Source organism: Centroberyx affinis, unplaced genomic scaffold (genome assembly GCF_046629955.1).
Source record: "Centroberyx affinis isolate AG114_WGS23_722 - 3 ecotype Tasmania unplaced genomic scaffold, CSIRO-AGI_Caff_v1 ptg000833l_1, whole genome shotgun sequence".
Lineage (NCBI taxonomy): Eukaryota > Metazoa > Chordata > Actinopteri > Beryciformes > Berycidae > Centroberyx > Centroberyx affinis.
In genome coordinates this window covers 99,862-171,950 of record NW_027279431.1, presented here as the reverse complement: position 1 = coordinate 171,950, position 72,089 = coordinate 99,862, and the positions used below count along the sequence as shown (strand labels likewise).

At 41.5% G+C, this 72,089-nt stretch overlaps 4 protein-coding genes across 4 annotated transcripts in view; 3 read left to right on the top strand and 1 right to left on the bottom strand.

The window, feature by feature from the left end:
* adamtsl2 (ADAMTS-like 2) overlaps positions 1-5,706 on the top strand; it is a gene marked incomplete at its 5' end in the record, with an annotated part of 21,382 nt that extends 15,676 nt beyond the window's left edge. Inside the window, 4 exons of the mRNA XM_071520905.1 lie at positions 1,433-1,603; positions 1,799-1,975; positions 3,786-3,930; positions 5,582-5,706. Of these exons, the coding sequence (XP_071377006.1) occupies positions 1,433-1,603; positions 1,799-1,975; positions 3,786-3,930; positions 5,582-5,706 (618 nt within the window). The remainder of the gene's footprint in view (positions 1-1,432; positions 1,604-1,798; positions 1,976-3,785; positions 3,931-5,581) is intronic.
* A 7,996-nt stretch (positions 5,707-13,702) lies between these two features.
* On the bottom strand, positions 13,703-15,411 carry LOC139645243 (protein FAM163B). Its single transcript, XM_071520912.1, has 2 exons — positions 15,319-15,411; positions 13,703-14,146 (listed from the first exon to the last, which is right to left on the bottom strand). The coding sequence occupies exons 1-2, from the start codon at positions 15,409-15,411 to the stop codon at positions 13,703-13,705; spliced, it is 537 nt and encodes a 178-aa protein (XP_071377013.1).
* A 14,243-nt stretch (positions 15,412-29,654) lies between these two features.
* Positions 29,655-58,386, top strand: LOC139645236 (natterin-3-like). The gene is made up of 3 exons (XM_071520904.1): positions 29,655-29,780; positions 56,617-56,653; positions 57,383-58,386. The coding sequence occupies exons 1-3, from the start codon at positions 29,655-29,657 to the stop codon at positions 58,384-58,386; spliced, it is 1,167 nt and encodes a 388-aa protein (XP_071377005.1).
* An 11,540-nt stretch (positions 58,387-69,926) lies between these two features.
* Positions 69,927-72,089, top strand: part of LOC139645240 (natterin-3-like) — a 2,714-nt gene continuing 551 nt past the window's right edge. Inside the window, exons 1-2 of the mRNA XM_071520909.1 lie at positions 69,927-70,044; positions 71,463-72,089. The exon at positions 71,463-72,089 is cut by the window's right edge and continues 551 nt beyond it. Coding sequence (XP_071377010.1) covers positions 69,951-70,044; positions 71,463-72,089 — 721 coding nt within the window. The 5' untranslated portion in view covers positions 69,927-69,950. The remainder of the gene's footprint in view (positions 70,045-71,462) is intronic.

Sequence of the window (72,089 nt, the reverse complement as noted above, 5' to 3'; positions counted from 1 at the left end):
TGTGTTACTCTGTTTCGATAAGCGCAACATAAACAGAGGCAAAGATAGTCTCTAATTCTCCATTCAAAGTCAAACTCGGTGGGACGTAATTACAACTCCAGCTCCAGCTTGGCAAAACCAGGAGAGAAACACGGACGGCCGTAAATTTTACTTTTCAAATTTATCTGTTTAACCATTTACCACACAGATGTTTTGATAGATTTAAGGTCATGTGATGCTGAAAATCGAATTTAAGTGTATTTTGAGGATTATACACACATTAAAAGTAATGCTGTGTAGTGTTTACTGTGTAGTGTATATACAGTACATCGACTGCCTCAGAAGGTCATAGATGACAGAGTCTGTACAGCCTGTTATTCATTTAAATGAGTGTGGATGGGAGCTCCATGTCTGTCTCTGCTGACAGACAGTGGTAAACTGTCTGGCTCAGATGATTCATGATGCATCAGTACAGCAGTGAGAGGTCCCGTCCCGTCCTGACTGAGCCCCGTCCCGTCCTGACTGAGCCCCGTCCCGTCCTGACTGAGCCCCGTCCCGTCCTGACTGAGCCCCGTCCCGTCCTGACTGAGCCCCGTCCCGTCCTGACTGAGCCCCGTCCCGTCCTGACTGAGCCTCCCAGAGACACACGAGACGACCAAATATGCTCAATTTTGAATCCCTTCACTGAGCTCTATGCTGCTTTCATGATTGTTACAACTTTAACTCTTTCTTTATTGCAGTGTCTGTGTGAAGTGTATTGTGACTCTTTGGGGGTAAAATGTACTTCAGATAAATTTGATTTGAACTGAACCGAACTAACTGAACTGAACTCTGACATGATGTGACGTGACATGATTTCATTTCATTTATTTCATGTGATGTGAGGTTACATGATTTCATGTGATGTGATTTAATTTCATGTGATGTGATGTGATTTCATGCGATGTGATGTGATGTGATGTGATGTGATTTCATGCGATGTGATGTGATGTGATGTGATGTGATTTCATTTCATGTGATGTGATTTCATGTCATTTCATTTCATGTGATGTGATGTGATTTCATTTCATGAGATGTGATTTCATTTCATTACATGTGATGTGATTTAATTTCATTACATGTGATGTGATTTCATTTCATGTGATGTGATTTCATTTCATTACATGTGATGTGATTTCATTTCATTACATGTGATGTGATTTCATTTCATGTCATGTGATGTGATTTCATTTCATTACATGTGATGTGATTTCATTTCATTACATGTGATGTGATTTCATTTCATGTGATGTGATTTCATTTCATTACATGTGATGCGATGTGATTTCATTTCATGTGATGTGATTTCATTTCATGTGATTTCATTTCATCTCATTTTATTCCAAGTGCAACATCTGACTCTGTGCTGAGTCAGGGTTTGACCTTTGACCCTGTCGCTCCTCTGTGTGCTCAGTGCTCGGGGTCGTGCGGTTACGGGAAGATGGTGCGTCACGTCTACTGTAAGACTCCAGAGGGCCGTGTGGTTCCTGAGAGCCAGTGCTCCGAGGAGAACAAGCCGCTGGCCATCCACCCCTGTGGGGAGAGGGACTGCGCTCCACACTGGCTGAGCCAGGACTGGGAGAGGGTGAGGCCACAGGGACGGGGTTTAGGGTTTAAGGCCTTTCCATCCCAGCAGAAACTCCCAGAAAAAAAACTTTGGGGGACAGAAACATAAACCAAATGTAATTCAGAAGGTCAAGGTATCCCTTCAGGTGCACTGTAAAGACTCGACAAAGTCAGAGATAAACACCGGTAACTTTGTCCTCCGGTCCCGCTGCAGTGTAACACGACATGCGGCCGTGGAGTGAAGCGGAGGATCGTCCTGTGTACCGGCATCGCTGGCGGAAAGATCCAGATCCTGGACGAGGAGCCGTGCGGCGGCAGCGAGAAGCCGGAGGAGGAGAACACTTGCTTCGAGAGGCCCTGCTTCAAATGGTACACCACTCCCTGGTCTGAGGTGAGGGAGACCACACTTTACATCTGGAGCTCATACTCAATACATCACTTACACCTACAGTGAGTATTGCTTATAGATCTATTCCATTCATATTCCTGTTTCCAGCTGCGGAGCAAAGTCCGATTAACAGGACAAAAGAGAATCACTGGAGACTCGGACAGTTTCAGACTTTACTGAAAACTTCATGATCTCCGTTTCCCTCTAAATCCTGAGCATGCTCAGTTTCAGCCTCTCCTTCTGTTTCCTGCTGTCAGTCCCTTTCTCCTCTGAAACCAGTTCAGCCTCTGGAAGGCAGAGGAGCGTCAGGCGGTCTGATCGCCGCTCCGATCCTCCGATAGAGAGTCCTGGTTGGATTCAGGTGTTATCAGTCTGAACCGCTTCAATAATGAGACTGAAACCAGAATACTCCACGTTAATTTAGAGTATTCAGACACTTAATGTGATTCTGTTTACTCCCACTATAACTTTTCTACATGGCAAGTTCCTATTCAGACTCTTGTCTTAATGGGGTTAATATCAGATTATCGCTGTCCAGGTGAACTGCGTCACTGTGACATTTGGTTGGAATGAAACCCTGCAGACACTTTGTTTATGAAACATACAGAACAAGACACTTTTTGCTTTGGATAAAAGCAACAGCGTTGCTGCTTCGACCGTCACACTCCCCAAATTATCTGTGTGAGTGATTTCAGAGACGTTTGCCTTTCATATCACTGGAATGCAGAGAATGTGAGGAGTGTTTGGTTTTAACTGCCTACTGTCACAGCAGCGGCAGACGTAGTTATATCACAGTGACACGGCTCGTAAATTGAGACCGTAAAATGAGCGTGTTTGGTGCTGCTGAGCGGCGCTGGACACATCCTGGGTACTGGAAGTCTGCTGGAAAGGAAAGAGGAACAGACGACACCGCCACACAACGACAAACAGCAGCAACTGCTTTGTGTGCTTTTATATATATACGTTTTTTAAACTGAATTTAATTGAATTAAAGGTCATGACTAGAGTTTAGACTTCACATTATACCCATGATTAAGGCTACAAAATGATAAACTATCCACTTCTGTTTCAACAAGTTTGTTGGGACAGCAAATAATTTTTATTCAGTCCCACTGCTCACTCAGTTGATGCTCTTGAATATGATAGATTTGGAGAGTTTAGAGCAAAAGTGACATTTTCCTAAATTTATAGCAGACCAAAAAGAAAACTTTAAATGATTGCATCTCTTTTTATTAAAAACATAACATGAACCATCGATAATATGCACAAAAGTGTCCTGTTGACCATCAACCAGTCATTATGATTAGTGGTTTGGTTCACATCTTTCTAGATGAGACAAGGTAGATCCGCTTCAGCATTGCATTATATATTTTTTATTCCATCATGCTGCATTTCAATCCTTTGCACCAGGTTTGGCAGCAGCATCACCACTGTCTTCTTTGGGGAATCTAGCTTTTCTGAACCTTATGTGTGGATGTCATTGGTCAGTGTTATAAAAAACGATTTATATTTTTCACATTGTAAATGCCAGGTTAGAAAGTCCTGCTGGATATTGAGTGGCTTTTGCTTCAGTGCGTCAGGACAATTTCCAGTTGTGCAAATGCCTCTTCTCCTCAATTTGTGCCACAAAGTTGCATCCATCTGACTCCGTTTCCTCCTTCCACTGACTTTGCATGTATTCACAACTTACCCTGTTCAGTCTGAACGTAGGGTAAGTTGACAATCTGTCTCAGAACCAACAGCACCAAGACAAATTCCAGTTCTCTAACTGTCCTTGTTGAAGGGAGTGAGTCTGATCCTGATGTCTCCACAGTGCACGAAGACATGCGGCGTGGGCGTGAGGATGAGGGATGTGAAGTGCTACCAGGGCCGGGAGCTGGTGCGAGGCTGCGACCCGCTCACCAAGCCGGTGGCCAAACAGACCTGCGCTCTGCAGCCGTGTCCCACCGAGCCGCCAGGTGAGACAGGCAGCTCACACCAGACACCGGCTGCCACATGAGGTTCATTCCAAAATGCTATATATACATCTTGGAGAAAAAATGTTACCCTATACAGTTCACAGCCAATAAAAACACAGATGATTCTATCCATTGATCCAGATGATTCTATCGAAAAACATAACTATTTATTCATTAAGTTATCTGTGACTTCTATCAACCTCCATCAGCTTCGGCCCGACTGTCTGTTCAGCCGTCACACACAACATCTCGGGTGCCACAGACTGGATTTTGATGAAACTTCGGGAATGATGATTACACTGATTGGCCCAATGGGGGGGGGGGGGGGGGGCTACAACGTTTGTTTCATTGTCTGTATGTCAAACTAAGTATCTCGGATACCGGCAATTGGACTTTCATGAAACTTCGGGGAATGATGCGTCTCAATGCTCCGTTTCAGCATTTTCAAAATTGCACTGATTGGCCCAAGGGGGGCGCCACAGTGTTTGTTTAACTGGTCCCACAGCCTTGTCTGGGTCCAGACCTTTGACTCCGCCCACTCCACCAGTTGACTGATTCTGGTCTGGCATCGTGACATGAAACAGCGGTTTCTCTCCGTTGAAAAATGATCGGTCCAATGAGCACCGGGGGGGACTAACGATTAGCCAATCAGAGCCACGGGCGGGACTAACGCCGTTGTCAAGCTGTTGTCAAGCTGTGTGCCGGAACCAAGGAGGAGGAATAACAACAATGGAGACGCTATAGACAAGATAGACGCTGCTATCCAGGCTGTTCTGAATCCATTAAAAGTCGTCGTACTTTGTTTTTACTTGGCTCCGTGTCGTCAAAGATGCTCTATACTTTCTGAACCGTCTCTGGTGTTGTCATGGCTACGCATCAGTGTCGATGTAAAATGATGTTAGATTCAGGCGGATACGTCGGTCTCTAGTGATCGGTTAGGGAAAATCGAATCCCCCTCCCCCACGGAAATCGGTTAGAGTGGAGGCAATGTCAGACTGAAGATGGAAATGGAGTGGAACGAGTTGACAATTGTGTCTCATATCAGGCAACCCACAGCCCCTTTCACACATGAAACCTGTAAAATTATATGTAAAATATTTTTTCCAGTAAAGGCAGCAGTTTCTGTTGTTCACTCAAGACATGCCTTTCTGTTTCTGAAGTAATGCTGCCATTAACACTGGAAATACTGTTAAATTCCTCTGCTGAAGGCAGAGGCTGAAGTTCTTAGCAGCTTCTCTTATTTCCACATCTGTCCACTTCCACATTTTTGCTAATCCATCGTCCAAAAAGCTGCAGCCTGTTGTCTAGTGGTTTGTATTTCCCTCCTCCTGTGTCTTTACACAGAATAAACTTGTCTCCTCCTTGAGAGCTTAATGATTGGCTGGCACAGTTGCTTGTGTTGTTATGGCAATGTAATGTTATGGCATCATTCACACATACGGTCGATATGGAACTTTACCGGAAATGTTACAACACCTGGATCATTGAAATTGGCAGAACACCGACACCTGCTCACACATGACCGCTGTGCCGTTAAATTTCCGTCTTCACAGTGTACTAGTTGCTGTGTTTGTGTTTTATTCTGTTGTGAAATGCATTGACACGATCCAGGTCTGAACTCAGACTGAACTCTCCTGACTCTCCTGTCCAGATGAAAGCTGTCAGGACCGTCCCACCACCAACTGCTCCCTGGCTCTGAAGGTCAACCTGTGCAGCCACTGGTACTACAGCAAGGCCTGCTGCCACTCCTGCCGGGTGGTGCGACCCGCCTCCTAGTCCAGGACACCACAGACTGCCCCCCCCCACCCTCCCAGGCCTCCCTCCGGTACACCACAACCTCGCTCCACCCCGACTCTAATTCCATGACGAGGACAAATGGGTTCGTTTACATGCACACAACGCTCCAGTGACTGTGAAGAACCAGATTAAGCCAAAAGTGTAAAAGTGTTTACATAATTTGAAGTGACACGATTTCCCCCGGAAACCAGAGTTTACATGGATTTATTTGTTAGTTGGGTTAGATTGAAAGATGTACAATGAAATCTAGTCTACGATCATCTTGATATCAAGTGAAAAATGTTGGAAAATGTTGTCAGATCGCATTAAATTGAACATTTTCTGATAAATTTTGTGACCTCTGATTACTCTAACACAACAATGATCCAACCTATATCCAGTTCATGAAGCTTCTCCACTGTCTGTTCTAAAAAAAAATCCTCTGCTGCACAGGAAGTGATGCGTTTGTTTGGAATAAATAGAAGAAGAACTGGGTGGTTAGCATGAACACGACATGCGTTTGGTCGTCCGATGAACTTCAATGGATTTAAGTTTCGATTTGTGACTTCCTGTGTGGAGAAGATTTCTCGGCAGTGTCCATACTGACACCAGAAATTAATTTTGGGCAAATAGGGAAAATCCATTTCATCTCAGTTAGTGGGGACGGGACACTCTGCTCTGCTGCAGCCCCACTTTGTGATTTTGGCTGATAACATGGGAGTATTTTTTACATAAAATGTTTTGCTTAGCACAGCTTTAAGATCAGATTATTAATGTGCATGTAAACGTATCCAAAGAAAAATGAGTCAGAGGTGTGGGATGCAGCTAAGAAACATACAGTCATCTGCATCCTATCAGTGATCGATAACCTTTACCCCCCCCCATCACAAGCTGCATATACAGAGTGAACAGTTCAACCAAAGAATGATTTGCCCTTTTCAGTTTGTTTCATTTGATTATCAGAGGAGACCTAGAGGTTTAAACTATTCAGTATTTCACAAGAAAAAAGAAAAATCTGAGAAAAATCAGGACAAATAATCATGATCATGAATTTGTACAGTAGAGATATGTTTTCCCATAAATCCCATAAATCATCCCGTCAGCCCCCAAAATTATCTTGGTACCTGCCGACCCTCCAGGTTCACAACCACTGTCCTGCGCTGTCCTCCTCTTTACACCCCCTCCCACCTCCAGCATCTTTGACCTCAGTGTTAAAGAAGAGGAAGTTAATCTTCATCATCTGCCTTCAGACCCCCGCTCCTCAACTTCATGATGATTATGACAATCATCATTTTGTCTCAGTTGTATTTAGAGTATTTATCAATTGAGCGTCTTAATAGTGACAGGAAGTCGACCCTCAGTGGGTCAGAGGAGGCGGAGTCAACAGTCGAGGGGAAAATGCAATTTCTGAGATCTTCAGACGTTTGTCACCAGTTAGCGGCGTGAAAAGATCTATTAAATTATTTCTCAACTGACTATACTGCATGTCTAGAATATTTAATATAGATATTGTTTATGAATATTATTTAATTCTATTTCAGAGGAGTCTGGCATGGCCCAACAGGAGGTTAAAGGTTATGTTGCGCTCCACCCTGCCGTCTGGCGCTGTGCCCGGCGGCTTCTCTGTACCGTTGGGCATGCTTGCAGGATATGAAAGTATATTTATTAGTCATAGCACATTTTCATTAATCGTGACGCTCCTGATGCCAACCGATGCGTATTAATCGTGTTACTTAATGCCAGTTTCGGTCTGTGTGTGACAGAGTTGATTTGGGGAAACGCTGCAGTTCTTCCGCTCACAGACAGAAAGATTCCTGACACTTGAAGTATGGTTGAAATGTATTCAAAAGTGTATGTCTCATTTTTGACAATATAACTATGGTGTACTGTGTTTTATATAACTGATACCTCTTTGTACAAAAAGTAAGTATGGAGATTTTGTACTGTTGATAATAAACTGAAATCCTCAATGTACTGACTTGTATTTCAATAAAAATATTTAAACAAATAAAAACACATTTGTTTTTTGTTTTTTTTTATCATTTTTATTTTAATTATTTTTAATTTTTTTATGCTCTGCTCTCTCTCTATCAGCACCACTCTGCTTCATATTCATATTCATCCTGGGAGCTGCTCAGTATAACTACATTCAGTCTTGTATTCCTCGGCTCCACTGAGCAGTCAGAGGTTCAGTGCCTTGCTCAAAGGCTCTGAACCTCCGCTATTCTCCTGGCCGGTCCAGGGATTCAAACTGCCAACCCTCCTGTAACAAGGCTGCTTCTCTGACCACCAACCCCATTTTTTTTTTTTCCAATTATTTATTCATTCATTTTCATCATTCTTACAGTACAGAGAAATAGAACTCAGGGGGAAAAGGAAAAAAAAAAAAAAAAGGTAGGATAAAATAATAGTGAGTCAAGGCAATCTAACCGGGCTAGGCGGCTGGTCAGAGGTCCATAAGGTGTTCCCATGTTTTCAGAAAGATATCCCCCTTATTTTTAAAAGCATAAGTGCGCTGTTCCAGTCGTAATGTTTCACTCAGAATTTTTTTGAACAAATTAAATGTTGGAGGTCTTTGTTGATTCCAGCTGAGCAAGATGCATTTCTTCGCTATATATGATATTAATGCCAATCCTCTTAACAGATATAAGGGTCTAGTGTCCTGTCCAGATCTGACCACCAGCCCCATTTTTGAAAACATTGGCTTATTTCAACTTAATGAAAAAGATAATGGCTGTTTTATATGAATGTAACACGCCCCCCTCCTCCCCCCAGGCTGTTGTCGGTGTAAATAAGAATGTGTTCCTATAGTCAACTTGCCTGATTTAATTTAAGGGTCAAAGCTGATGTAAAGCAAAGAAATAAAAGAAAAGCAGCACCAAAAAAATATAGAATCAACTCTCCACGCTGCTTTTGCTCTTATATGATCATCATTTTTTTTCCCCAGAAGGCATTATTACACAAACACCAAACTGTTTTGCATCATTTTATTAACACTGTAAATGAACAATGTAAATGAAGAAGTCACTTTCACACGCGGGGCAGCAGCCACAGTAGATGTTTGTTTGTCTGACAGTAGAAGCAGGAAGCGGGAGCGAGAGCGGACGCCCCCTGCTGGCCCGGGACGACTTCTGTCCAGCTGTCAACCTACCGCGCTGCAGGGGAACGTGAACACATCACTACTGAAGCAGAGGAGGCGTGTACACAACAGTTTCACCCTCTCTACAGACCGACTGAATACTGAAACTCATCCTTCCTCAGTGTCGTCCAACACAAACGAAAGAGTAGAACCTGCAAGATAACGCTCCAAAACACCCTGAGTGGATCAGTGTTGGTACCAAAATCTGGCTGGAAGAACTTCGGTGTTAAACTCGTTCAGACTGAAAGGTTTAATATATATAAAGAAAGAGATTCACTTCAAAACAGTTCAGCAGCAGGACTAGTTTTTTATATATTGTCAGAATCTGCTTTGTCGGCGTTCCTTTATGTGCTAGAAGTGATTTTCAGACTGTTCCTCCAGACAATGGCAGTGAATGGAGAGAGAAAAAAAACACAATTCTCCAGTCTCCTCTACCAGAATCACTGATTTTGGGGGTTTTATCATGGAGGAAGATACACAACCCAAGATACTACCAGAGCCACACACAGCTTTAAAGGGGCGGTCAACCCCGCTAAAAATGTTCTTATTTACTCTTGAGTTCTGTGTTCCTCATCCACCAAGATTTGAGCGTTCCTACCATTCGATAACTGTAATAACATGGAGCTTTTGGTTGCTGCGTTTTCTATAGTGAAACAGTTCAACAGAGCTGCTGGGCGTTCCCCTGCCTGAAGCTTGTGGGCGTGGCCTAATTGACTGACATGCCTGCGATATGTCAGTCAACATAGGCCCCGATACCAAGTAGAGGTACAAGTAGGGCTGTATATTGCAATTGCGATATAGTTAGTTAGTTTAGTTAGTTTATTTTTATTTCTGTGTCATGCCAAACATCTGGCCCATCCCACATGGGATTACAGGACACCACCATTTTACAAAACATACATCTTCCGGTGATACATATGAGAGCAAAAAAATAAATAAAATAAATTACCACATTATAAAGTACTACTATATTCTTTCAAATAACATATTTGAAATGATAGATTCAAATGAACAATACACTGAAAAGAACTGCTACAAACTTCCAGTTTATCTTGATAAAGAGCTTTTTTCTCCTCTCCCAGGCTTTCTCCAGGTAACTAGCTAATCTAAATGTTTCATAAGCGAACAGCCAACTCAATCTTTGTGCATCATCCATATTTACAAAATCAATATCTGTTTTTATCTTACTAAACAAAGTATTGCGCAGTTCCCAGTAAAAAGGACAATAGAAAACAAAGTGAAACTCATTTTCTATATCAGTCAAACAACACATGAACAAATCCGCTTTTCTCCTTCCAGACTGACAAACCGTCCAGTTTCAACCATAAGTGGTAAAATACCAGATCTCAGCTGGGCACATAAGGCTCTTTGCTTTTTAAAGAAATTAAGCTATATACAACATAATTTTCAGTACCATATTCATATTTTATCATCCTAAATATACGCAATTTTGGTTTAGTCCATATATCATCAGCCCATTGCTCCTTATACTGAGTAAACACAGATTCTCTGAACATACAAATGTTGAGTTTTTCGTTATTAAGAAATACCTCACCAAACCCATAGCTATAGAACAATGTGCACACATCTCTTGACCAAGAGTCAGTCATTTGTTTATCCCATATAAATATCTTTCTTGTCAGCCTATTTAAATGTCAGCCGAATTACAATACAGTATACAGACAGATTTTTCAATATTTTTGATTTTTCATCAAACAAGAAACATTTTTAATCAAAAACTGAGATGTTGTTGCTTAAGATTTGCTGTTTTATATAATTCAAGTTTTTTTTTTTTTTTCACAATGTGCAATGCATTCATAGGTCAGAAACTGGGCTCAGCAGCAGAAAACCATGTTAGGGAATCCATCTTATGATTTCGAAATTAAAGTAGTTCATATTGCGATTTTCAATTTGTTTCCTGTTTTGAGACCTTCCGACCTTACAGGACGTCATCTCGTCTTTGCACAGGTGTTTTGGATCATAGCTCTGCAGGTTCCACTCATTCTCATATCTATGACACACTCATTATCAATGCTAGATCACCATGACATGTTGCGACCCAAGGCTTACCAAACATTCCCGAAAAACACAAATGGACAAATTACACACGACACAAAAACACACTCAGACTGGAGTTTTCTCCAGCTGAGCGGGCCTAAGAGAATCCTCAGGGCTAAAGTCCTTTTAGCAGCGAACTATGTTATCATACATGTTATCCCCATGTTAGGAGTTTTATGGGCTCCAAGTGAAGAGTTCTGTTCCAATTATTTTGGGGGGAAAAGCACACAAAATGGCAGCCGTGGCTCTTGCTCTGCAGCTGCTGGAGTTGAGCTGAATTCAGAGGCGAGACGCTGCTGATGCTCACTGCAGTTCATTGTTCAATACCTCTAAAATATTAAAGATCCGGTCTGTAAAGGTTTTAGCATTTTGACAACCAAATAATTGCCATAGAACTTACTGTTCTTTAAATATTACCAGAGCGTGTTTGTGCTATCAATCATTTTGTATGAGTGAGTATCAGTTTTTCTCATTTTGGAACAAAACTCTTCAAATGTTTTTTGACCCCTGACCTACAGAACATCACACAGCATCTATATCTATCTGTCTTCTATGGGAAATACATGTTGACGTCCAGAAATCACAGTCATTTGATCATTGTATGCCTTAGAAAAGCCCTTTAAGATGCAATTCGTTTTCTGCACCGTGGTGCTCCACTGCGTAACACAAACACACATTCACACACTCACATACTCACAATATAACTCACTTGCTCTAACTGTTTGAATTATAATTGAATATATACTTCAACAAAAACCTAGTGTTGACAAATTCACAGAAGTGATAAGCAGACCTGGGTCAAACAGAAGCGCCAAATATTTTTTTACCGTTTGTTTTAACCTGCTTGTAAAATCTCTATATTCTCCTGTTTGGTAAACATAAGTAGGTTAAAACAAACTATAAAAAGTATTTGGAAATACTATTTGGCCCTGGTGTGGTGATAAGTGAAGCTTGAACATTGTGCAGGAAATAAAGGTGAATTTGGGAGTAGTTGTACATACACTGAACAGTGCTACGCTAACATCCACCAAAAAACCCTTGAAACAGCAGGTGAGTGTCTGTGAGCATCCACTTGTAGGATTTTTCCACTGTATTGCAGTATAATATACAGTATATTTCTACTGTTTCACTCACAGTTCAGTTCAGGTACACTGGAAGCGTACTGGCAAGGTACCATATGTATTTGGTGCTGATCCACTTGAGGATAAAAGCAATGAGCACAACTGCTCTGGATTTTAATGGGAAACCAACAGGTACTGATACTGTACCACAGCCATCATCAGCCGAGTAAGATACAGTAGGATACAGCACGATAGAGGCTTAGCAGTGGTGTCACAAATCTCCAAGCAAGTACCACATGGAGCCATCATGGAGGTCCAATGGAGAATTGGCTGCGAGCAAGTAGGCTAATGGTAAAATATCTAGCAACTGAGATAGAAAAAGTCAACTCAGTTAACCTGAACAAACTGTTAGCTAGCTAACTAGCCAGCAAAGACACTGATGTTAATGTTAACATGTGACTACTAGCCACTGCTAATGCTAGCTTCTAGAAGATATGATAGCTAGTGGGCTAATCAGATGTGTTAACAACAAGACAGTGATGGTGCGTCCAGATCGGCGTCAACTCGACCAACAAGTCCATTTTATCTCTACTGAGCCGATCAAACTCGGCCGACATCCCAGCCGTCAACTAGCTTGTCGGCCGAGAAAAGTTGACCAAAGCTGAACTTTTGGTGGACCATCAACAGCACAAGATTTCTGTACTGTTTTGTGACAACAATTGTGTAAATAAACTTTCCGCCTCATGACAAAAAATGGATGATAAAAGTTGATCACCATGGGGTTTCTCGTGCTGTATAATACTTAAAAGAGTACAGGAATAAAAAACTTGTAAAAATGACGTGGAGATCAGTGGCCTCGATTGTTGGTGCTGTCGGTAAGTTCTTGTGTTCTATTTTTAGGAGGGAAATAATTTGATTGGAGCTGAAATATTACATTTTACTATGTGAAAACCTTAGCCTATCAAATTTGGATAACAATATAGTGTTTAAGACAACATCAGATGTCGAGTTATTCTTTGATAGCAAAACAAAATACTATACAATACAAAATTAGCATGAGAATGTGTTTGAATGTGTCTCCATGGGATGTTATCCTAATCAAAACTTTCTTGCTGCACCACACCAAAGTCGGAAACTCCTTCCACAACGTATCAAAAGTGGTCAACCTATCAACTACCTTGATGGCTACCTCACAGTGTGATGGTTAGCTAACCAGATACTATGGTTAGCTAGCTAACAAGCTGGCATCATCTAAACACAAAATCAATCCGATGGATCAGTGATTAAATGATCAGTTCAGTCAGAAACAGACAGAAATTAACCGTCTGTTCAATTCTGCTGAGATGGACAAGTTGTGCGTTTAGAAACGTAACCAGCTGTTCACAGTCACTGTAGCCCATGAGCTAAGGACCTCCAATATGGCCGCATTGTCACCTGAAAACCCTCTATATTACCAGTAGTTGGGTTAGAAGGGGTACAGCACAGCATTAATCTGTCCCATACTCATGGGGCCAGTATGGATACACCATGGTACCAATACTACACCACATCAATAGTAGGGCCAGAAATGTAAATACCCATACTACACCTCGTACAGTTACAGCACAGTACTTGTATAAGGGAACAACTGTGTGCAGACAGCATCTAGTTATTGCAGTCTGTAAAGCAGCCTGCCTCCCCGACACAGTGGATCCTCCCCCAGGCCCAGCCCCCCCCGACCCCAAGCCCCCGCCCACCACTAGACGTCGGTGCTCACGCTGTGAGTGACCACCTCCCTCATGGTGACGGAGCGGATGAGGTTGAGCTTCTGGTAGAAGCTGGCCATGTCCATGGGCAGGTCCAGCTCCTGCTGCTGCACAGTCCTGTAGCTGATCCTGCGGCCGCCGTTGCACAGCCGCTCCGGGTGCTGCAGGTAGAAGGGCAGGGAGTAGCGGGCGCAGGAGGGACAGAAGGTGTGCGAGCGCTGCGGCCTGCGGGGCGGGGGGGTGGGGGAGTAGGCGGCCGGCCCGTTGGCCTCGGTCATGAAGGTGGGCGGGTAGGACTCGGGCTCGTCGCTGTAGCGCTCCGGCGTGGGGGGCGTCGGAGGGGCGGACAGAGCCAGGGGGCGGGACGGCGACATGGTGGCGAGCTCCGGTTCCTCCTCCTCCCCCTTCTCAGACTCCTCCCTCTTACAGCAGTAATACTGCAGGGGCAGAATACAGTAAAGTTAAACTAACTGGTTCAGTGCCAAACATTTAGCGGGTCAGAGTTTTAGTCGTACAAACATTTCTAGCGGCAGAGCCGCCCTGGAGGCAGAAATAATCTGATTGGTTCAGTACCTCAATGGGTGGAACCAACGTTTTCTGGCTAAGTAATGTTAGACTGAAATCCAATGGAAAAGACAAGAGGTAAGAGAGGAGGAAGCTAATATTATGAAGCCTAGCGCCCTGCTACTAACTGAAAAAATACAATCTATCCATACTAAGTTATCTAGGTTAGCTAGTTAGCTAGCTGAAGTTCAAACTAGCCATACAAGCCTATAGCCATCTGTGTAAGCTAGTTAGCTAGCTGCTGACCTTCAACATCATGAATGACATGGTCATGATTGAATGATAAAATAAGTCTTTGCTGTTAATATTTTTTATTTTTATTTTAACCAGTTCCTTCTTTGCTATTCAAGTTTGCCAGTTAGCTAACGGTCTGAAAAAGTCTGGTTCTTTGTCTCCGCCCACTGAGGTTTAATTCAACCAATCAGATTATTCCCTCTGCTATGCCTCAGAGAAATGTTTAAGTAAAACTCCAATCTGCAAACATTTATATGTTGGCTACTGGATGAGATTACATCAAGAGATTCCTTCATGTGTTCAGTGACAAACAGTTTACAGCAAGAATAATAATAATACTGGAGGGGAATACAGGTGAGGAAAGTAACTCTTTAAATTAACTTATTTAATGTCAACCAAACTGAGGATGGCTGCTAGATGAGGAAATAGCACAAGACAAACAGGAGTTAAGGAAATTATGAATCATTTCTCAGTGATGCCCATGCCTTTTTTGGACTTTATATAACGTGGGTTTTATCAGGTTTAAAGGGCCCGTGTGTCATGAAACTCAACACATTACTGATCGCATGTAAACTTTAAGAAAATGAGGATTTTACATGACAGCAGCACTAAGCGGTGCTTAACTTGTTTAAGTGATAAATAGTACTAGTATGATTTGTTTGGATTTTTTGTTAAACATTTTATAAGAACAATGTTTGAATGTTCTCATTTATGAATGAAGCTCAGTTGAAATGACTCATGGGACTGCATACTTGCAACATTTTTTCTATGCAGAATTAAGGTTAAATAGTTAACAGCAAGACAAGCGTACCTGCAACCTACATAAACACAGTACAGCGACGATGGTCAGTAAGATGACTGTAGCCAGAATTCCTCCTGCGATGACCACTGTCCCGGCTGACATTCGAAAGCCTCTCCATCAACAGCCTGCAGGGAGGAGGAGGAGGAGAGAGGATGAAGAGAGAGAGGAGGGCAGGGAGAGGTGAAAGGATGGAACGAGAGAGAAAGGATAAAAGGAGAACAAGTAGGCGGCAAGAAATAAGTGAGAGAGGGGGGAATAAAGGAGAGGGAGAGGAAGGAGCGGGGAGGAAGAGAGTCGAAGGATAGGAGCATGAGGAGGAAGGAGAGAGGAAGAAAGATTGAGGCGGAGGAAAGGAGAGATAGGGAGAGGAGGAGAAGAAGAGAGGAGGAAGAAAAGAGAGAGGATGAGGAATGATGGGGAGGGAGGAGAGGAGGGAGAGGGATGAGTTTTAGAGGAGGAAAGTAAAGAGGAGAAGGAAAGGGAAGAGAGAAGAGGAGGGGGAGGGGAGGAGGAAAGGAGGAAGAAATTATGAAATGGAAGGGAGGAGAGAGGAGGAGGAAAGTAGAGGTGGGGAAAGGAGGATGGGAGAGGAGAAAAGGATGGAAAGAAGAGGAGAGGGAGGACAGAAGAGGAGGTAAGGAGGAAGAGAGATAACGATTTTGCAGTGAAGTTTTACGATTCCCGCTGTGCGGCTCCCAAATGTTTAAACTGGTTTCCTCGCCAACATCCATTATTGATAATATTGCTGCATAGAGTGATCGATTTTATCGTTCATTTGTTACGATTCAGCTTGTCTTCACATCTCTGCAGTAAATCAGGGACAATAAGCCAGAATCTCCAAAAAACTCTTGACACCCGAAGAGGTTTGCAGCCATGTTTTAGAATAGATGGAAATTTTAATAATTTTATTCTATTCTACACTTTGCATTGTTTTTATTCAACGTTTGATTTTCTGGCAAAATAGCATGTGAATGCAACGCTGTTTACAGCAGCTGACTTGGAAGTCCTGGATGTCGTACATTCCCAGCAGCCATGAACACAGCATAGTAGTTGCTGAAGTAGTTGCTGAAGAACAAAAATCATCTATCTATCATCTATCTCTCATCCAGAAATCCCAGATCCAGATCAGCCAGATCATCTAATCAACTGATCCTTGGGCCAAGAGGGATCTGTCCACCAAATATCATCCAAATCCCAACCCATCTAACCCATAACTTTCTGAGGGGAGCGTATCTATGTTCCCAGGGTCCTATGTTCCCAGGGTCCTATGTTCCCAGGGTCCTATGTTCCCAAGGTCCTATATTCCCAAGGTCCTATGTTCCCAGGGTCCTATGTTCCCAAGGTCCTATGTTCCCAAGGTCCTATGTTCCCAGGGTCCTATATTCCCAAGGTCCTATGTTCCCAGGGTCCTATGTTCCCAAGGTCCTATGTTCCCAAGGTCCTATGCTCCCAGGGTCCTAAGTTAGAGAATATTAAAGAGTCTGGGTCGTTATGTGGATAAAATTTTACTAAAACTTGACTCAAACTCTTGGGGAAAATCTGAACATTTTCGGGTTCCCATTATGTGCTATATAGAGCTGGGGAACATAGGACCCTGGTAACATAGGACCCTGGGAACATAGGAATGATTCCTTTCTGGGAGATCTTGCTAACAGACAGACAGAGAGAGAGAGAGGCAGACAGGGGTGAAAACATAACTTCCTTCCAACTTTGTCGGCAGAGATAATAAGCTTCAATTCCTAGATCACCACCTTCACCATTACAAGCAATCAGTAGAGGTAATATTCCCGTGAGCCTAGAATGATCATGCAAGAGAGAAGAGGAAGGAAATAAAATAAAAATAAGGAATGAGATAGAAAGGATTTTTTGAGAGAGGAAGCTTCATCGGGACAAAGTGACGTGAAATACTTCTTGAAAAGAGTCTGAATGAGGAGATGAAGCAGCCTAAACTTCTCCATCGCCCCGTGCACGATAATGAAATTACGTAAGAGACAGACATTATGTATTTTATTATTCAGCTTCCCCTTCATGTTTTATACAATAAATTTGGGCCCAAACCAGAATTATAAAGTGTGCATTAGTAAAATCACCAAGGAAAACCAGCAAATGATTCTCCACCGCTGTGACCACAGATGGAAATGTGTTTTTCACCGCAGGCTTCTGCAAAATTGTATTCAGTATTTAAAATTTGAATGAGGAGAGGGCATGAAGGTGGCAGTCAAATATTCTCTCCGGACGAGTGCCTAAAACTCTCAACTTCCATCCCTGATTTGGATGTTACGTAAGGGATTATGAGTTTTATTACTGAATTGCAAATATTCAGCCTGAGTTCATGTTTTATACAATAAATTAGGGACCAAAAACAGAATTTAAGCAGGTTCTCAACCGCAGTGATATATTACACAATCACATGAGAGAGATGTGACTGAGACAGAGAGCTGCCTCACCCGTCTCACTCCCCTCTGCTGCCTGTGTGTGGGGGCGGGACGAGGGACATGAGAGCGTCCAGGAGGAGCGTGTCATGTTGCGGGACGTCACGCTGTGATGCATGCAGAGCTGCGCCGCAGACACGCCATCCCACCACGAAAAACAGCCGCTGGCGTTTGACAGGGAAAGGCTCTCTGTGAATTCCAGATAGGCGACTCAGAGACACTATTGAGCTGCATATGGATTCCCAGAACATCTTCCATCTCTTAGCTTATGAAAACGTCTCCCGTCTTCCTCCACTATTCACCCTTATTATCTTTATAAGAAAAGGAGCGCATTACACCGGTCCTCAAATCACTGCACTGGCTTCCTGTGTGTCAAAGGATAGACTTTAAAATCCTATTACTATGTCTATAAAGCACTAAATGGTCTCCGGCCCAAATACATTTCTGATTTGTTTGTACGTCATGAAGCACCCAGACCCCTCAGGTCATCTGGGACAGGGTTACTCAGTGTTCCCAGGATCAAAACCAAGCGAGGTGAAGCAGCTTTTAGTTTCTATGCTCCCAAGCTGTGGAACAAGCTTCCTGAATACCTGAGGTCTGCTATTTTATTTTTTTTATTTAACCTCATTGAGTCTCATTGAGATTAAAAATCTCTTTTTTAAGAGTGTCCAAGACAGGCAGCAGCACAATTACACGGTCGCAGACATAAAACAAACATATAACAATTTAAAATGAAAACAAAGAACAAATTACAGAATCATAAGATATCAAAAAACATTCATCCAACATTCAAAACATCTACAGCCAGATGTGCTTGCTTCCAAGTCATTTGGAAATACTTTAAATGCATCCAGTGAGACCAGCTGAAGATTCAGATAAATTTGCAACTGATTCCAAGCAGAGGGAGCAGCATACCTAAACGCCCTTTTTCCCAGTTAAGTACGGACTTTAGGGACAGTTAGTAGGAATAAATCTAACTGTCCCTAAAGTCTGTGCTAAAACTGTCAGCTCATTTAAATCAGGGCTTAAAACATTATTGTTTACTGCGGCTTTCCAATAAATTAAATACGTAACTTCTTTTTGATCTTTAACTATTTACTTGCTTGTTTTTGTTTTTATTGTCTTTTAAATGCAATTTTAATGTCTTTTTGTCTTCTTGCTTTTAATGTCCTTTAAATGCAATCTTAATGTCGTCTTAATGTCCTATTTTCAATGTATTTCTATGCCCTTGTAAAGCACTTTGAATTGCCTTGTGTCTGAATGGTGCTATATAAATAAAATTGCCTTGCCTTGCCTTTAAAACCCCTCTACCTTGCTCCTTAGCTGATATTTTCCTTTCCTATATAGTGCTTCTCTCTTTCATGATCACACTAGAGGCACAGGAGGAATATTGTCTCCAAGCCTTGCACTCCTTCCTACTGACCTCACACAGCGGCCATTTTGAACACTTGGGTGGGCAAACTCTACCCAGAAGATTGGAATATCTGTAAAACTACCATTACTTCAACATATAAGTGAGTACTTCAGATAGAGTGAACAGTTATCAAATTAACTCGCAATGTCGGGAACAACAACTGTTTCAATTTAGCAGAGAAGCTAGTTAGCTAGTTTAGTACTTTACAGGTACTAGCTACCTGGGCTAGACTCTGGACAAATATATTAAAATGTGAACCTGTATCCCTCCTGATTGTTGACATCCATGTGTTTCTAATGTTTTTGTAATGTTTTTCAGGTGGAGAATCTGTGAAATTATAAATATTTGTATGATTTCATGTTCGCAACAGTAGGCCAGAGCTGGCTGGACTCGCTCTTCCAGGTACTGTAGCAGTTTCGCACCAGTGTTCAAAATGGCCGCCGTGTGAATAAGGTCAATTGGTGAGGGTGGAAGTCGCAAATTCAACGTGTTCTCATACACAAACGTTTTTACGGCAACTTACGAAAACGTTATGACAGCGCTCCTTTATATATATACGTACATATTTGCTGGACAGTATCACATATTGAACTCTTGTCCTTCCCATTTTTTTCAACTACATTTTAAATAAGCTACTGTTCACTCAAGTATATTTTTACACCGTTACTAATTTTACTTCTACTTCTACCGCCCAGTAACAGTACTTCTACATGTGTAGGACATTTTGATACTTTGTCCACCCTACCTGTGGGTTGTCTGTAATCTTAGTGATCTAGGAAATGAAGCTTATTGTAAAACACTGAACACTGAATAAAAGAGTCAGCTAAATCCTAAAATATATTTTCGTTTCCAAGAGGAGGTTAGGCAAGGCAGACAAAACACAAACTGATGGAGAAATTAAATGTTAACTGGACTTTATGCAGAACTCTGTATATTCAAACTAATCTGTGTGAAGAATTACGGTACTGTGTGTGTGTGTGTGTGTGTGTGTGTGTGTGTGTGTATGAGGGTGGATGTTTACTGGGGTCATGTTCCCCTCACCTCCAATCTTGCAATCCTATCCATCATATCAAATATAAAGTAAACCCAGTGGAGTCAAACAGGCTGGAGTCAGATTTCGCGGCCCGAGGGAGAACGTTTCCCTCGCCTTCCTACATCCATCATGACAAACACCTGGCAGGTACGGCTCATATAACCTCTATGTAAAGAAGAAACATCTGTGTGGTAAATAGAATTATCTCAATCAATGCTCTGAACATCCAAACTCTGCATCTCTATCCATGCATACAGCTGTTTTCATGTCCTTGTTTTTGTAGAAATTCCCTGGCAGCCATCTTAGGTAGACTAAAAGCACAAGCCTGTGCAAATGGAAGGGCTGATATGACATGTGATGCGCCAATATAGATATTCAATTTGTAACGTCTCTCTGTAAATGTATAAGGATTTTGGTTGCTTTTCATTTGTGATATTTAGTCATGATAATCTACTCCATGTCTCTTATGTTTTTAGCTCCATCAACAAATGAGTTGCATCAGAGATAGCTGATTTTGAAAATGCACAGCCAAGATGGTGAGCTAGGGCTTTCCTACGTAACTCACCCTCTGGCGGCCATATTGGAGGTCCAACTTAGTCAAGTTGTGTTTCTAAACGTACAACTTTGTCGCCTCAACAGACATCTGATGAAATTGTGTCAGCTTGTTAACCATAGTATCTGCTCAGCTAACCGCCTTGGTAACACATCTGATTAGCACACTAGCTAACGTATCTAGTAGCAGCTAGCGTTAGCATGTTCACATTAACATCAGTGTCTTTGCTGGCTAGTTAGCTAGCTAACAGTTTGTTCAGGTTAACTGAGCTGACTTTTCTCAAGCTACAACTCAGAGTGTTCTGTAGTAGATAGAAATTGGCGATTCCACATTTTTTGGAGTCGATTCTGACTCCTTGTAAAGGAATTGATGGAATCGATTCTAAATAGATTCAGATTCCAAATGAAAATCAACACAAACATTTAAGTTTTACGCCGGATGGCATTCAGCCAAAGATCCTGGAATTCTCCCTCTCTCCTCCCCACTTGTTGTGATATGGATCAGACCAAGGCAATTGAACAGTATAGATAGGCCTACATCAGAATTAAGTAATTACAAATTAGCTTAAATTAAACTGTTTCTTGGATTCCAGAGTTTGGAATTGAGATTGCAACAGGAGTCGACTCTAATTCTGTTTAGTAGCCTAGTAGAATGAACTCTCAGAATTGACGTGATGGAATCGAGAATCAATTCTTTTGGAGTCGACTAACCTATATTTGGAAACAAATCCACCTTATCACACTATTCACTTTTACTGAGAACGTTACTGAATTGATCTACAGCTACACTATAAGATCTTTTTCGGGTATGTCTCATTTTCTCACCCGGTTCTTATATATTTAGCATTAGGCTACATTCTCCATTGGACCTCCCTGATGGCTCCAGATGTGGTTGCTGGGAGATTTGTGATACAATCGCAAAACCTCTATTAATATCTGTGTTCTCTGTTGATTTACATTGCAGATGTGTTTGTGAGAATTTGTGCCGACTCTATGATCCCAAGCTGAAGGCCCAGTCAGAGCTCCTCTCTTAATCAGCACCCTAAGGATAAAGCTCATCACCGGCTATTGCATTGGGTTCCCATGGCGACGGGGCTTGGACATCAGCATCCCGGGGGCTGGAGAGTCGTTTACACCCACACAGCCAGGCAGCGTCGCACAAATCACCGGACAGACGAACACTCAAAGGTCAGCGTCCGTCCGTCTGCTGTCTGAGAGCTTCTCACTTCATCCACCTTGTTAGTCTGCAAGTCTTCATAGTGAGTAATATCATGATGTATGCAATATGAAGATTGGGCCTTGTAAGGAAAAATTATAAATCATAAATTGCTGCTTTTCTGAAGATTGACTCTTATTTATATTGGTGTCTGTTTGCATTATGATGATCACTGACTGGAGGTCAGAGTTCACCCACCTTTATTTACTTCATCACTGATCCTGGCTGCATGTGCAGGATGGAAATAAGGGTTTAGAGGTCTCTGCTAATCAGCACACTCAATTTCCAAACGTTCCAGCTAAATGTGAGTCAGTCTTACTGACTCACTGACTGTCTCATAGGAGTGGTTTGATACTCTGCTGCCTGAGCACAAGGTCAGACACACCTTAGGAAAAATAACTGTAGTAATCCTATTGTAAAATCTAGAATGATTCTGTACAAAACCAAATAGTGACACCATAGAGGATGAAAATACCATTAATTATGATAAGGTCACTATAAACTCACTATTGAGTACCATAGAAACATTAGCGCGCGCGCACACACACACACACAGACACACACACCAGTGACTGAGCAGGCTTATGGATGCGATATGTTTCATTAATAAGATATCAATGCACCATTTGATTGATTTCTTTATTGTAATCAATGAAACTGGGGAAAAGGCTTATAAAACTCAGCACAACATCACACACTAACAACTCATCGCTATGTATTTACGATGCAATTTACAGTGCAATTTTACGCACAATTGCCTCGTGTTTTACTTCCTCATCAGATTCACTTTCATATCCTGTTCTCTGTTCAACACCAACGAATCACACCCGGCTCGGTTCGGTCAGGTTTCATGGGAGTGGAGTTTATAAATCAGCACCATGGACAGAAACTCACTGCAGGCTGAGGATCCAAACTGTTTCACACAGTCAAGACCGACAGGCTGAGAAAAACCTCCGTGTCTCTTATCAGTGATTAATTCCAGAGGTTATCTTTGCATCAATGGTAAACATCCTTTCTTTGTACCCACTTAAAGAATGACATCGGCCGAGACAGATGCAATTTAACTTTTTGATTTCTGTGCGTAAAAGCGCTGCAGCAATTGGAGCGTTTGGAGACAACAGTCCAAAAATTAAAGATACCTCAAGGTTTTCTTTAGTTAGGGTAGAGGCACTATATAAAACCGTAATCCTATGAACTATTGGTATAAAAACAAATGGTAAATCAGAACTTAGAGTGGTTCTTGAAAAGTTCTTTTAATGCCGATTTGGTGACTGTGACAAATTATCGTTTCATGCGTTCTTAACGGGTTCTTTCCCGCACCAAGAAGGGTTCTGCCACCGTACAAGGCTATTGGCACCGTGGAGAACCATTCTGGTTAACAGTACACCGCAGAAACCGCAGATACTTTCTCATAAAATGCTCATCTTACCTATCACATCAGTAGTTGGATAGTCCCATGGCGTCCCCGGCACCTCCAGCTCTGGGCGCCCTGGTTTCGGGCAGGGGTGACGGGCAGGAGGGTCGAGTTTCAGCTGGGAGAGGAGTGACCCATGCAGCCTAACTCTCATCCGACAGCAGCTTTTTACATCCACACATCCAGCCAGGCGCGTCGGTCACAGCGGCGATCTGTCTCGGTGCGTCAGAGAGAGAAAACTCTTGATTTCTTTATTCACATTTCTGCTCTAATCACAGAGTCTGCGCGCCGGTCCACAGTGACTGAAGTTTAAAACACAGCGTCCAAACAAAGAGACTGAGGCTGGTGGCAATGAAATAAAACTTCTGCTCAATGTGGAACTGTTTCCCTCATTGTTTCCTCCATTCGCTTCTGTTTTCTGTCTAATCGGAACAGGTTACAGAGAAACAAATCTGTGCAATTTTCTAAAATCCACAAATCTCCCCGCTTTCCTTCCCAGGTTTTCTTTTCCAGTCCCAACAAAACCCAAAATGAAAATAAATGGAGGCAACTGTATCCAAAAGCACAGCAAAAAAGAAGATGACCGGAGGACCTGGTCCGGTTATAATTAATTGGGGTATGTTCTGCACACCGTATCCGGTCTCATCCTGTCTGTTGCAGCGCATTAATTTCCAGTGCTGACCTGACGGGATGTGACCATGCGTCAAAACAGCGCGCGCTGCAAAAAATACCCACCTGAACAAGCCATTTAGTCCAGGACAGGACAGAGGCTTTAAACCTGTTTTTCTTTATTTCATCTCACTTGTTTCCAGTGAAAACCAACTTGCTTTAAAGAATTTTCCTGAATAAATTGACATCCTCTTGATTCTAGTGGAATGATCTGCGTAATTCTGCCTTGTTTCAAGAAAATGCTTTAAACATGTGACACTGCACTGGAAGAAGGTGAAATTCTCTCAGCACACTGTCAGATTTTTTCGATTATTTCAAGGGAAACAACGTTTTCAGACGCCACTCTCCTGCTGAGTGACTTGTTCAGATGGATATTTTTTGCAGTGCGGTGCGCTCTGCTCACCTTGACGCTCAGTTTGTTCCAGCTGACTCTGAGCGGCGGGCGGCTGAGCAGCAGCTACAGTGTCATCAGTCAGTCAGTCAGTCAGTCAGTCAGCTCGGCCTCAGCCTCAGCAGGAGGATGAACCAACAGGCCCGAGCGCTCCCAGAGAGAAGCTGCTCAGTCTGGATCCGCTCTGCTGGATCGACCTCATCAGGAAGAGCAGGGAACCTCAGCCTGCTGCAATACAATTCAACACTTAGACACATTCAGCTTGTTAAAGTGTGTATGATTTATATGATGTAGTAAATGATGCATATGGAGTATGTATATGACATAGTATAGGATGTATATGATGTGTACTGTAGGCTATATGTAATGTAGTATGGTATGTGACATGTATATGATGCTATGTAAAGCCCTTTGAAACCTGCTGGTGATATTTTTAGTCTGAAGTTTTCCAGTCAATATTTTGTGCCAATATTCAATATCTTTAAATTTGACCATTTTCATGACAAAAATGAACTGAAAAGAAGTATTCAGTGTTTCCTCCAGAGTTTTCTTCTCATCGGGGTGTAAAAGCCTCTGAAACAGCATTCAGACCATCATGGGACACTAAAACTCTCCACTGAAAACCAGACTGGTGAAATTCTTTTAGTGTCAGCAGCTCTTTAAGGCAGAGTGACCCACCACACCTATTGAATGGTGGAGAAACTCTGGGAGACATTACTGCCTTTAAATGGAGAATTAATTTAAAAAAGAAGGCTTTTAAACAAATAAATAAACTGTGCAAGGGTTAAAGGGTTAAAATCACTGCAGGTTTTCCAGACTGTTTTTCTGTAGCTGTGATCAGGGAGGAACCACTGACTGGTCGATATCTGATATTTAATAAAATAAATATCGGTCTCTCTCCCTCTCTCTCTCTCTCTCTCTCCCTCCCAGCACTTTCCCCTCTCCTCCTCCTCCTCCTCCTCCTCTTCCTCCGATCGCCTCCACTTTGAGCAGCACCAAGAAAAGATTTAAGTTTAAGGGAGGCCAAGAAAAAAGGATTTTATTGCGTGAATTATTTAGAGGTTAAAGGAGGCTGAGATTCCACTGTATTGTACAGACAAGAGCGTGTAATATTAATGAGCGGAGATGTGGAGGTTATTTCCCCCCTCTTCCCGTCCTGCTGGGTTCTCCATCCAGCCCGTCGTCCCTCAGGAGGCCTGCAGCACAACAACTTAAGGACAAACCTGGACTCTTCTATGTACAGCCTACACACTGCACAACTCAATCTGACTGTAATCAATAACTGGGACTCTAATTAGACTCTTTCAGCTGAAGCAATAGAATCAGAATCAGTTTTATTGGCCAAGGAAGTTGGCACGTACAACTTGGGTTTGCATTAAACATAAAACAACACAAACAATATAAAAAGTAGTAGGCCTGTATAAAAAATTTAAACAGCAATTTAGGGAATATGTCTCTTTTAGGGGTAGCCTAGTGTATGACAGGAAGTATTGTATAAGAAGTATTGGTAGAATACAGAAAATAGTTTAAGTTTAAGTGTGTTCAATTTAGACAATACATTGGTATTACAAACATGTAGAACAACATTAATTAATGCAGTTGTTTATATGAACTCATCTTTGTTAATGTCACTGTTTTTGCTTAATTCATAGTTAGTTAACACATTATTATTTATTATTAAACCTTTATTTAACCAGGTGAGTCCCATTGAGATTACAAGATCTCTTTTTTGAGGGAGCCCTGGCCAAGATAGCAGCAATACAAAGTTTCAAACAACATACAAGCAAACATTAAAAGCATGTAAAACAAAACATACACACATGCAACTTGCAGAATCATATGCCTAAAAGACAGACAGGAGGAAACAGGTCATTAGTTAACATTATTAACAAACATGTATAACAACATTAATTAATGCAGTTGTTTATATGAACTCATCTTTGTTAATGTCACTGTTTTTGCTTAATTCATAGTTAGTTAACACATTAGTTAACATTATTAACAAACATGTATAACATTAATTAATGCAGTTGTTCATGTGCATTTAACATTAATTCATGTTTGTTAATGTTGATATTCGTGTTTAATTCATGTTAGTTAATGCATTAGTTAACATTAGTTAAGGAACACTTAAAGCAAAGTGTTCCCCAAAAAATAAAAAAACTGAAATGTAGGAAAAGGTTCAGTACAATATGCACATGGTTCTCTGTGAGAGCCTGACTGCACTGAGAGGAAGCTGTGGAAGTCAGTACTAGAAAAAAAAAATCACAGAAATACTGTATATCTTCACCAGTAAAAAATGTCAACTTTCCAGCTTGAACACCAGTTTAGTTTTATACAGCAGGGGTTTCAAAAGGTTTCATCAGCCCAATGTCACAGAAGCTGCATGTAATCCTTCAACTCAAATTAAAACATGAAAATCACCAAAACTGCAGTGAGGAGGTTTTCTCAGGACAGCAGCGACACACAGATCCAGAGAATAGATCGGCTGTCCGGAGCCATCGCCCGGACTGCTCAATAAGACAAACAGGGTCCCAGCGTGACTCATCCACTTAGCATCGATTCCCACTGAGAGTCCATGTATTATCTTACAGTAGGACAGTCTCTACGCCTGTGAAGGTCAGGTGACAGGTCAGGTGACAGGTCAGGTGACAGGTCAGGTGACAGGTCTGCACTGATGCTGAAGTCCAATACAGAGACGTTCACATCCCACAGTGCGGAGCGGAGCATCGATTTGACCGCTGAGCTTTCACAACGGCTTCTGGCGAAATTGCACTCTGTCGACCTGTGCTTCACTGTTTGGAAAATGTGTTTTCAGTGGCAAACAACATATTGAACCTTATTGTGGTAGTAGTAGAAGTATAGTAATAAGATCAGGGTTTTCTGGGATAAGATAGGCTCAGCTTTAAGAGAGATCTTAGGATATAAAACCCCCAAAGCAGTGGTGGAAAGTAACTAAGTACATTTACTCAAGTACTGTACTTAAGTACAATTTTGAGATACTTGTACTTTACTTGAGTATTTCCATTTGATGCTACTTTATACTTCCACTCCACTACATTTCAGAGGGAAATATTGTACTTTCTACTCCACTACATTTATTTGACAGCTTTAGTTACTTTTCAGATGGAGATTTGACACAATGGATAATATAACAAGCTTTTAAAATACAACACATTGTTAAAGATGAAACCAGTGGTTTCCAACCTTTTTGGCTTTTGACGTCTTACAAAAAGCAGTGTGTAGTCGGGTCACATTTCAGATTTGAGTGATTTTTCCCTCTAAACCTCACATGCTTTCATTTCAATAAATGTTCAAATGATCCAATATTTCAGCAAAAATCAAAGATTAGAGAAAAAGTCCAAAAACTGAAAACAGATTTGTGTATCAGAACTTTGTTTTTTTCTTCTTTCCTCTCCCATTAATCATCTCACGACCCCTCGGATTTATCCGGTGACCCTTTGGAGGGGCCCGACCCCTAGGTTGGGAACCACTGGACTAAACTAGCTAACTGTATATAAAGTAGTTCAAACTAGCTCCGCCTCCAGCAGCTACAACAGTAACATGCTGCTTACACACTGATGCTTCAGTATTAATAATCTAATGATGTCATATATAATAAAATATCAGTCAGAGGGACCAAACCACTACTTTTACTTTAATACTTTAACTACATTTTGCTGCTAATACTTATGTCCTTTTACTTTAGTAGGATTTTTCATGCAGGACTTTTACTTGTAATGGAGTATTTTTTACATTGCATTTTACTTAAGTAAAGGATCAGAGTACTTCTTCCACCACTGCCCCAAAGATTGCGAGGTGCTATACCTCGGTGTAATATCAGAGGGTGTGCTGTTAAAATGTGACTGGCACCTTTGTAAGATTTTACTTGTTGGAAGCAAAAAAGCGATCACCAGAAACTGATACAAAACTGAAGCCCCTGGACTTGAACAATGGATGGACACTGTAATATACACTGAAACATTTATCCCAAGGACTAAGGAGAATGTCTCCCATAGAAAAAATGGGACAAATGGACAATCTACATCACAAACACAGAGTTGAAAATGGTTGAAATGTAGAACAATACACTTGATATCTATGAACTATAAACCCCAAGCTGTTGAGTGTTCACTGTTAACTTTTGTACGATACAATTTCCAATAAAAAATAAGTGACACAAAAAAAAAGAAGTAGTAATAGTGGTAGCAGTAGCAGTAGCAGTAGCAGTAGTAGAAGTGATATTAGTAGTAGTGATAGTAGTAGCAGTAGTAATAGTAGTGGTTGTACAAGTAGTAGTACTAGTGGCAGTAGCAACAGTGATCTGCCTCTATACAGTATACTATATATACTGTATGTATGTATGTCTGTATATAGGCTACATACAGTATAGCGGTTGTGGTATATGACTTAATATACATGACTTAATTATCTCGTTATCTCGAGATAACAAAAAATTGAAGCTTTCAGTTCAAACCTTAAATGTTATCAATAGAAAGGCACAATGTGATTTTGTACGCCTCCCTGACGGCACTTTTACTTTTAATCATTGTATGATTGTCTCTTTGTTTTTTTTCTTCTTTGTTTTATTCTTTTGCTATTATCGTATATTGTTTTAATTTTATGGTAATTTGGTGAGATACTATAGGTTTCCTCACCTGCACACTATGTGTTTAGCTGCGTGTTGTATCTATTTGTTGGTATTTTCTTTGTGCGGAAAAAAAAAAAAACTGAACTTTCTTAAAAATTTCTGCCTGTGTTAGACCTTGATTAAAGTAAAATCTGATGTGTTGATCAGTCATGTTCTCTCCTTTCTCTCACATTGTCTTTGGTTTCTATCCAATAAGCTAGAGAAGGCTTTGCCCCAAGCCACTCTCCTATCGAAATATATGATATATACAGTATGTATGTATGTACAGTATGTATGAATATCCAATCCATCCATCCATCCATCCCTCTCCTCATCACTCTTCACTCACTCTCTCTCTCTCTGGTTTGCTTTAGCTTCCTTTGCTAACGGGAGGATCTGTGTCCTGGAGGATTTGTTCCACTCCGGTCCGTCCGCTTGAGCGGCCGGCTGAGACGCCGCGGCACGGAGAGCTGCAGAATCCTTAATGTGACACAACATGCTGATACCCACCAGGAGCCCCGTCCTCCTCTCTGATCCTCTGACAACGCTCTGACTGACGAGCGCCTGTCCGCTCAGTCAGAACAACATGAGAACATGGCTGAGAGCGAGCCGGAGGCCACACAGGACGCCGGCGCTCTCCGGCTCTCCGGCTCTCCGGCTCTCCAGACACGGAGCGGAAACCACAACAAGCTGCGAGCCCGGATACCAGCTGCCACACATGTCTTTCTAGGCATTTCAGCTTGTATTCAGTGGTGAAATCTGCCTCTAGGTTGATACACTTGGCTCATTTGTAATGCAATCCAACTTCTTTTCAAGATGTTTTCTTGAATCAACTGACATTACCTAGAAAGAAGTGGAGCGATATGCCGTTTCACAGCAAAATTGTGTGTGTTAATTTAACTCTGAAGGGGTAAAAATCAACACAGTGCCAGTCCACACCCATCAGACATAATTTAACACTTTTGATCTATATTTTGATCCAGATCAGCTGAGTGGACAAACAACTCTCTGATCACAATTGTCACAAAAAAATAAAAATTCAGAAAAACGACTGCTTTGGAAACAAATAAAATCATGTCACTCCAGTTGGCAAATGTTTTACTTGAAACAGATTCTAAGACTGCATACATGATTACATTTTTTTTTTTTTTGCTGCAGCGACCAGCGACCAGGCTTGCCCTCGCTGCTCGGGGGTTCTTTACCATAATTATAGCAATAACCATTTATGCGTGATCCATCAGGAGAGATAGCCGTAGAGGAACAGGGGCTCGATACGCCCTGATAGGGCCGACCCTCTGCGGCCGGGCGGATATTGATCTGCAGCGCCGCAGAGCCGAGGCTCCGGACGCTGGGGAGCCATAAAACCTCTGTCTGGGTTCAGATGGTTCAGGACAGAGGAGACGAGGCTCCGCTTCAGTCAGAGAGATGAGCTCCGATACAGCTGCTGCTGAGATCCAGGCCTGTTTCAAAATGTCAAAAGACAAGTGGTGGAAAGAGTGGAGAATGTCCTGCTCAGGTACTTCAGTAAAAGTAAAAAGTGTCTCATTATAATGTCTTCGGAGTAAAAGATAGTGAGTTACTTTTTAGAAAAGAGTTGTTAGCTGTGATCTTTTCCAGAGAGGGCAGAGTTCAAACTGGATTCTTTTAACTCGAAAATGTGTAAATTCTAAGATAAAGTAAAGCCAGATTCCTCTTCTCTTCTTTGCTGTCCGTTCACTGTGAATCGCTCTACAATTTGCCAAAGTACGATCCAGCTTCTGCTGATGGAGAGACACAAAATCTGTTCTCTGTAATGGATGAGATTTATCTCAAGAAAACAAAGTTTGATATCTTGTGATAACGCAAAAATTAATTTGTGATCTTAAGATAATGGGATAGGAAGAAAATATATGCAAATAAGGCCTTTCCTGGCTTCTGTAAATGAGTGAGTTGGATTTGACTTGTTACAAAGCAACAGACTGAAATACAGAGTCAAAGTTAGAATCACTTTATTCACATCAGACATCAACAAACTAATGCAGTAACACAAGTACTGGCACAGATGGTACAGCAGCAACAGGACTTCACATACAGGACATTCAGCTCATACAGTATGACAGACAGTAGACTGGACATATTACACTGGAGATATACATTCAACATTCAGTCTCTACTGTATGTGCATTGAGGCAGAATGACATGCAGTACTGAGTATATTCACACAGACGTGTCTCTGTCACAGTTATGTTGCCTGACAGATCTTCACCTCTCATTAAAACTCTTTCTGTCAGTTTCTGTTAAACCAAAAGGACGAGATGAGTCTCCAGCTGCTGGCGTTCGGCTCAGCTGAGTCGGTTCTGACAATCCGGCCTGTAGGTTCACAGCCCAATACTTCCTGTCCCACCAAGGCCGGGAGCCAATGAGATGACTCCTGAGTAACAGTCAGAGAGAAGTTTACAATTTACAATTTCCCATTTGGCAGACGCTTTTATCCAAGGCGACGTACACATGAGATTTTAATACAACACAAGCAAGGATCTAGTCTTGAGAGAACAACGATAGTAAGAGCCATAAAGCTAAGTTCTGGTCCAAAAGGACATAGGTGCTACGAGGCAGAGCATAGAGGCAGATAAAAGTTTTTTTTTTTTTTGTTTTGGTTACAGAGTCCATCAAGTGAGAAGGTGTTCACTAAAGAGCTGGGTCTTTAGCCTTTTCTTAAAGATTGAGAGGGACTCTGCGGATCGAATGGAGTTTGGTAACTCGTTCCACCACCGAGGAACCACAGAAGAAGAGTCTGGATAGAGACTTATGCCGCTTTTCCACCGCATGGTACCGGCTCAACTCGACTCGACTCTACTCGCCTTTTTTGGTTTTCCATTGGGCTTTTCCATCGCCTCAGCTCGCTTGGAACCTCGACGGAGGTGCTACCAAAATCGAGGGGGTACTATCTGCAGTGGAAAACCAAGTGGTACTATCAAAAGCGAGTAGAGGCGAGTCGAGGCGAGTTGAGCCGGTACCATGCGGTGGAAAAGCGGCATTAGGGGCCTTGTTGTGGTGGCAGCACCAGGCGCCGCTCCTTGGCAGAGCGTAGTGAGCGGGAGGGAGCGTAGACCTGAATGAGGGAGTTCAGGTCGGTCGGAGCCGTTTTGGTTGCTGCTTTGTAGGCGAGCATCAAGGACTTGAACTTGATGCGGGCAGCAACTGGGAGCCAGAGGAGGGAGATGAACAGCGGAGTGACATGTGCTGTTTTGGGCCGGTTCAAGACCAGACGCGCTGTTGTGTTCTGGATCATCTGCAGAAGTTTGAGCGTACATGCCGGGAGCCCTGCCAGTAAGGAGTTGCAGTAGTCGAGTAGTTTTTGACCTTTATTAATCCAGGAAAAAGTTTTAGTGAGTAAAAGCTGAATGATATATAGTCTACTGTCTATCGTGTGTCTTTACTGTCCCACTTAGCAGATTGGAGTTTTAGTTCTATTAACATTGCTCAGAGGCAGAGCTGCTCTGGAAGCAGAGACAATCGGATTGGTCGAGTTAAACCTCAGTGGGCGGAGCCAAAGAACCACAGTTTTTCTGGCTAAGTAACATTAGACTGAAGCCCAGTAAAAAAAAGAAAGAGGTAAGAGAGGAGGAAGCTGATATTATGAAGCCTCGCGCTCTGCTGCTAAATGAAAAATACAATCTACCATACTAAGTTATCTAGGTAAGCTAGTTAGCTAGCCGCTGACTTGACATCATGACTTTCATTCCAAAAAAATGCTGGTTCTTTGGCTCCGCCCACTGACGTTTAACTCAACCAATCAGATTCTTTGTGCCTCCAGAGCAGCTCTGAATATGAGAAATGTTTGTCGCTAAAACTCCAATCTGCACCTCGCTCAAGGAGCCTGATGCTAGCTGCTGATGGAGAAGAGATAAGAGAAGAGTTTCACATTCACTTTCACTGCCCAGATTTTCTCAGCCTTCAGTCACAGACCCCACTCCTCTCCTCTCTCCTCCAGAGACAACAGAGACCAAGACCTGAAGACAGGCAGACCACAGCTGGAGTCCAGACTGAGGAGCAGGGACTCTGCTGGCTTGGTGGGTGAAGTCATGTGTCCTGTGCTCCTGGTGCTGTGAGCTCAAGCCCAGCTCACAATTATGTCATCCTCTCTCTCTGCTTTTTGGTGTCATCATGTCTGGTAACACATAAATGTGTTGTGTTTCAGATTGGGGCGTCATGTTCAAAATGGCAGATTCACATTCATATATTGAATCTTGACAATTTAATTTAAATAAATGTACATTTGCTACTCTCTATCACTTATTGATACAACACAACAGTGATCCAACCTATAGCCGGTTCATGAAAGCTTTTACATTTACTATTCTAAACAGCTGGTGTTCCAGGGAAAAATCCTCTGGCACACAGGAAGTGTTTGATGTTGATTTTAATTTTTTAATACATGGGCGTACAAGTGTATTGAGTTTGGGATTCCAGTGTCATCTCCCCTCTCCCTCTCTCTCTCTCCCTCCTCCTGTCTGTCTGTCTGTCACTGTGTTCTGTCTGGCAGCACAGAAATGCCATAAAATGTCAACTTAATTCATGTTATGTTAATGAAGAGCTTCACTCCAGAATGAGATTTCCGCCATGTGAATTAACAGCTACTTAAACAAAATGGTTGCTGGCATGAAAGTAAAGCACATTATGGGCTGCCATTAAAGTTATGAGCCATCTTCAGACTGCTTACACAGTAGTTATGCATTTAGTACGGAAAGGTTTCTTAAATGTTGATTGATGAATTTCAGAGAGTATAACTTTTTTCAAAATTGATGAAAGTTTTTTTTTTTTTTTTTTTTCCAGTTGGCATACAAGACCTAATCCTATCCAACACACATTTGACAGGGCAGCGTTTGACCCAAACAAGCACAACATTTTCACAGTATTATGGCATGGTAAATAATCAAATTAAAACAATTTTGGAAACTGTTTTGCACTTATATATCAGAGAGATATTTAGGTCCCAATTTCAAAAAGCACAGTCCGATACAGGCGAGATAATTAGTCGTGATCTTGAGAAAAACAACATAATGAGGTGAGCAGTCATGATCTGAAGAAAACAAAGTTTGATATCTTGTGATAACACAATAATTAATTTGTGATCTTGAGATAATGGGATGGGAAGAAACTCTATGCAAATAAAAGGTCTTTCTCAGCTTCTGTAAATGAGTGAGTTGGATATTTGATTTGTTACAAAGAAAGAGACTGAAATACAGAATCAAAGTTAGAATCAGAATCACTTTATTCACATCAGACAACAACAAACTAATGCAGTAACACAAGTGCATACTGGCACAGATGGTACAGCAGCAACAGGACTTCACATACTGCAAAAATCAGAAATCAGAAATCCATCTTAACAAGCCATGCAGCCTCATGTTGAGTCTTAACTATTTTTCTTAAAAGAATTGTAAAAATCTGCTAACAGGATGAGCCCATTCAACTTGTTTCAGCAATTTTCTTGAATGAAGTGACATTTTCTCGAAACCAGTGGAGTTTTCTCTTCCTTATTCTTCCTTGTTTCCACATATTGTCACTTGTTTCTACTAAATTCCTGAAATTAGTGAAACTTCACTGCAAACAAGTATATTTACTTCACCCCATTGGCAGATTTCTTCACTTTCCTCACAGAAAAATAACATTTTAAGACTCATGATGTGATCGAATGGCTTGCTAAGATGGACCTTTTCTGCAGTGCACACAGCACATTCGAACAGAGATGTAAAAAAGTGACTACAGACATCGTCTCAGCTTTCATTTGGACATCAGAGTGTTTGCTGGGAGTTTTCTCCAGTTGTGTGAGCGGTGTGTCGGGGCAGACTCCCTCCTCTGACCCGCCGCTCCAGCTTACAGGTGTCGGCTGTTCAGTCTGTTATTTAGTCTAGGGATTCCAGCGTGAGAGGTTCCTCCGACCGAGCGAGGGAAGGGAGGGAGCTCCTGGCACCCGGCAGCTTTATTATCATTTCATCAGCCTATGCGGGCCCAGGTTGTCTGTGAAAGGTCAGACTCCTGGCCGGGTCCCGCGGCGGTGTGAAGGCCCTCAGTGTTGTGGCGAGGCAGGAGGCTTAGCTGGATTCCCCCTAAAGCGCCGCGGGTGAGGGAAATGTGATGTTAGCGTGATCCAGCGCATTAGCCCCCGCCGCCGCCCTCCCCCGCTCCCCGCGAAACCCCAAACCCCAATGTTTATAAAATATATAGAGTTATCCTCATGTTACGGCCCGTGATGTCAGTGAGCGCCCTCTCCCTGCGTCATCGCCCCGCCCGGGCGGCAGAGGTCCGAGTCTGGATCCAGTCAAACATCGCTCTGTTCCCCGGCGCTGGAAAAACACCTCGGCTTCAGACAAAACAGAGGAAAGAGACCCGTCTTCCGCCTGTCTTCAGTTGCAGAGACATGAGCTCCTGTTCTCACTTCCTTTTGTTTGCTTCCAGAGGTTATGGGGCTGTAATATTATTAAAGAACTGCATACACCCAAGGCTATTAACAGCTTAGGCATTTAGCTGACAGTCATATCCAGAGTGACATGCAGTGAGTGAGCAGGTACAGTTCCAGCATTATTTGAGTTTGTTGCTGATTTCTAACTTGTTTCATCCCTTTAATGTTGATTCTGACTGTTTCTATGTGCATGCACCACAATTAAAGGTATTTTTAATTCAGTTTTGCCAGACCTCTCATGCTCATTCACTCCCAAACAGTATAAAATACATTGTTTACAGTCTGATTAGCAACTTGAGACGCGAGAGTCGAACGTTTCTCCACACAATACACAAACATTGATACTTTTTGTAGGTGTTTTAGGTCCGGACGACATTTGGGCTAATCTCTATAAACAGATATCTGCATATGAGACGTCGTCTCTCAACTCCAACTCCATTCTCTATACCGGAAACCCCCAAATATTGGCCGTCGCCCCCAGAGACTATCCGTCGTCAGACCGATAGACGATGGGTTCAGAGATTGCTAGTCCAGAGCACATTAAGACAAATTCCTAGAAACCTCTGGTTGAAATTGCAGTAAATTATTGAACTGTGAAATTCTTTGGGGAATTGTCTGAAGATTAGTATGTGTCATTAAGTAGAAGGCCTATGTGCTATGGCCAGTTCACAATACAATGACAACTCACCATATTACTCACAATCAAGAACATAAATGAGAGATTTCCCTCGAGAAGTCATTCTTCCATTTTAAGGCCCAAAATCACCCCTCACGATGGGATAGTATGGGTAGATTATACTTTTTCTGAATCCTTACAGTCCTGTGAGTATTCCAGTTTTTGATGTTTGTGTCTGTGATGTTCCTAGATGTCACAGTGCTCAAATAAAGACTATAGTTTAGGTGAAAATTGTGGAAAAATAAATGTCACTGTCAGTTTGAAGAGCCCATGTGACCTCTTTATTTGTCAGACAGACTCACAACTGGGCTTGAATGAAAGCTAAGAAGCTGCCCTTTAAAATTATATCAAACATATTCTCATAAAACATCACTAAAGGATTAGGATATGCATCAGCACCTACAATCCAATTTATTGTAGTGGGTGGTTAACTTCATGAGCTGATTACTGTGACAAAGCTACCATTCAGCAATGGTTATCATACCAAAATATCATCTACGGACCTATACCTTTTCAAAATTTTTAACTAGATTTTGCCACCTTGAGTGGTACCAAAATCTGGTCTGGCCCATGGACTATCTCTTCTGCAGGGGTCAAACCTGTGACCCTTCAGTGACGGGACAGTCTCTCTCTGCTGCCACACTCAGACTGGCCTTACAGGGGCTCAGTCCAGGATTTAAACATCTAACATGTGCCTCACACTTCACACACTGCCTCACTTCACTCCGGATGGGACGACAGCATGTGGCTCTAACTTCCTGCAGAGAGCATTACTTTGTACACAAACAATAATCCTAATGTAATGAGAACAGTTAAGTGCGCCTGCATGTATTTTTTTTTAAACTGTGACAGCTACTCTTATAAAAATGGCTGCTGACCTGAAAATAAAACTTAAAAATAAAACTAAAAATAGTAGTAGGCCTACATTTTAGTTGTGTTTTTGAAACACTGAGAATTTTTCTTCCACTGGATATGCAGTGTTTTGCAGTGAAACCCTTCAAATGTAATAACTGGACAGGTTATAGAAGTAGATGTAGTTTCTTGGGTTAAGCCAATCCATCATATCCCAACTGATTACCAAGTACCCCCCCCCCCCCCCACCACCACCACCACCACCACACACACAGACACACCACCACACACACACATACACACACCTCAACTCCAGACCCACTCAGCACACACAACAGAACTAAGGAATCAACAGGATATAAATAATGAAAAACAATGATTTCTATTTGATGGTTTGGCCCTCTCTGCGATGCTGTGACCCCGCTTTTAGAAAAAGGCTTTTTCAAAGAAAATTCCAGCTCGTCTCCATTGAAGCGCATGGGAAAGCATCTCTCTTTGCGGAGGCACTAGGAGGCTATTATGGGATACAGAGCCTAAGAGCGCCCAGCCTCCTCGTCTCCCTACGCCATCTCAGCCTTTTCTCTCCTACCAGCACCACAGAAATGGATTCACATATTAGATGCAAAGAAACATTGTTTGTTTGAGTCAGGACCAGAATCTCCTTATTCACCAAGTGCAAGAAATGTGTAGGAATTTGTCTTGGTTAGCACTGATGCAAGAAAGACAATTTACTGACATACTGGCTCAGAGAAAACTGGACTTCACAGAAAGTGCAAGATTGGTGTTTTAGTTCTACAAACATTTCTCAGAGGCAGAAATAATCTGATTGGTTGAGTTAAACCTCAGTGGGCGGAGCCAAGATTCACAGCTTTTCGGAGCACAAGTTGGCTAATGGCAAACTTGAATGGCAAAGTCAAAATGTGAATAAAAATATAAATGGCAGTGACTTCTTTTTTCATTCATTCATTCATTCATTCATTCATTCATTCATGATGTTGGAAGCTCAGCTAGCTAACTAGCTAACCTAGATAACTTAGTATGGATAGATTGTATTTTTTCAGTTAGCAGCAGAGCACTAGGCTTCATAATATAGTTTCCTCCTCTCTTACCTCGTCTTTTTCACTGGGTTTCAGTCTTCAGGCTCCGCCCACTGAAGTTTAACTCAACCAATCAGATTGTTTCTGCCTCCAGAGCAGCTCTGCCTCAGAGAAATGTTTATATAACTAAAACTCCAATCTGCTAAGTGCAGGGGGACAATAAAGACATACGATAGACAGTAGACTATATATCACTCTACAAATATTCCCTCACTGTGTTCATTCTGGCAACATGGCATACAGTAGTGTTGCAGAGAGAGTAATGAATGACACTCAGCTTCACTTGGGAGTCTTTACAATCATTAGGTTGACTGACAGGCAATTTAAAATAAAACTTTAACGATCCCTGTGGGGAAACAGGGGGAACCTGGGCGTTCCTGTCTTCATTTAAACCGCTGTATCTCAACATGATGACTCTCTGTAGTGCTACATCTTCATAATCCTGAAATCCTTGAATAACAAAGGCAAGGCAGCTTTATTTGTATAGCACATTTCATACACTGGGGCAATTCAAAGTGCTTTACAGAGTAATAAAAAATACAGTAAAGGTAAAAGATTTACAATTAAAAAGTGCAAAAGTACAGACAAGAGATACAAAAGATAAAAGACTTAAAAAGTAAATTAGTGCAGTTTAAATCAAGTGAAATAGAAAGATAAAAGAACACAACAAACACTCCCACTTTTAGATGCACATTGTGACTGAACCCATATGTTTTTCTTGAAAAGGATATCAAGTATTATTTTCCAGTAAGAAGCTAGTTTAATTCTGTGCAAGTTACATCTTTGTCAAAGTGAAGGTTAAGATATTCTGAGTATGACTTGCAGACCAGACCAGCTGGGAGAGTCTGGGTGAAACTGAGCGCTGTCCCCTCTGCCGAGCTGTCCCCTCTGCCGAGCTGTCCCCTCTGCCGGGCTGTCCCCTCTGCCGGGCTGTCCCCTCTGCCGGGCTGTCCCCTCTGCCGGGCTGTCCCCTCTGCTGAGCTGCCCTTTAGCAAGGCACCGAACTCCCAGCTGCTGCACTGTTGCTGCCCAGCGGCTATAGCTGTGTCCTATAGCTGTGTGTCCCGTAGCTGTGTCCTATAGCTGTGTCCTATAGCTGTGTGTCCTATAGCTGTGTCCTATGGCTCTGTCCTATAGCTGTGTCCTATAGCTGTGTGTCCCGTAGCTGTGTCCTATAGCTGTGTCCTATAGCTGTGTGTCCTATAGCTGTGTCCTATAGCTGTGTCCTATAGCTGTGTGTCCCGTAGCTGTGTCCTATAGCTGTGTCCTATAGCTGTGTGTCCTATAGCTGTGTCCTATAGCTGTGTCCTATAGCTGTGTGTCCTATAGCTGTGTCCTATAGCTGTGTGTCCTATAGCTGTGTGTCCTATAGCTGTGTCCTATAGCTGTGTGTCCTATAGCTGTGTCCTATAGCTGTGTGTCCCGTAGCTGTGTCCTATAGCTGTGTGTCCTGTAGCTGTGTCCTATAGCTGTGTGTCCTATATCTGTGTCCTATAGCTGTGTGTCCCGTAGCTGTGTCCTATAGCTGTGTGTCCTGTAGCTGTGTCCTATAGCTGTGTGTCCTATAGCTGTGTCCTATAACTGTGTGTCCTGTAGCTGTGTCCTGTAGCTGTGTCCTATAGCTGTGTCCTGTAGCTGTGTCCTATAGCTGTGTCCTGTAGCTGTGTGTCCTATAGCTGTGTCCTGTAGCTGTGTCCTATAGCTGTGTCCTGTAGCTGTGTCCTATAGCTGTGTCCTGTAACTGTGTCCTATAGCTGTGTGTCCTATAGCTGTGTGTCCTATAGCTGTGTCCTGTAGCTGTGTGTCCTATAGCTGTGTCCTGTAGCTGTGTCCTATAGCTGTGTCCTGTAGCTGTGTCCTATAGCTGTGTGTCCTATAGCTGTGTCCTATAGCTGTGTGTCCTGTAGCTGTGTGTCCTATAGCTGTGTCCTATAGCTGTGTGTCCCATAGCTGTGTCCTATAGCTGTGTGTCCTGTAGCTGTGTCCTATAGCTGTGTGTCCTATAGCTGTGTCCTGTAGCTGTGTGTCCTATATCTGTGTCCTATAGCTGTGTGTCCTATATCTGTGTCCTGTAGCTGTGTGTCCTATATCTGTGTCCTATAGCTGTGTCCTGTAGCTGTGTGTCCTATATCTGTGTCCTATAGCTGTGTGTCCTATATCTGTGTCCTGTAGCTGTGTGTCCTATATCTGTGTCCTATAGCTGTGTCCTATATCTGTGTCCTGTAGCTGTGTGTCCTATATCTGTGTCCTATATCTGTGTCCTATAGCTGTGTGTCCTATATCTGTGTCCTGTAGCTGTGTGTCCTGTAGCTGTGTGTCCTATAGCTGTGTGTCCTGTAGCTGTGTGTCCTATAGCTGTGTCCTGTAGCTGTGTGTCCTATAGCTGTGTGTCCTATAGCTGTGTCCTGTAGCTGTGTGTCCTATAGCTGTGTGTCCTATAGCTGTGTGTCCTATAGCTGTGTGTCCTGTAGCTGTGTGTCCTATAGCTGTGTCCTGTAGCTGTGTGTCCTATAGCTGTGTGTCCTATAGCTGTGTGTCCTATAGCTGTGTGTCCTATAGCTGTGTCCTATAGCTGTGTGTCCTGTAGCTGTGTGTCCTATAGCTGTGTGTCCTATAGCTGTGTCCTGTAGCTGTGTGTCCTATAGCTGTGTGTCCTGTAGCTGTGTGTCCTATAGCTGTGTCCTATAACTGTGTGTCCTCTAGCTGTGTGTCCTATAGCTGTGTCCTATAGCTGTGTCCTATAGCTGTGTGTCCTATATCTGTGTCCTGTAGCTGTGTGTCCTATAGCTGTGTCCTATAGCTGTGTGTCCTATAGCTGTGTCCTATAGCTGTGTCCTATAGCTGTGTGTCCTATAGCTGTGTCCTATAGCTGTGTGTCCTATAGCTGTGTGTCCTATAGCTGTGTCCTATAGCTGTGTGTCCTGTAGCTGTGTCCTGTAGCTGTGTGTCCTATAGCTGTGTGTCCTGTAGCTGTGTGTCCTGTAGCTGTGAATATCTGCTGCTGTGCGAATGTGAAGCAGGACGGTGCTGAAAAAGAGCCTGGTGCTCAGCAAAAGTTTTCCATGAATAAATTAAGGTTAAAAACTTCACACAACCAAGGCGAAGTTGTCTCAACCAAGGTCAAGCTATTAAAATATGCAGATTAGGTTTGGTGAAAAAAAGTCTGTGATCATTTTAACAATCTGTGTGGCTGTTCTTTCTTTGACCTTTATTTATCCAGTCAACATTTACTGAGCATCAGTAATGCACTACAGTAATGTGATTACTTTTTTCAATAACGTGTAGTGTAAGGGATTACAACTTCAAATTCAGTAATTACATTACAGTTACTAATCCCAGTAACGCTCTGTTACAGCGTTACTTAAACCTGAACCCCCTTCAACCTTTTCTGTTCTCTCCTTTGAAATTTTTGAAGTTTTTTTTTTCTTCCAATACCAAATCCCTGTTTGCATTTTCCTCACATGTATCTTCAGGACATGCAGCAGCTTTACATCAGCTGTTAGCTTAAAAAAGCAAAACAAAAGATGGAGGGTGAGGGAGAGACGCAGACTTTCAGCTGCTGGACGTTTTCCCATTACTTGCAAAGATGCAAAGAACATTCTGGTCCGTTGTAAACTTTGTGTGGCATCTCTGTCATCCATCACTGCATCAGCCCCATAGAGAATATACTGACTCAATCTTTTTTGACAGATGCAGCTCTGTCTTGTCGCCCCATAACTCATCTACTTTCCCAACGTACAAGTTTCTGTGGACAGTTTGCACTATAATCTGCCTCATGTCACCTACCAAGTCATCCAGTCGTAAAGTTTAGACAGGCCAAGCAGAAAGTTTAGTCATACCCTTTCCCCAATGACATCGAATCCTGGCTCCCAACCGTCCTGCTGAATGTATTCCAAAAAAATCATGAATATTCATCGCCTTCATTAGCATATTGTCCGAGGTATTAGCATAGCCAGTGACATAAACAGCGGCGTCAGGGGAGCAGATGAATCAGAGGGCAGAGCGGGCGGATCAGGCCCGGAGGGGACGACAGGTCGGCAGCCATTACTTGGTGAGCTGCAGCGGGTCGGGAGGAGGCAGGAGGCAGGAGGCAGGAGGCAGGAGGCTCGACAGAGAAGGAGAAAATCCACAAAACAACCAAAACAGAGAGAAGCAGTGAGAGAAGCACACAAAGTTACTGTGACAGACAGACTGAGACCCAGGAGCAGACACACTCAACAGAGGCAGATGAAAGATGAACAGGTTTTACTGGATGGTATAGAATCAGTAACATTAGACTGAAGCTCAGTGAAAAAGACAAGAGGTAAGAGAGGAGGAAGCTGATATTATGAAGCTAACTGAAAAAATACAATCTATCCATACTAAGTTATCTAGGTTAGCTAGTTAGCTAGCTGACCTTCAAGTTCAAACGGGAGCGTATCTATGTTCCCAGGGTCCTTTGTTCCCAACGTCCTGGGTTACCCAGTTCAATATTCTGTTAACACACATTAACCCTCCTATTGTGTTCAGTCAAATTTGACCCGTTTCAAGTTAAAATATTTCATAAATATTATCCAGTTTTTTTTTATTGGAACAAGGCTTCAAAACAGCTATATAAACACAACAAACCAATGGTTATCATTTCATTTGATTTTGAAGGTCTCTAACCCTAACCCTAACCCTAGAACTGGGGAACATAGGACCCTTTGTCATGTTCCCATTATGTGCCATATAAATCTGGGGAACATAGGAATGATTTGCCATACTAACCTATAGCTATCTAGCCTATAGCTATCTAGGTTAGCTAGTTAGCTAGCTGCTGACCTTCCAACATCATGATGTCATGGTCATGAAGAAATGAAAAAACAAGAAGTAATTGCCATTTGTATTTGTATTTATATTTTGACCACTTTCTTCTTTGCCGTTCAAATTGGCCAGTTAGCTAAGTTGGTCTTCAAAAAACTCTTCGCTCTCTAGCTCCGCCCACTGAGATTTAACTCAACCAATCAGATTATTTCTGCCTCTAAACTAAAACTACAATCTGTGAAGGTAACAGTGTCTTCCTGTCACTTTGACAGCATACATGGCTGCTAATAGACATTGTTTGCTGTGGGAAGTGAACTTGTGACCTTCCAGTTGGTTTCTCTGCTCACACACACACACACACACACACACTTACACTCACACACGCACGCACACACATATTCACACACACTCACACTCATACACATGCACAGGCAAATGCCATAATGACGCCATGAGATGCCAGGTAAGTTGAGGCTCTGAAATGCAAACGCGCTGAAAGATAAAATTCATGCATTTTTCATGGAGAACAAGGCAGCTTGGTTCCTCTGATATGACAATGAGCTCTTCTCATCCTGTGCTCAGCGGGGCGTGCGACCACGAGCACAAACCCTCCGTCCCTCGCTCACTGGAACAGATCCAGCTGCACTGCAGGAAATGTAATATATCTGTCTTGGAGATTCATCAAGCAATATATAAGATATCTAAAATATAGAGATATAGAGACGAATGCTCTTCAGATATTTATCATAGCAAGTGATTTAATCTTGTGTTTTAAAATCACCTTTTTCTTTAAAAAATGAAAAAATTGACAATGTGGTGAGATAATTTCAGACAAACTTAAACAAAATTGTATCATGTCTCAAGGATCTTGTTTCAAGATAGTGGCACTTGATTTAAGAAATTTGTGTCAGAAACTATTGAAATTACATTTTATTGGGAAAAAAAATCATGTTATAGTTAAAACAGTGTAATGGAAAATTTTAACAAAAACAATCCATAATATTATCATGTAAATAAACCTGTTTTACTACTCTCTACAGCCAATTACTCTAACTCTACAGTGATCCAACCTATCTCCAGTTCATAAATCTTCTCCTCTGTCTGTTCTAAACAGCCGGTGTCTGGTCGCTCTTTCCTGGGAAAAATCCTCTGCCGCACAGGAAGTGATGCGTTATACGTTTCCGGTTTGTTTGGAATCAACAGAAGAAGAAGAAGAACTGGGTAGTTAGCATGAGCAGTGATAGCCACCATGACTGAACAGACAGAGAAAAGAGAAACTCAAACTGCATCAACAGAAAACTCAAGCTCCGCCCACACTGTTTGATTGACAGGTGATCTGTGGGAAGAGCAGTGCAGAAACACCACAGTGAGGCTGAGGGACAAAGATGGAGACTGAATTTTGAAGAGAATCTTGCGGATTACACCTTTGACTTGTTGAGACTGAAATTTTTTGCAGCAGGCTGCATAGGTGTGTGTTTTCTGATCCCACTGTTGAGTTCAATGAGGATTAGAGCTGCTGTCTCAGGTTTACACACACACACACACACACACACACACACACACACTGCTGGGCATGGCTTTGTTTGGCCACAATTTGATTGTGTTTATGGATTCAGTGTTTGTGTGTGTGTGTGTGTGTGTGTGTGTGTGTGTGGTGGGGGGGGTTATATTTCCCTATATGTGTGATCAATGTGTGGGAAAGTTGAGGTTGCGACTGGCTTTGTGGTTATACAGCTATGATCCTCAGTGACTGACTAAATAAACTGCTGACTAACACACACACACACACACACACACACACACACACACACACACACACACACACACACACACACACACACACAGTTTGGCAGCTACAGTGCCTGAGGTTGCATCAGGATGGATGATGTTACATCGAGTCAAAGATGGCCTTCCCTTTCCTCTCAGCTCAGATGCAAGATGATCGCTCTGCATGTCAGATACTACAATCTTAATAATTACAGGAATAATGACAGTAATAATATTGTTAATAATGACATAATAATGATGATGATGATGATAATAATGAGTAAAATACTATAAATAATCACAACAATGATCATGATAAAAAAGATATAACAATAAGTAGATAGATAAAATAAAAAAAAACATTCATAATGACAATGATAACAAGTGTTTTGTTGTTGCTGTTGTTGTTGTGTTTATATATCACAACAGCATCATGAACCATATAGGCTATCTACTATTTTTATATATTTTCAGTCTTTTCCCCCACAGACTGAATGTGTGTGTATTTGAGATGCAGACTCACCTCAGAACAGTGGCTCTGGGCTCTGGGCTGCTTGTTATTGTCAGCAGCTCATTAAAACAGACATGGCTTGGTGGTTCAGCTGCCTGTAATGAGCTGCAGCTTGATCCCTGTCGCCCTGCGCAGGCATCCACCCAGCCACCCAAACGGAACGGCAGCCTGTTAGGACCTCCAAGGGCAGAGCGAGGCCCCGCTGCCCCGCTCACTCTCTCTGTCTCTGTCTCTGTCTCTGTCTCTGTATGCAGAGACTGTCACGCCAGAGCCACTCTGAGCAAAATCTGGCATTTTAGTGTTGCCTTGCTCACCAGCAAACATACAGATCCTAAGATGTTTTACAAATCAGTAGAATCAGTGATGTAGTAAAAGTTGGGTAAACTACAATGTCGGAACCCATCGTTTATCGGTCTGATGATGGAGTTGGAGTTGACTACAAAACACAAACACCGATACTTTTTGTAGGTGTTTTAGGTCCAGACGACATTTCGGCTAATCTCTATAAACAGATATCTGCATATGAGACGTCGTCTCTCAACTCCATTCTCGCGTCTCAAGTCGCTAATCGGACTGTAAACAATGACCGGCGCAAGGAAGAGGAAGTCTTGGCCCGGATGTCCGCTGGCTACACCGGAAACCCCCAAAATATTGGCCGTCGCCCCCAGAGTCTAATCGTCGTCAGACCGATAGACGATGGGTTCAGAGGTTGGGTAAACCGTGATCTCCAGTTGGTGAACACCATAAGGCAAACGACCACCAATATAAACAAAAAAATTGTAAAAATTACCTTATTTTTTCAGAAAAGCATTAAACCTGCAATAAGCGATATCAGACCTTATAACCAATCCTGAAGCTAATGTGTGTTATGTGGAGATTTCATTGAGTCATGATGATATAAACCAATATCCACACAGCAGCAGCTGTGTTGCTGTTTTCTCCTCTTTTCTAAAGCTTGTTGTCAAATTCCGCTCCTGAACGAAGCTCCTCCCGCTCCGTTCAGCAGCTTCTCTGTTGACTGTTGTGAAGCACTTTGTTACCTGTATTGTAAAGTGCTATACAAATAAAGTTATTATTATTAGTAGTAGTAGTGTTATGTTGGTCTTTCCTGTTCAGCCTCCAGACCGTAGTCGGGAAGCACAGGGGAATCTCTTTTGTCCTCCAGGGCCGAAGTCTACCTTGCTTCGGGACCAACTCCCCTTCACTCTCACAGCAGTTGCAAAAGACAGCACACAGGGTCACCACCTTGGCCTTGAGACACTGCAGTATTTATTTTATGACAACCGTAACTTTCGCCATACATTTATTTGCTACCTGCTACAGCTTGCTAACTTCTCTGCTGCCCTTTTCCCTTCCGCTCCTATTCATTCACGTCACACCCAGCGCTCGCTCTCTCTCTCTCTCTCTCGCTCCACCACACACTCGCTACGTAAAAACACTCCGCACCGCCCTATTCTCATAAAGGGGCTACGCTGCTCCTATAACAGTTAGTATTATTTTCATTTCTTTTAAAACTAGCTTGTCTCCTCCCTCGCTGTTTAAAAGCGGCTCTCTCCTCCTCCCATCCCTGAAAAGAAATCTCATAATAGAGGAATTGATGAAGCGAGCGAGTAAACTTGTTAAAATGGTAAACTTGTTAAATTAGTAAACTTGCTACCTGCTTCTTCACATGTCATTGTGGGACATGTGACCTTCAGCAGGAGAAAGATCTGTCAAAGTGAGACTGGTGACCGGTGAGACTTCTCTGTAGGTACGGTTAGCTTAGCTGTTAGCCTTTATGCACGCTGCTTTGTAATGTTTGTCCTTAGTAGGCCTCCGTAGTACAGTGGCTTTGCTGTGCTGTATTTACAAATGTGTTGCAGTTTCTGTCGCCCTCTAGTGGTCAAAAAATTTTGCTTATTGCAGCTTTAAGAAATCAACTTTATCGGCCTCTATCGGCGACCAGGAGGAACTGCAGCAACGTCGATAGAACTGATCTCCTCCTATAGAAACTAAGTTTTTGTGGGACTTTTTCCCAGTTGTCACTAAGGATGTAAGGTTGGAGGGAGTTGTTTTCATTCATTCATAATGTGAGTGTTGTGAAACCCCTTGAGGCTGTTACTGTGGTTTAAGCCTAAACGTAACTTTTTCTGGCCTCATTTTATTTGATGAGCATGACAGCAATCATTTCTCCTGTTAAGGTTCCTGTGAAATATGGAGGAGGTTGTAAATAGGTCTGGATCTTTATATCCCCGCCTGTTAATTTACTATGCTCGTTTTTAGCCCCTCCCTTCATGCACTTACACACAGACCTGCTGCATGTAAAACACTCCCACAAATTGACAGTAACACAGTGGAAGACTGGTAGTATAGGGGAGAACGGGGTAAAATTAGCCGCTTTTTGCATTTTGTGCAACTACTGCAATAAATCAAACACTAATTGCTATGTATACTCAGAGTTGTTGGGCATTCATGGGGCACTGTGAGGCTCAGGACCCAAATGCAGGCATGGAGGCAGAAGCAGGTTGCAGGGATGACTGGTGGTTTAATGGTAACTGGCAGGTAACAGAACTCAGAGGATAGATAGGAACAGACAAATAGGTAGTCTACTACTGGACTATCAAAAGCCGGATTGCAGGCTAGGGCTAGTGCTGGCATTACAAACTAGCAGGAGGAACAGCCTTGTATAGACTGGGAGGGCAATCAGCATGATAATACCCTTTTACACCAAAATTAGCGCGTATATGCAGGTTTTTTAAACGCGGGTAAACCCACTAAAAATAGGCGACTGACTCCTTTCCCACTGCCAGTAGATGAGTTTGCCTTTCTGTTTTTTTTATGGTGTGTCACGTTTGACATCACGAACGCACCGTGAAACATTAGGAGGCAGGGCCGACTGATTGCAGGCCATGAATGTTTCTAACTGCAGGGAGAGTGTGTATTTTCAGAGCGATGGGCCTTTGGAGCAATGGCCGTTTTTGTTTTCGGGACAACAGGCTGTCGGACAAACGGGCTTTCGGTCCAATGGGACATTTTTCGGACTATTGGGGTTTCGGAATAACGGGCTGTCGGAATAATGGGCCGTCCCCCCGACTGGGTGATGTTCGAGCGCCGCTTGAACGGAGACGGATGGAATTTGTGGCTGAGATGACAAAGAGTCGCAGAAGTTAGGCGACAAGCCTTCATTGCCTCCATGATAGCTATTGTAGATAGTGGGGCCCCGACCGGTCGTTGTATGTGGGGTAGGGCTGGGCGATATGGACCAAAAATCATATCTCGGTATTTTTAGGCTGAATGGCGATACATGATATATATCTCGGTATTTTCTACAAAGTGGGCTAAATGTTCAGTTGTAATTAGGGCTGGGCGATATGGACAAAATCAAATATCACAATATTTTTGACCAAATACCTCGATATCGATATTGACAATATTGTAGGGATGACTATTGGTTTGCTTTCACAAAATATTTACACAATGAGATTTTCGATAAATAATCATCAGTAATGTGGATATAATGACTAAGTGGGTAAAGGCAAATAATAGAACAGCTAGAACAGTCTGGTAAGTTCAGAAAATGACATCACTTTACTGTAATGCAGCCTTTAAAACCAGGAAAAGACACTTATGCCATATCACGATATTACGATATCCAAAATATAAGACGATATCTAGTCTCATATCACGATATCGATATAATATTGATATATCGCCCAGCCCTAATGTGGGGGCAATAAATAATGTTCCTGCCTGGCTATTTACGCGCCAACGTCCGTAACTTAAACGCGCGTCATAGCGTCGCGCCGGAAAAGTGGAGTGAAAATTAGCGAGTCCACCCGGGTGTCATGTTCCCATCACTGCCGATCGGAGCTGGAGCCGATAAATACCCGTGACTACTGCAGAGTCATTTGACCCGGGAATGAATGCCGATTGTACCCTTTCACACTGAAGACAAAAGCCAGATGTTAGTGGGTGTTAGTGGGTGTTTTGTCCAGTGTGAAAGGGGCGTAAGAATCAGCTGGGCAGCCAACAAGCAGAGGAACACTAGGAACGGGCAGCAGATGGCACAGCCGTGACACACAGCAACTCAGGTCCACAGTTATGCTAACTTTATGACCTCATATTGTACCTAATCGTTTATTAGCAATAACTATTATGCTGCGTTTATGTGCTGGTGGGAAGGTCCGACATCTGGGAAGTTGGCTGGTAAACAGCGTTGCATTCACGTGCAATTTTGGTGGAAAATCAAACCATGAAGACAAACGATAGGCAGAAGACAGACGATCTCCATCACAGATTAAAAGGAAATGAATTATTCTTCCTGAATCTGAACGCGTGGCTCATCTTACCCTCAGGCTCAACTTACCCCTGATGTAGCCACGGATGAAGTCCTGCTTCTTTCTGAACTAACAGAACAGTTTTGAACAGAACTGAACAGTTTTGCTCCCCATGAAGAAATGTTTGGAAACCAGTCACCCAGTCTCAGACTCTGCATGACAGGAAGAGGGCAATGAGCGTAAAAAAAACAAATACCGCATTGTACCAAAATAATCAGCATTTTTTAGAAATATATATTATTCAGGACATGACAAAACAAAACAAAAAACAAGCAACTGTTATCCATTAATTTGTCCATAAGTAAGCAGTTCTCATTGTCCTTGTACTTACGTATGAAAATTGGAGCCAGTGAAATGTTCAGAAAAATCACGTCTTGCTCTCTGTTCAGCCAGTGGAAGTTACAAAGAATAGCCTCATAATAGTCACATTTGATTTATTTTTTCAAACCATACTAATTTGTTTCTGCTCTATAACAAAAAATACATCGAGGAAAAATCGATGTGGGAAATATTCAGCAGCAAATAAGACTAGGACACAGCACAGACAAACAGAACATACTGTAAACAAGAATATAGCAAATCAGGGTAATACAAACGTGCAAACCAATTATATTTCAACGTCATGTTAAACATTATTTAACATCATGTTAAATGACTGCATGACAGGCTAAATGTACTCTTCCTTTGTATGCGTTTCCCCAGTTTTCTTCTCCTTTTTCTGTGTAGTTTTAGCTACAGTAAGTGCTGTTATTAGTACTACTAGTACTGGCTGCTTGCAACCAATATCAATAATATAAAGAACTTGTCAATAGCCGATATTCTGTGCCAATAATCAGTATCTTAGAACATCTTTATGCCCAAAAATATTTTAAAAATTATAAGTATTCAGTGTTTCTGCAAGATTTTTTCTTTTTTTTCCAGGGTAGAAAAGCCTCTGAAGCAACATTGAAACCATGGGACACTAAAACTCTGCAGTGTGAGACTCAGAAGAAGAAGAAGAAGAAGAAGAAGAAGAAGAAGAAGAAGAAGCCAATCAAAATGTTGCATGAGAATCAGCACAGAGATATAAAACACACCTTGGCCATTATTCCACATGAAGGAAGAGTTACTGGAGCAGATAGAGAGAGAGATGGAGGGACGGAGGGAGAGAGAGACAGAAAGAGGTGGCAGTGCTATTATGTCAGGTATGAAAGGAACACAACAGTGAGAGAGAGAGAGAGAGAGAGAGAGAGAGAGAGAGAGAGAGAGGGGTGACAGTGCCATTTTACAGTGTATAGAAAGAACATAATATTGTGGAAGAGAAAGAGAGGGAGAGAAGTGGCAGTGCTGTTATATGTATAGAAAGATGGTGTGTGTGTGTGTGTGTGTGTGTGTGTGAGAGAGAGAGAGATGGGAGTCTATCTTTTATTTATCCATGGTTATATACAGTAAACATGAGCTGAGTCTGTACATGTCCTGTAACCTGAAGGTTGTGAGTTTGATTCCCTGAGTGAGGCACCGACCTGTTTGAGTTTGTTTTTATTGCTTTTTCTGTTGATTTTTATTTTATTTTGTTGATTGTTATTGTTATAAATATTAACATTTCTCTTTGGCAGCATTTACTGATACAAAGGATTACAAATCAAATCCTCTTTACTGGCAAATTATTTATTTAATTATTTATTAATTCATTTATGTTCAAGAGGGGCAAAGAAATCCTATGGTCTCCAAAGTCCTTGGTACAGGTTAAAGGGCCTTTTTTTTTTTTTTTTTTTTTTAACTATACTGCTACATTTATATTGAACATCCTCATTACATTCTAATGGAGCTGGTTCTGAAGGTGAGTAGATCCAAGAGTTCACAACACAGACAACCAGAGAAGTTCACCAAGCTGTTGCTGCCCCCTGCTGCCTCTCTGTTGTAAATGCACATTTGGTCGTTCCATTAAACACAAAAACGCTTTTCTGTCTGCCACCATCAACACAGCAGGTGGGAAAGTGTGAATGTTGCCTCTCTCTGCCTGTAACTACTGTAACTGCTCTCCTGTGCTTCTGCTGTTAATAAAAGTGTTCTCTTAGTCAGCAACTGGTTAAATGAGGGAATAACAATTTGGCCAAATTTAAAGAAGCCTAAGAAGCTGTATTCCATTTGTATCTGCAGTGGTGGAAGAAGTACTCAGATCTTAAGTAAAAGTAGAAATACCACAGTATAAAAATACTCTGTTACAAGTAAAAGTCCTGCATTCAAAATGTTACTTAAGTAAAAGTGCAAAAGTATTAGCATCAAAATGTAGTTAAAGCAACAAAAGTAAAAGTACTCATTATGCACAATGGCCCATTCCAGAATAACACAGTATATATTATATTATTGAATTATAATTATCGATGCATTAATGTGTAAGCATCACTTTAATGTTGCAGCTGGAAAAGGTGGGGCTGATTTCCACTACTTTATATACCATGGTCTGGGTGAATACTTGATTCTGATTGGCTGCAGGGTGTCCATTAAGTAAGGGATAACGCCCGACAAGGTGTCCATTATCAGGAATTAATGGACGACGGGAGTCCAGCGGAGTCCATTTATTTCTGATAATGGACGCCTCGTCCATTATCACCCCGCTTATACCATGGTCACTTGCCAAAGAAAAAAAAAATAAGACCATTAATTTATATTTTCATGCATTTTGTAATCAAAATCTAAAGTTTTTCACAAGCCATGACTCAGTTTCCCTGGTAACACCTGAGGGTTTGACTAATACCTGGAACAATCATTACCATCCCATAAGGTTCTTATGCAATGGAAAAGTTGTTCACTGCTCCAGTAAATAGGACGAACCTTAGATAGGACTTGGCAGCAGGAGATATTTCTAGTCCGCTCAGCTCATAGAACCCTTTGGCTCATTAAATATAATTTGACAGTATGTTTAACAACAAGACTAGCTAGCTATCCAGCCATGTCATTGTCCCCAAATCAATATCAAGATTTTCACGAACAAATGAGATAGGTCATGTGTCTGTCGGCCGCAGCCTGAAGTAGCGAGTTGAATAGCGAATGGGATGTGAGATGATCGCTTACCGTATGTGATGCAAAGTATCAGTCGGTTCAGAGGGGCAGTGTACTTCCTGCAGCTTGTGTGTTACAGTCGCCATCCTGTGGTGTTCAGAGGATGAGGCACTGTTGCTATGGTTACTCATTTTAGATACAGGCTGATGCTACGTAGCCAGCGCATTAATTTAGAACGGCGAACAGACAGTTTCACTGGAACTACTTAGTAGGTGTCCATTATCAGGAATTAATGGACACCCTGCAGCCAATCAGAATCGAGTATTCACCCAGACCATGGTATAATGCATATTATACAGTGATACAGTCTCCTGTTTTCCACACAGTCCTATAGCCGCCCTGCCTATACTCCCTTATTGAGGCAGGAATGGAAAGCAAGGAGGACCAGATGGAGAATAACAAACAGACCGGATCAAGTGAAAGGTAAAGAAAAACATTTTATTTCTCTGTAGGGTCCTTTCCATAATGTTGTCAGACACTTATAATAACAATCTGAGCCTGTCAGTGGCAAAAACAAAACAAGCACCTTTAGTGGACGTACATTGACGGTTCATTTGCCCCGTCTGAATTACATTGCAGCCCGTTTTGCGGCTGCCGGCTGACGCGATCTCGCCCAATACTGGACCAATTTCAAAAATTGTTGTCCCCATTATTTACTTAGACACAAAAAGTTGGGAAAATAGGGTCCAGGTTGAAAAATACTGAAGTTACCCTTTAACTGCATGTCTAAAAAACATAATCGTTTAATAGCGGAAATTGCAGATAGCTACAGATCGCCACCAAAATATAATCAGTTGTTCCTTTGCCCACGGGCGATCTGTCCACTAAATTTCATGGAAATCTATTCATATGTTTTTGAGATATCCTGCTGACAGACGAACTGGTGAAAGCAATATTCTTGGTAGAGGAAATTTTGGGGAAAAACCGAGATGAATCCAATCGTAATCTGATAGACAAAAAATATGTGTCGTGTTAAACTGTTTACAATCCCACTGCACCAGTTCCTGTTTATTGGTCCATGTCTGAGCCCAGACAAAGTGAAAGTGCATGATTTGCTTTATGATTCGGCCATAAAGCAGCCATATAAACCTTCAGGTGACTGGAGGTGGACTCCAGTGTGCAACTGTAACGGTGAGTGCTATTCAGTGTTTTCTGTGTGCTCAGTGAATTACGCCTAGGACAATGACAGATGATGATGGATTTGCATAAATCAGTATTTTCTAATTATATAATTCTGTTATTATGCTATTCTTCTGTTATTCAATAACTGAAGAGTTCTTTACAAAATGAGGTCTCAAATAGAGTAAAAGGCCTGAGTATAGGGATGGGCTCAGAAACTGTTTAATTTAAACAAATTTGTAATTAATTCATTCTGATTTAGGCCTATCTACACTCATCTGTGTTCGATTGCCTTGGTCTGATCCATTTCACAAGTGAGGAGGGAGAAGGACAAATTCAAGGCTCATTGGTTGAATACCAACCGGCATAAAACTTATATTTTTGTGTTGATTTTCATTTGGAATTGGAATCAATTTCTTTGATTACATCAATTTCATTACAAGGAGTTGGAATCGACTTCATAAAATGTGTAATCATCCATCCCTACCTGAGTATTGTCTAATGTTTTCTTATATCTTATTTAAATGTCTCAAGTGGTGCAAAGATTTAAAAAGACTGTAATAACTAAAAATAATTTGATCCATATTCACATAAGTTGTCGCTCTTAGGATTCATCATGATCTAATTTTTCTCTCTTGTTTATTTTTTAAATTCCCACACCCATTTTTTATATCCCATACCCATATTTTTATTTTTTACATACAATAATTGCACTATTGTACATGTAAACCACTGTACATACTGTATATTCATATTTATTACACCTTGCACTTTATTGTACTATTTTGCACTTTCTGGTTAGATGCCAAACTGCATTTCATTGCCTTAGTACTTGTACTCTGTGCAGTGACAATAAAGTTTAATCTAATCTAATCTAACTTTAACTTGCCAAAGGTTAGATCATCATGAAGCCTAAGAGCAAAACATTCACTGTCAACACACTGGAGATTCGGCGCAGGAGAGCGACTGGTCTTCATGATGGCATTTGAGAAACAAGCAACCAAGGAAACTGTGTTTATAATTCCCATTAAGCACTACTAGCCATTTCAGACTTCTTGCCCATTTCACAAATTTTTATGAGATCACGTTGGACTAGCAAACTAGCTGACATATATAGTAGAAGCTAACGTAACATTAACATCAGTTGTTTAGCTAAATTAGCCTGCTAAACATTTAAACTCTGACGATTCGTGTTTGTTTCCCAACTCAGACCAAGATTTCTACTGTGAGCAAAGGTTTAATTTTTAGCAAAAGTTTGTATTTAACCATGACCACAGCCTTTCCTGAACCATAACCAAGCTGTCTAAGTTGCCTTAACCTAACCCAAATCTTAAATAAAGGTGTTTTACTTGCCTAAACATAACCATTAGCTAACCTTTTCACATGACAAACGGATGAAAATGTGTCCAATTTGTGCTATTGTCACATAATCCAATTTTTGGTGGACATAATCTTCACATATTTTGTCCATAACACATAATATGCTGTTCATAGTTTGTGCTCATAGCTGCTGCAAAGCCTCTATAGATTGCCGATGACAACTCTTGTGGTGACCAGGTCACTGCAGCGGTCTATCTTGTCTGTGTGTTGTCTCTGTGTTTTTTAAGTTTTTATTAATGAACACTCCTTGAAGAAAACTTTTGGTAACTTGGTAACCACTGTATTAAAAGCTCAATATCCGAAAGTGTGTCCTTTTCTGTGATTCTTCATGTCATGCATCATAATCACAGTAAAGAAGACCTTCTCTGGTATTACTGCTATTAACTGTGTGAAGTCACATGCAAAAAACCTGGGTGTTATCTTTGATTCTGAGCTCTGTCTCATTAAACAAATCAGTTCCGTTGTTAAAAATAGTTATCAGTTAAGAACCATTTCCAAACTCAAGCCAATTCTGTCTTTCAATGATATGGAAAAAAGTAATTCACACCTTCATTACATCACGACTGGACTATTGCAATTCCCTTTATTTAAGCCTTCCCCAGTCTTCATTAACTTGCCTGCAGATGGTCCAAAATGCAGCTGCAAGGATGTTGACTGGTACTAAAAAGCGCGAGCACATCACCCCAGTCCTAGCCTCTCTTCATTGGCTCCCTGTTCATTTTAGAATTCAATTTAAGACCTTGCTGATTGCTTTCAAAGCTTTTAAAGGTCAGGCCCCATCTTATATCACAGACCTTATTCACTGGCACTCAGCTCCTAGGTCTCTTAGATCTGACAACAAATTTCTCTTGCATGTTTGCTGCTCCACGATTGTGGAACCAGTTGCCGTTAGACATTAGATGTGCTCCCTCCATCTCTGTTTTTAAATCTAGGCTGAAGTAGAGCCCTGCATTGGGATTGGGACCCAACGCAAATCTTGCGGGAGCAGGCGGTTTTAACGTTGCTGCGGGCGGTCAAAAAATAAACTGCGGGTCCCGGGATTTAACCAGAAGGATGGAGACAGAGTCAACAAATGCAGTTGAAAAGAAAATCAAAGCAGGTCTTTACAATACCAGAGCAAAGCAAGGCAAGTCTGACATTTGGACAAATTTCTCAGTTGTCAGTTCTCACTAGAATGTAATTTCGCTCCGTTATTACTGACAGGTGGGACTAGAGCCCTGCATTGGGATTGGGATCCGGACCCGACGCAAATCTCAAGGGAGCGGGCAGTTTTAACTTTGCTGCGGGCGGGAGCGGGTGGCCAATAACACACACATTGCGGGAGCGGGCGGTAACGGTCCCGCGCAGGGCTCTAGGCTGAAGACACATTTTTATTCTCTGCCCACTAATCTTTTAATCTGTTGTCATGTCTATAACTCTGTATTTTGTCCCTTGTTGTTGCTTATTGTTGTCGTTTTACTTTGTATTTTAATGTTCTTTTGTACAGCACTTTGGTCAGCTCAAGCTGTGTTTAAATGTGCTCTAGAAATAAACTTTACTTACTTACTTGATCCTCTATGTCCCCAGATGAAGCTGCCAGTGTTGGTGCTTCTGGCCCTGCTGGGTAGGAAATTGGCATTATGAATTTTCATGATTTTTCTTCACCAGGCACAATAGTGTCCTCATTTATGCTTCAGTTAGGTCAAGACCAGACATGGAAAAAAAAATGTCTACAGTGTTTTTAACAGACATGTTTGTCATGAAATTAGAGTGGCCGAGACAGGCAATCGGCGCTACATAAACAAGATGCATTCAGCAAATAAAAAGCATGCTGCAACAAACAGTACATTAACCAAACGCACCACAAATAAAACAACATGCTGGAACAAAGGAACACATTAAAATTTTGATAGTACTCTCATTCGTAGCCTATAGCCTAGCTATGGGTTAAACCAAATGCATCCTCAGTGAAGTACAGTGAGCTCACACCACCTTGAAGAAGAATGAAGAATTGCTTACAATATCTTGTAAGCATTGCTTACAATATATTTTAAGGAAACAAAAGGGAATTGTCAAGAAGTGTGAGGAGGTGAGGAATTCAATTTCAAAATGTCAAGGAATCCCCACATTTCAGGATCTTACTCCAGAGATAGGCTACTTCAGAAGTCACTAAGAGAAAATCATGGACCTCAAATACATTTTTCATTGATCACACTGAGGCAGTTTTCTTCTTTTGCCCTGGAAAAGCATTTTATGACAAACTTGCCTTTACCTAAAAACCACTATGAATAAACGTATAATAAATGTATTTGGTTTGGTTCAAAATGTAACTTTCTGCCTCTCCTTCTCACAGTCTCTCTACTGACTCCTGCTGAGTTTGACTCCTTCATGTTCGATGACACCGTGAACCTGAAATGGCTGACCTGGCCCGGCTCTCTCCCAAATGGAGCCGTTTCCATCTACAATAACTACAATGGTCGCACTGACTATGTCTGCAAATATGGTACCTCGGCCGGCTTCTACAATCCTAGTCTGGGCCCTCACTGCCGCTACCCTTATGGAAACAAAGAGTACCTTGCCTCCTCTTTCGAGATCCTGGTCAACAAAGACAACTTTGAGTTCCTGGAGTGGAAGGAGGGTTCCTGGGGTTCAGTGCCGCAACATTCGGTCATGACCGGCCCCGGGGTGAATGTCTACGTAGGGAAGAACAAGTATGGTCTTGGGAAGGTTGTCCCAGGGTTTGAGGCCTTCTTCCTACCCTGGGAAGGCAAGGAGTATTGGTACAAGTATTACGAAGTCCTGACCATCAACAAAGATGTCACCAGCCAGCACGTCTCCAACGTCAGGTACGCCATCAATGAGGCCGTGATTGTCCAGTATCCTCCGGAAACCATGCGCATCTCTGGGGCCACCAACAACCAGTGCCAGTCGGTTGTGAAGACGGTGACCATCTCCAAGACGACCGAGGTGGGGAAAACTTGGAACATCGGCCAAGCCACCACGCTTAGTTTCAAGACCAGCGTCACCACCGAGATCCCTTACATCAGCTCCACGGGCATCGAGTTCGGCACTGAAATGACGATGGGGTTCAGCCATGGAACCACCAAGGTGGAAACGCTCAACCACTCTGTGTCTGTGGAGCTCACCGTACCGCCAAACCACTCATGCCGCGTCTACATGGTGGGACACAAATTCAAGACCGACATCTCCTACACGGCAAGCCTCAGCCGCACCTACCGCAGCGGGGAGACCAGGTGGACGTCCATCACAGGGACGTACAACGGTGTCGAGATCGGAGAAGTCCAGGCCGTGATCGACCGCTGTAAACCTGTAGCCAACGCCCAGCCTTGCCCCTGAAAGACTGACGGAAAAGACACAGGAAGATATATGACATATCAGATGTCTATGTAAATCAGATGAAAAACTGAGCCTGATTCACTGTGTGTGATATTAAAACAAATCATGTGTGACAATTAAAATAATTCCATATGTGTGGTAAATGGCTAAATATATATTTTATTTTATTTTATATTTTTCGTTTGAAAAGAACACAAAAACTGTGCTTTCATATTTTTAATGTGCTTTTGTAAAATTTGAGCAATAATAAAATCATGTGGAACTTTAACTTTCTCTTCATTTTTGTTCACAATTGTTTTCTTATTATCAGCACATGAAAATGAAGAATTAGCATTATCTATGGAGGACCACAAGTGTCACGGAAATAGTAATAGCATTTCATTAATTAATAACTAATTGTACAATAAAAATAGGCATTAATAAATTTGTTTACAAATTAATTTATTAATCTATGAATAAATAGACTAAATTACAAAATAATTCATTATTTGATATTTTAATGGGCAATAAAAAGAGGAATTATAAAAAGAATTTACAAATGAAATATTAATCCATCAATAAATAGTTCAAATTAAAAATGGATTTACAAAAACAATCATAAAACAGTCATTAAGTACATCATTTAAAAATACGTTCATTCATAAATATATAATGGAATTTAAAATCTATTTGAAAATGCAGTTTAAAAAGAGAAATAAACAACTGGATTCACAAATTGAATTAAGAATACAGATTTTAATCAGGCATTTAAAAGGGCAATTTCCTTTCCCATTTGAATTTCCATTTCCCTGCTGCTTTTCCTTTTCCTATTAGCTGTAACCAATTGTTACATCTGTGTTGCATCGCAATATCAAAAGGGGAAGCTAGGGGAACATTATGTATAGATATCAGTAACCATAATAAATAACTTGTATCGTGTAAATGATATATATTAGTCCATTAAATATCTTAAACAAAACTCCCCTCATCAGAAATTACTACAGCAGGCTGGAAGAGGGAGAAAAAGAGAAAAAAAGAGAAAAAAAGGGGAGGGGACAATAAACAATATTAAAGAAGAGAAAAGAGAAAGTAAATATGAAAAAAGAAAATATCTATTCATAACATTACAACAGTAACCACAGACTACAGCAAAAGCTGGAAAAGTGAAGAGGGGTCAGTAGGCTGCATGTAAATAGGGTTCTTGATTAACAAATAATAAAGAAAAGGACACATATAAAAGATACATGACCTTACATCCACCCATAAATTGTAACCACGCGTCGTATTGTATCAATAATTATCATATATAGCCTGTCTCAAGCAGTATGGCTACATAAAAAATAACAAGTAGTGCTTGGCTTAGGGCTATAGAAAACAAGTAAGGCTTAGCTCCTCGTTAAGTCCTGATGGTTCAACAGTGATAAGTTCAGTGATCCAGAAAGCTTCTCTGCACAGCAATTTATTAATAATATCTCCACCTCTAGGGGATGGTGTAATTTTTTTCGATCCCCCAGAATTTAAGAGAAGCAGGAGAGCCATGATTAAACTGAATATAATGGCATGCGATTGCCTAGTCCATATTTTTAGTGTGGATAGCAGCCTTGTGTTCAGCTATTCTTTGTTTTAGAGGGCGTTTAGTTTGACCAACACAGACTTTCAAAATATATATGACATGTGTAGAATTACAATTTATGAAAGATTTGATGTTAAATTTTTTACCCGTACGGGGATGAGAAAAATATTTAGTGTCACTTGAATTAGAGCAGTGAACACAGTTACCGCGTCTACAGAACCCTAGAGGTGGGTTTGGTAACCAAGTGGGTCGAGGGGAGGAGGACTGGATCATGCTATGTACTACTCTGTCTCTAATGGAGCGAGACCTTTTAAAAGTGATAAGGGTTAGGCTCTGAACAAATGTCTTTCATGGCAGGGTCTGTTTGCAAAGCATGCCAGTGTTTTAATATTGCGTTTCTGATCTCGTCTGCCGTAGGAAAAAATTCTGTAGAGAAGCAGAGTCGAGAGGAGGGCTCACGTGGCTTTTTAACCAATAGGCTAGATCTATTGGAACGTGCCGCCTTTTGGTAGGCTGAGTTAATGTCGAGGTCCGAATATCCTCTGCTGCGAAAGCGTTCTTTCATTTCTATGGATTTAATTTCAAATTCTAGAGAAGAAAATTGACCCACTGGTATGTTCTGAATCAATTTTCTAGGGTGATTGCTAACCCGTCTAAGAAGCGTATTTCTACTGAGGGGTTTTCTGTAGATCGTTGAGCATAATGTATTATTGCTGCCCTAATATATGGTAAGATCCAAAAAATGTATTTTAACAAAATCAAATTCTGAAGTGAAAGAAAGGAATGTCGAAGTAGAATTAATGTACTCTATGAAGGCATTAAGCTCATTTGAGGTACCATTCCATACCATGAATATATCATCAATACACCTCCGCCACAGGGAGATCTTAGAGTGGAAGGGGTTAGAAGAGGCATTATAGATGAACTTCTCTTCCCAAAAGCCCCTAACAAAACAGGCATAGGATGGCGAGAAGGAACTGCCCATACTCACGCCGTGGCTCTGAAGAAAAAAGGAGCCAGCATACTGAAAGAAGTTCTTAGATAAAATTAATTGAGTAAGTAATAAAATTAATTAGGGGGCAGAATGCCTTCAGAACGAGGACTTAAATAGTGTGACAGGGCCTGTAAGCCCATCTCATGAGGGATGCAGGTGTAGAGACTTTGCACATCTACAATGGCTAAAATCATATTCGATCCACATTCAAAATTGTCAATCTCTTTGAGGATATCTGTTGTGTCCATTTTTTAATGAAAAAAAATCAAGATATTGAGATAAAGGTTCGGTTAGGCAACCAATACTTGAAACAATAGGGCGAAGAGGGGGATTTGCTAGGGATTTATGTATTTTGGGTAGGCGTAAAATACAGAGCATATAGGATACTTAACTGTTAAAAATTCGTTCTCTTTGTCAGTAATCCAATCTCTTGAGAACGCCATTTCTATATATGTGTTTATATGTGTCCTCTTTGATGCGTTCAGTAGGATTAGAATTAAAGGGGGTATAATTATCTCTGTGAGTAGTGATCTAATTCCTTTATCATATTGTTCATGGCTCATCACAACAGAGGAACCCCCTTCCGCAGGGTGGATGATAATATCCGTTCTACTTTCCAAGTTTTGGAAAGCTTTGAGTTCATTTTTAGAAAGATTCTTTTTGTAGGGAACTCTTTTCTTACAAATCTTATCAAATTCTTTTTCCAAAAGGTTATTATAGGTGACAATAGCTGGATTAAGAAGAAGGTAGAAACCTAGATTTATTTTTGAATGGTGTAGCTTCTCTATTATCTACTTGTACACTCACAGTTTCTGTGTTTCTACTCAATATATTTCCATTAGTGAGGACATTGGATCTGGGAGAGAAGAAATGTTTGAGATAAAGAGAAAGATCTGATGAACTTGATGAGGGGAGGTTTGTTTAAGATATTTAATGGACTAATATATATTGTTTCGATACAAGTTATTTATTATGGTTACTGATATCTTGATACAGCTTATTGGATGTGGTTACTGATGAAATATCATATTTATGTATCTATTTATGTATTTAATGCTCTTTTTTGTTGCATAGTTGGGAACCCTGCATGCAGCTTGTTGTCCCCTCCCCTTTCTTCCAGCCTGTGCTTTATTAGTCCCTAATTAGGGGAGGTTATTTAAGAGAATACAAGCCTTTGTACTGTTTGACTCTGATGAAGATGCACTTGGCGTCGAAACGTTAGTCCTGCAATAAAGTTTGTTGCCTTAATCCGTCTGCTCCAGTATACTTTGGACCATATCTCTGAAGTCCCTCCTGATACAAGATTGCTCTCCTCTGAGAGCACCGGACAGGCCTACTATTCCTTGTGAGTTGTTTGAAGCGTGTTAAACCTCTTCCGTCATTATGTATAGATAGATATACATATAGATGTGGGTAGGAAACAGAATAAAGAATTACAGTGCTTCATTATTGTAGATTATTGCAATTTCTACAACAGTTAATTCCGGTTGAGTAATTTAATTGGACATTACATGAGCGCTGATATACAGTGTAACAGCACTGGGAACATCTTGTAGGGCAGCTATAGTCTAGGGTGGGGAAAGTGAACAACCCTCAGTTCAGTTACCAGTTGACAGATCTTTCACCTGAAGGTTACATGTCCCACAACAACACGTATAGACCTCTTCAGGTAGCAAGTTTACTAGTTTAACAAGTTTACTAGTTGAAACAAGTTTACTAGTTGAAACAAGTTTACTCGCTCGCTTCATCGATTCTTCCATTATGTGAAAATGTTCAGGAATGGCAGGAGAGTGCCGCTTTTAAACAGCAAGGGAGGAGACAAAAAAATGAAAAGCTGCTGAATGGAACGGAAGGAGCTTCGTTCAGAAGCGGAATTTGACAATAAGCTTTAGAAAAGAGGTGAAAACAGCAACACAGCTGCTGCTGTGTGGATATTGGTTTATATCATCATGTCTCCAAATAGCACACATTAGTTCCAGGATTGGTTTGAAGGTCTGATATCACTTATTATAGGTGTAAGAGATCCCAAAAGAGGACCAGAAGAATGTGTTCAGGGGAGGAAAAGTGTCAGGGGGCAATACCATCTTCTCGTGAGGCCAATACTGTAATTTTGTTAATAAATTCACAGGCACAGAGTAAAATAATTGAAACAGAAAGTTAGTTTCAGTAACCGAACCATAGAAAAAAATACTAACTGCTCAGCACTGCCTTCTTCATCCATTTTTTCCATGATCGCACAAATGCTCCTTTTGCTTTCTCCTCATAAATTTGATCTAGTTCCAGTTGTAATTCTAATTGTCTATTCTTATGTTGTTGACATCTATTTTATTATATATGGTATTTCTTTTATTATGTTTTCCTCTTTATATCCTTTCAATTTTGCAATTTCCTCTCCTCTGTTGATCGCAAATTTTAAATGACAATATGTTTGATACAATTTTAATAAGTTTGCTTTTTTCCAGCCCCTATGTGTAGGATTTGAAAATTGTTGATTTTGGCGACTCCTAGTGGTAGTGCCAAAAAATGACACTGTCGTAAACGAATACACAAATAAACTATGCCATTACACATAACCGCAGATATAAAAAATAGTTAAAAGCTTCAGTAACACAATTTAAACGCCTTCAGCTCCCGTGTAGCTGTAGAGTGAATGCCCGACCGTGGTTAACTCTGGTCGGTCTGATGGCGCTTTGTCACACTCCTTCGTAGCTCTTTAAGCCTCTTATAGAACTAGTGCTGGGCGCCGATGGACCATGGGGCTCCCGGGGTTTGGTGACCGGACTCTCCGGTCTGTCGTGTTCTGGGGGCCGGGGAACAGGAACTTCAAGCCGATCGATCTGTGGGTTTACCGGGAGCTCCGGGTCTCACGCTGCCCTCCATCCCCCTTTTTAGCCGTTTTGGCCTCTTCTGTTTTGCTTCTTGTTTTGTTTTGGTGCAGAGGGTCCAGCAGTTACAGTCCTGTCTTCCATGTTACCACTATCTGCCATATTGATTAGCTTCATGCTGTTCAATCTAAGCAACTAGCCCAGCCATTCAAACTGCGTCTGTTTTCTTCCCGGTGTGGTTCGCACCAGTTCGTACTCCCGGACACAGAGAATGAACAGACTGAAAGCAACACATAGACTAAACCTAGATTGAACATAGATTAAATTCTAGATTGTTTGGACATATCCTTACATCATCATCATGTATATTGCATGTTAACAGGATTTCTGTATTTCCAAATCCAAAACATCAAGGGCTAAACATTGTCATATTTGTTTCATATTTGTTTATATATTTATTGTGGATTGCCAATTGAATTCCAATCCCCTCCTAAGATGACTTTTGCATTCCTAAAACTGCCTATAATTCCCTCCTCAAATTCATGAAACTCAATTCTCAGTCTGAAAACTGTTTTTTGAATGGTAGTTTGTGGCGTAGATACTGTATTTCCTCAAATTTATTGTGTTCCATTTCTATCTGCTACTAAGATTGGTCATCTACCAGAATGATGTGCTTTGTTCTGAATCACTTTTCCCTTAAATTTCCCTTTCAGAACGGTCATTCCTGCCGAGTCATAACTCACAACCAAACCCCCCATTGGCTCTTCCAAAAATTTAAGTCAGATGTGACAGCATGGGTTTCTTGAAACATCAACATTAAATCTTTCACAAAATAAAAAATAGACTTTATTTTTACCATCACAAAGTTCACAAGGCAACAGTTGGTGCCCCATACACCCCTCCTGTCACCTCGAGTCACTGGTACTGATCAACAGCCCTATCCTGAGCACGAGGGCAATCTTCGTGCTCGTCGTGCTCATTTTATAGTGATGGGAATTACGGCTCTTTGAAGGGAGCCGGATCTTATGGCTCCATTCCTTTCCGAGAGCCGTTCGTTCTTTTTTCTTTTGTTTAGGGGGCGGGGGTTACTAGGTTTATCTGCGAAATAATCACTAGAATAATGATAGGGTAAGATTTGGATCAGATTCAAACTTACACATCCCACCAATATAATTTAATTTAGCATGTGTGGACTAGGTTTAGCAGCACTAAATTACTCGTATTACCAGGCCTAATGTCAATGATCTGCATTGTAAACATTACACAAGGTGACGCCATATTCCTCTGCTTTGTCAGTGAATTTACTACTTTGAATTTACCCTCTGTATGAAATGTGTTATGTAAATAAAGTTGCCTTGCCTTGAATGCAATTCATGCAACACTTAATATTAGAAAACTTTTTATTGGCACAATAAAAAAACAAGCATAATGAACTTTTGTGCAAAACAGATAGACACATATATGCATCCAAATGCTGCTGCGTTTTCGAGTTTGGCTCATTTTTATTTTTTTCCAAACACGTCTACCTCTTGTGACTGGCTGGTTCTCACTGTTCACGTAAAGGGGAGTGGATTTTTACCTTGCGAGGCAGCTGGATTCGTGAGATCACGATCACGCGAGACCATCTGGCGCATCAGGTTAAGTGGATTTAGGGCAGGCAGTGAAATTTGAGCACAACGATAAAAAGAACGGCTCTCACCAAGTACGACTCGGTTCCTTTCGTTCGTACCAAAGAGCCGTTGAAAAGAATCGGATCGTTGGCGAACGTAACATCACTATCATAGGTGGTGAGATGAGCACGACGAGCACAAAGATTGCCCCACGAGCACGAGGAACCTTATCAGGAGAAGACTGCCCTCGTGGTCATCTCACCACCTATGATAAAATGAGCATGAGCACGAGGGCATGTGCTCATTTTATCATAGGTGGTGAGATGAGCACCTGATATGATTCCTGTGAAGTGTGGAGGAGATTGCAAATAGGCTTGCTTCACATTCATGCAGTTACGCACATTCACACTGGGAGCTGCCCAGTTCACCCATAGTCTGCCACTGGTTGCCCTTGAGCAGCTTCACTGGAGCGGTTGGGGGTCAAACGCCTTGCTCACTGGCATCTTAACAGTACTTGGAGGGGAGAGTACGAATATCATTGTTTTTGAATTCTACTTCATATGTCAACACCCCGGTGAATAATTGAGAAACGTTGTGTACTGCTACACTGAACAAAACTAGAGTAGCCGTGGACAACGTGAAGCTCATGAGGAGTTTCCCTTGTGGATTTAGTTCTGGCACCAGCGGGGTGGAGAGGCTGCATAGGTTCTTGCCCTCTCTATTCCAAACTAGTGTGGGGATTCAAACCAGCAACCTTCTTGTCACAAGCCCCATTCTTTAACTGTAGGCTAGCAGCACTTAAAGGGAGGATAGCATCCTTTATGGAGTTTCTCTGAACTCCATTTCATCAAATGGAGTACAAACCAAACCCTCCCTCCTTTCTAGGTTAACCTTAACACAAGATATACTTTTAAAATAGCACAACCTCATCAACATACACTTACTGCGAACACACATACGTAACCAGACAACACATGTACACACACACACACACATCCGTGCAAACAATCACAAATACACACATACAAACATACAGTCTAGGGTGTTGCCTGGCTGACAGACCAACAGGTAAACAGCGAGTCTGCATCAAGCAGCTGTTAGGGCCCCTATGGTAGAAAAAACATGTTTCCTTGTGACCTTAGGGCAAAAATGAAGTGTCCCATTAGAATGTCCCTTTGGATTAAAAAAGTGAGGGTGCCCTCCATTTCTGTATAGCGTCCTTTCCATAATGTTGTCAGACACTTATAATAACAATCTGAGCCTGTCGGTGGCAAAAACAAAACAAGCACTTTTAGTGGACGTACATTGACGGTTCGCATTTGCCCCGTCGGATTACATTGCAGCCCGTTTCGTGGCTGCCGGCTGAAGCGATCTCGCTTTATAAAGTTACCCTTTAAGGCAGCAGCATGGGTTTGAATCTGGCCTGTGTCTCTGCTGCATGTCATCCCCTCTCTCTGTCCTGTCAATCTCTACTGCCCTGTCAATAAAGGTGAAAATGCCAAAAAATAATGAAGTATTGGAAGTGGACGTTAGCGCCTGGAGGCTTAACAATTAATCAATTTGCTGAGGACCCCCTGGAACCCCCTCAAGGACCCCTGGTGGTCCCGGGACCCCACGTTGAGAACCACTACCTTAATGTTATGGAGCCCCTAAGGGGACATGGGAGGAGAAAAAAAAATAGATGGAGGAAAAAAACCTAAAATACTTTTGTGTTTACTCTCTTTCTGCTCCATCTATGTTTTATTTTTCAAGGAAATAACTTTTTTTTTTCTTGCAGATGAAACAGGTGGTACTTCACTGATACAATAGTTACGACAGAGCTGTCTCTTACATCTGTCAGTACCCTATCAGCCTGTTAGTCCCTAATCTTTATTTTATCTGACCTCATTCTATCATAGGTTTATAACGCAATCTTTTTTCCTGTTAAGGTGTGAAATAGGGAAGCTTGTTTGTATCTGGATTTCTTCACTTTTGTTTATTATATTCTTTTTCAGCCCCTCACTGCTTGACATTACAGTTACACACTTTGCCCAGTCCAACCACAGTCTGCCACTGGTCTCTACGAACCAGTAATCCCTTAAAATAACCTTACATTTTCATTAATTTACATTAATTCACCCCTTAATTCATGCAAAATCCCCTTGAAATTAATTAAGGGAGTTATTAATGGAGGAGATCCCATCGAAACCTCCTTAAACACCCCTTAATGTTTGTATCCTTACTTTATAATTTAATGAAAAATTTAGGGAGACAGGAACTTTCCCAATAATTTCCCCTTAATAACCCTGTAAACAATTACAATTACAATTTCCCATTTGGCAGACGCGTTTATCCAAAGCGACTTACACATGAGATTTGAATACAACACAAGTAAGGATCTAGTCAGGAGAGAACAACAAGAGTAAGAGCCATAAAGCTAAGTTCTAGTCTGACAGGACATAGGTGCTACGAGGCAGAGCATAGAGGCAGATAAAGATTTTTATTTTTTTTTAAAGGATAACGCTGGTGTTTTTTAATGCATTGCTTACCGACAACAAATCCTATGAAAATAACAACATCAACAATGCGTTTGCTCTACTCCTGTTACTCTCTGACTTCCCACGTACCGTTTTTAGCCGTCAACCCAGAAGTCATTGGCTCCAATTGTAAACTAAAAACATTGAAATACAGCTCACAAAGACATAGTTTCCATTTTCAAAATTGCTGTTACCACGAAAACTCAGGCTGTTGTAGTTATTACCAAATCGAATTCAAATGGGAACAAATTCTTCATTACGCCATTTTAAAGGATAATTAATGTTTATGTAATGGAGAAATTAAGGACATTATAGGGATAAAATTAAGGGGTTTGGTTTCGTAGTGGGTTGCCACTTAGCAGCTCAATGGGAGCAGTTGGGGGTCAAATGCCTTGCTCACTGGTATCTCGGCAGTAGTTTTTTTTAGGGAGGGGGAAGTGTCTTCATTCGTTCTCCCTGCCCAAATAGGAAAATCGCTTACTGTAGCTTTTAAGGGAGGATAACATCCTTTATACCTCTCTGTCTGTTTGGCTTACACTTCCATCTTTACACAACTTCCATAAATACTTCCATTCAATAAATATTAATATTTTAAAATGTTTGTACATTATCTAGTCATAATGACACAAATACTCACTGCATTATGTCACTAAACTATTGTAATTTTGACAAGGTAAACTGACTTGAGGGAGAGATTACATGTTTTAAAAGTATGTGAGACATGGGTTGGGGTCAATTCTACGGAGACCCTAAGGGGACATGGGCAAAAAAAAAAAAAAAAGTATCTGGTGCGCACCAGAAACTATCCCGTGCGCACAAGAAAGTTTCCCGTGCGCACCAAAAACGTAAAGATTTTTTTTTTTTTTGCCCATGTCCCCTTAGGGGCTCCGTACAATTCAATTCACTCAATGCAAGATGTAAACCTTAACTGCATGTCTAAAAAAACATAATCGTCTTATGGCAGAAATTGCAGATCCAGATCGGCAAAAAAAATGTAATCAGTTGTTCTTTTGTCCAAAGGCGATCTGTCCACCAAATTTGAAAATCTATTCATATGTTTTTGAGATATCCTGCTGACAGACAAACGGGTGAAAGCAATCTCTTGGTAGAGGAAATTCTGGGGAAAAACTGAATTGAATCCAATCGTAATCTGATAGACAAAAAATATCTGTGCTGCTCAACTCTTTACATTCCCATTGCACCAGTTACTGTTTATTGGTCCACGATTCCAGAGAAAGGGGAAGTGCTTGATTTGCTTTATGATTCGGGCCACAAAGCAGCTATATAAACCTGGAAGTGACTGGAGGTGGACTCAATGGCGTGCAACTGTAACGGTGAGTGCTATTCAGTGTGTACTCTCTGTGCTCAGTGAATTACGTCTAGGACAATAACAGATGATGGTGGATTTGCATAATTCTATAATTTTCTTATTATATTCTGTTATGCTATTCGTCTATTATTCAATAACTGAAGTGTTCTCAAATAAAGTAAAGCCCTGAGTATTGTGTAATGTTTTCTTATATTTTATTTAAATGTCTTAAGTGGTGCAAAGATTTAAAAAAGACTGTAATTTGATCCACACTCATACCTTGTCAAATGTTTCGTTGTTAGGCTAAGAGCCAATTTGTGTTATTATCCAATTTGTGGTGGAACAATGTAAATTTTACATAATTTGTGTCCATAGCATGTAAATCTGCATTTCAGACTTTGTGCACATTTCATATATTTTCATGAGATCACGTTGGACTAGCAAACTAGCTAACATATCTAGAAGAAGCTCAAAGCCTTTCCTGAACCTTAATCAAGCTGTCTAAGTTGCTTTAACCTACCCCTGAATTTAAATAAAGATGTTTTACTTGCCTAAACATAACCATTAGCTGAAACAGATGAAAATGTTGTGTCCAATTTGTGCTATTGTCACATAATCCAATTTGTGGTGGACGTAATCTTTAGATATTTTGTGTCCACAACACATAATCTGCTGTTCATAGTTTGTGCTCATTCACAAAATGTTATGAGATCTTGTTGCTGCAAAGTCTCTACTGGTTTGTCTGTGTCTCATCCCAGATGAAGCTGTCAGTGTTGGTTCTTCTGACCCTGCTGGGTCTGTCCTCGGCCAGTCTTCAGGAGATTGTGAAGAAGAGTTCACAGCACAGAAAAGGTAAAAGGAAACGGGCATTATGTATTTCCCTTTATGATTTTTCTTCACCAGGGCTACGTTTCCCAAAAGCATCATAAGCCTAAGATGTTCATAAAGTACATTGTAAGAAGCATCTTAAGGTTACGGTGGGTTTCCCAAAAGCTTCTTAACTAAAGATGCTCTTAAAAACTCATCGTTGATTACGAGTGTTTCTGAGCAGTCGTAGAATGCTAAGAACAATGTAAGGAAGAAAATATCATGAGGCAGCTTTATTTTGACTGCCAATGATTATTGCAGTCTACAGCAGAATATGCACACAATGTTTATAACCACAATAAAATATTCAGTGGAGTGAATAACACCAACTGCAAACATATTTAAAAACTAGGCTACGTGAAATGCAGGCCACCTATTTTCAGGGTATAATCAGGATTTTCATTGTTGATTTAATGAACTTCAGCAATTGGGGTAAGTGGGGTAAAAGTGAAATAAAATACAAAATGGGTAATTTGTGGCTGTGTGTGTTGGGGGCTGTTTAAAAGAAACTTTGAATAACTTGGCGACACTTGACACTTAATAACATAATGCAGTGACAACACTTGAGTCCCAGGCTTACTATGTGTTTTACCTGGTACAATGTTGTCACCATCTCCTCCTCCTGTTTCTGCACTATTGCCTTTATTTTTTAAATGTAACCTGTCATAGTATCCTAAGCAAGACAAAGTTATTTTCAAGGTTTTGACAAAAGGCCTATTTGTGTGGAAATTAATGCGGTAAGCCTATAATCAACCATAAACAACTATGCATTTCAAAACTGGACAGCGTGACTAACTGTAGCCTACATTTAGGGTGTTCACATATAGTCCTCTTTAAACGAACCGAACTCAGTCCTCTTAAAGTGGACCAAAAAGTGGACCAACATAAAAGGGACTCAGTTCTTTTTGCGTTCACATTGTCAGTTCATGTGAAAGAGGACTCAGTCCTCAGCATGTGATCTGTCTACGGCAAGCCTAGAGGGCTAAAATACAACGGCAAAGGGCGAAGCGAACCTGGAGCGCTTTGTGTTCACAATGCACAGGGTAAGCGAACCGCAACGTGGACTTGAAGCGAACCGTACTCAGACCACCTCCCAAGGAGGTCTGAGTACATTTTAGGATCTTATTCCAGAAATAACAGAAAATCATTGACCTCATACATTTTTCAGTGATCACATTGGGGCATTAAAATTTGATTTATGATTTGAAAATGAGTTGTTTTTTTATTTTCTCATTTTAAGTTGAACATTTAGATGTTTGCCCTCTCTTGCCTGTTTCCTTCTTTTGCCCTGGAAAAGCATTTTATGACAAACTTGGCTTTACCTAAAAAGCACTATGAATAAATTTGATTTGATTTGGTTTAAAATTAAACTTTCTGCGTGTCTGTCCCTCTCCTTCTCACAGTCTCTCTACTGGACCCAAATTTAGAGGGCAGGGTCCCTAAACTCACCGGTAACATATCAGTGTCCAGTCCTCTGACTCCTGCTGAGTTTGAGGAGCAGCTGGAGCAGCCTTCCTCCATCATGTTCGATGACACTGTGAACCTGGAATGGCTGATGTGGCCCGGCTCTCTCCCCAACGGAGCTGTTTCCTTCTACAACGGCTACACCGAGCGCACCGACTACGTCTGCAAATACAAGTGCGAGTCCGGCTTCTACAACCCCAGTCTGGGCCCTCACTGCCGCTACCCCTATGGAGGCAAAGAGTACCATGCCTCCTCTTTCGAGATCCTGGTCAACAAAGACAACTTTGAGTTCCTGGAGTGGAAGGAGGATTCCTATGGTTCAGTGCCCAAACAATCAGTCAGGACCTGCCCCGGGGGAGATGTCTATGTAGGGAAGAACGAGTACGGTCTTGGGAAGGTGGTCTCTCGGTTTGAGGCCTTCTTCCTGCCCTTTGACGGCAAGGAGTATTGGTACAAGAACTACCAAGTCCTGACCATCAACAAAGACGCCACCGGCCAGCACATCTCCGACATCAAATACGCCATCGATGAGGCCGAGATCTTGCAGGAACCTCCGGAAACCATGC

Coding starts and splice junctions, on each gene's coding strand:
- LOC139645243 (XM_071520912.1), bottom strand. CDS start 15,411: ATGTCAGCCGGGACAGTGGTCATCGCAGGAGGAATTCTGGCTACAGTC. Junction 14,147..15,318: donor TGTGTTTATGTAGGTTGCAG/GTACGCTTGTCT, acceptor CTGCCCCTGCAG/TATTACTGCTGTAAGAGGGA.
- LOC139645236 (XM_071520904.1), top strand. CDS start 29,655: ATGGCTGAGAGCGAGCCGGAGGCCACACAGGACGCCGGCGCTCTCCGG. Junction 29,781..56,616: donor GGATACCAGCTGCCACACAT/GTCTTTCTAGGC, acceptor CTATGTCCCCAG/ATGAAGCTGCCAGTGTTGGT. Junction 56,654..57,382: donor GGTGCTTCTGGCCCTGCTGG/GTAGGAAATTGG, acceptor TCCTTCTCACAG/TCTCTCTACTGACTCCTGCT.